Genomic DNA, 72089 nt, shown 5'->3' with positions numbered 1-72089 from the left:
GTTAGAGGGAGCACAACATTTTTCCAAATGAACTGTCACAGCCACTGAGTGCCATCATTTAAAAAATTATATGTATGACTATTCAATTGAAGTTTTTTGAGTATTAAAAAAAAAGGCAACAAGCACTTCCTTGGTGTTCTTTGATGTGCAGGGTCTGCCCTTCATATTCTATATTCTCAAGAAGAGCAACCATTCAAGAAGCCCAGATGTTTGGAAATCAACTCATTCCTCTCAATGCACAAGTGAAGAAGGAAACTGCATTCTTTAACTGAAGCATGAAAAGGAAAAGTCAGAGATCATTTTGAGAAGCTAGGTAGCAGAGAGGAGAGAGTGCTAGACTTGGAGTCTGAGAGGATCTGGGTTCAAATTTGACCTCAGACACTTCCTAGCTGTTTGACTCAAGATCTAGGGATTAGCCCTTGTTGATCTTCTTCCTTTCAACTGATAGAGTAGTACCTTGGGACTCATCATTAATTAGTTCTAATTTAATTCATTCCAGAAAGCAGGTCAATACCAAATGAATTTTCATTCCAGACACCCAGAAAATCCCGATTTTATAAGGCATTATATGGTTTAATAGAACTGTATTTTATCAAATAAACATGCAGAATACATATAATAATATTCAATAAAAAGCAATAATTAGATTAAATAAAATAATTTTTACTTAACTTTACCTGTATTGAAAGGAGTTCATGGCCTAATGAGTTGGTAGGGAGAAGAAATATTATTGTCCAGAAGAGAAGCCCCCTTCCATAATATCTGAGGGCAACTGTCCTATTATAGTTCTTTCTCTTACTCTTTTTTAGTCATTATCACGACAAAGCCCTGCTTAAGATTCCCCTGGTGTAAGCTTCACAAGAAATCTATTCAATGATTTTTAAAAAATAATTAAAAATATTACAAACCCCTCACCTTCTGTCTTAGAATCAATACTGTGTATTTGTTCCAAGGCAGAAGAGAGGAAAGGGCTAGGCAATGGGGGTCAAGTGACTTGTCCAGGCTTACACAGTTGGGAAGTGTCTGAGGCCAGATTTGAACCTAGGACCTCCTGTATCTAGGCCTGGCTCTTAATCTACTGAGCCACTCAGCTGCCTGCCAATGATTTTTGTTTTTGTCTGAGTTCCAAAATTTCTTTAAGATGGGAGATGATCTGGTCACTTAACACACAATTCTGCTTGTTAAAATTTCATCTGAGTGATATTTTTCAGACCTTGCTGATGGGGTCTAACCCAAGACAAATGAGACAGAGAGATTGAGTAATATAGCAAAGTCTTATTGTGGGAAAGGGGGAGGTAAGAAGAGGAAGGGAGAGCAAGGGGGGGATTCCGTAAACCTGCAGATGGCTAGGGGTCTCCACCTAGGTGGAGAAGGGGGAAATATCTTATTGGGTAGTGGTCTGAGATGAGGTCATCTGGATTGTCCCTATTGGTCAAAGAGGGGTACTCGTGTCCAGATGATTGGATAGACCTCAGGGGGTTGGCTTTGGGGGGTTTGATTCCCAGGTTTATATAGTCCTTTGCATGGCACAGTGTAACCCCAGAACATCAATCCATCATGATTTGTCTGGTCACAGCATGGCAAGTAGCAGTGCCCTATGAAATGGAACTATTTACTTTGTTCTGGAGTTTCAGCAGGTGTAGGGGAAGGAGGTGCTCTTGGTCTCAGCAGGGACTGGGGAGAGAGAGGTTTTGGTTCCAGGATCTATCAATATTTTTCAACAGAGTTTTGCACTGCCACCCATTTTGCACACATCTCCCTGCTGAATAAAATGGCTTTATCCTCTTTTGCCTCCTTCTCCCCTGAAGAAAACTCCCCCATCACTAGCTGTTGCTGCTCCCTCTGTAGCTCCTCAGTGTTGAGCTCTTCTTTATACTCCTGAACTAACACATGATCCTTTGTTTCAGCTGGAGTGGGTCTAACCTAGCCGAAATCATGATGCCAACAAGTTCTAGCAAGAGAGTCAAGTGCCAATCAAACATCAAATGCCGAGACAATTTTCTCCTCAAACTGCATTAAATACCAAATTCAACAAGTTCTGAAACCATCAAGTGCCAAGGTTTGACTGTACTGACAGAAAATAAAGAGAAAAGAAAAGAATGCTACTCCAATTTTATACTTATCTGGCATAGACATGACTGAAATCAAGACATTATGAAAGGCAAGCCAAGAAACTGCTAGAATTAATGGAAACTTTTTTTTTGCCTGTAAAAGAAGATAAAACTATTAATTTATCAACATTTGCAATAAAGTAAACACTATGAGGTGGCTAGCTGACACAGTGGATAGAGAGCAAGGCCAATCAGGAAGACTTGGGTTCAAATATGACCTCAGACATTTCCTAGCTTTGTGACCCTGAGCAAGTCAGAACCCCATTTGCCTTGCCTTTACCCTTCCTTCTGTCTTAGAGTTGTTACTAAGACAGCAAGAAAGGATTAAAATAAAACAAAGCAAAAGCAATATACAGTTGTATAACATTCCAAATGACTAAAAAGTTATTATTATTATTATTTTTTTGCCTAACTCCCATGGAGCCAAGTGACCAATACTCTAAAGGCTGGTTCTACATGTTGAAGGAATGGGTTGAGATTAAGAACAACAAAAAAAATGCATTTCAAGAATTCATGATCTCACCCTCTCTAAATACCTTTCCTTTCATCAAAACACACCTGACCTCTGCTTTGTTTCATACTTATTTTTTTTTACTGAGTTGGTGATTTCATTGGAATATGGAACTCCAGGTGAGAAACTTTTGCCAATGCAAATCAGAACCTTTGCTTCAAATCAGTCTTAAGAATTGTCTAGGGCAGCATTGGCAAAGTATTGGCCTGCACGCCCAGCTGGCATATCATGGAGCTGCTCATTTCCCCTCTTCCCAGTGCCTGAGGACATTTTTTGCATATCCTGCCCCTCTGTTCAACTGCCCAAAGCAAACACTTCCTCCCTCTACTCTCTTGGGTAAAGGGGGGAGGGAGGGAGGAGGGAACTCACAGACAGCTTGATTTTGCCCTCTGGGCACTCTAACTCAAAAACCTTCACCAATGCTGGTCTAGGGGCATTGAGAGGTAATGTAGGTTAGTGGGTAAAGAGCAGCCCTGGAGTCAGTAAGATATGTATTTAAATCCCATCTCCAACTGATACTGACTATGTGACTGGCTAAATTATAAACCCATATGCTTAGTTATGTAGATATATGATAAATATTGGACAGGTATTATAGACAGTGAACTAGAGCTAGTCCTTTCCAAACCTGAAAATGCTACAGAATTGTGAGTTTGGGATTTTTGGGTTGTTTTTTGTTTGTTTTCTTTTGTTTGCTTGTTTTGTTTTTTGGGTAAGAAACCTGTGAGATAATGAATGAGTCAAGTTAAGGGACAACTAGGTGGTGTAATGGACAGAGTACTGGGTTCAGAATCAGGGAAGAATCACCTTCCTGAGTTCAAATCTGGTCTCAGATGCTTCTAGCTATGTGGCCCTAACCTTGTTTTTCTTAGTTTCTTCGTCTGTAAAATGAGCTGGAGAAGAAAATGAAAAATTGTTGCATTATCTTTGCCTGAAAAAACACGAATGTGGTTACAAAGAGTCAGACATAACTGAAATGACTGAACAAGAAGAAGTTGAGCTATTTGGCTAGGGTAGCAATAGACAGTAAGTGTTGGATTCAAGATCTGAACCCACTTCATCTTGGGCAAGACCCAAGTCTCAATTTTCCTATCTATAAAATGAAGGGCTTGTAATGGATGACCTCTAAGGTTTTTTCTAGTTCGACCTATGATCCTATAATTTCCTATATTATTTTTCTTATTTATATATCTATATATATATAATTTCCTATATTAATTTTCTTATTTTAAAGCAAATAAAACTCTAGTATTCTCTTAAGGTAAACATAACAATATGTTTTTTTGTTATGTTTACCTTATAAAAAACAAAATATTGTTATGTTTACCTTAAGACAATACTAGAGTTTTATTTGCTTTAAAATAAGAAAATTAATATATTGTTATGTTTATCTTAAGACAATGCTAGAGTTTTATTTGCTTTAAAATAAGAAAACCTGAATAAAACATTGGGGTAAAGTAATCCTCATCCAAATGCATGGTGAAAAGACTGGCAAGTTTTTCACAGGCTGGGCTTGAGAAAATCTTTCTCTGCAGGGACTAATGAGGCAGATCTCGTAGATAAAGTCCAGGATATCTGTGTCAACTATTTCCATTCATAATTTTAAAGCCATTAGGTACTTTTCTTTTCTAGAGTAAAAAAAAAAATCCCCTGCCTTTCAAAATTATTTTTATTTTTATTTTTATTTGGTCATTTCCAAACATTATTCATTGGAAACAAAGATCATTTTCTTTTCTTCCCTCCCCCACTCCCACCACCTCTCCCACAGCCGATGCACAATTCCACTGGGTATCACATGTGTTCTTGATTCAAACCCATTTCCATGTTGTTGGTATTTGCATTAGAGTGTTCATTTAGAGTCTCTCCTCAGTCATATCCCCTCCAACCCTGTAGTCAAGCAGTTGCTTTTCCTCGGTGTTTTTACTCCCACAGTTTATCTTCTGCTTGTGGATAGAGTTTTTTAGATCCCTGCAGATTGTTCAGGGACACTGCATTGCCACTAATGGAGAAGTCCATTACCTTCGATTGTACCACAATGTATCAGTCTCTGTGTACAATGTTTTCCTGGTTCTGCTCCTCTCACTCTGCATCACTTCCTGGAGGTTGTTCCAGTCTCCATGGAATTCCTCCACTTTATTATTCCTTTTAGCACAATAGTATTCCATCACCAACATATACCACAATTTGTTCAGCCATTCATTCCCCAATTGAAGGGCATCCCCTCATTTTCCAATTTTTGCCACCACAAAGAGCGCAGCTATGACTATTCATGTACAAGTCTTTTTCCTTATTATCTTTTTGGGGTACAAGCCCAGTAGTGCTATGGCTGGATCAAAGGGCAGACAGTCTTTTATCACCCTTTGGGCATAGTTCCAAATTGCCCTCCAGAATGGCTGGATCAATTCACAACTCCACCAGCAATGAATTAGTGTCCCCACTTTGCCACATCCCCTCCAGCATTCATTACTTTCCATAGCTGTTATGTTAGCCAATCTGCTAGGTGTGAGGTGCCTTTCAAAATTCTATTAAAAAACTGATTTCTTTTATATAGTTTTCCATCACATTAATTTCTGAATATAGCCCCCTTTCACTTGATCTAACATCAACCCTTTTTATAAAGAACAAAAAACTAATTAAGCAGTAAAACAAAATGAACCAAAGAATTAATTCTTTTTAACAATATGTATACTTCACATTTTAAAGTCTCCACCTCTGCTTTTTATAGATTTTATTCACTCTCCCCTCCCCCCAACTCCATTCATGGACTTAAGATGGAAGGCCTCAGATAAGAGGTCAGCTTCATCCACTTTGTTAAAAATGCCTCATTTTCTCAATGATGTCTTAAGTAAAACTGAAATCCAGAGATGAGAAGTAAACCTAGAAAACACACAAGTCCTCAAAGTCTGAATATAAATGCAAACTAGACTCTGACCAGGTGGCATGTCAAGTACTAATGATCTTACATTAACATGCCTGCCTCCAGCCACTGAACTGATAAAGCCTCTATGTGTGCAAGAATGAAAAAAAAAATAGCTGATCTTATCCAGTCATTGAGCACTAAAGGATTTCTAAAAAGATCTTGGAAAAACAAAAGATAGCAGCTATTTTCTAGTTTCCACTCACTACTATGCTGGAAAACCTAGTTTTAAAACTGAAAATCAAAAAGAATTATTATGTGTTCAGAGTAACGGGCATCAATTGGGAAAATATGCCCCCAAGAAGTGGAACATATACACACACAGGTTTTTACTTTCTCTGATTTTCTAGAATGTGGTCCATCTCACTTTAAAAATATGTTGTCTTTTCCTCTAGGTGCCTTACTGGTAGATAAGTGAGCTTTTCCATGTAATTTGTGAGACTGAGGGAAGAACCCTCTATCATTCATAGGTTCAATCTAATTTAATTGAATAAGGACTTATTTTGTGTTGTCAACCTGAAAAAGACACAGAACCATATGTTGTCATTCATCCGGACAGCACACACACACACACACACACACAGAGCCACCCAGCTCTGAGGCTCTGGGAACATTGTCTCAGGGGAAAACACCAAGAATGGGAATTTCCATGGAATTAAAGAACTTGGAGTTATATTTATTCCTTATTGAGTATAACCAAAAAGAAACCACAGACTTGTTTCACAGGGTCTTGGGAAAGAGGTTGTAGACCAGAGCTAGGGTACCTGGGAGCACTCTAAATACAATAAGAGAAACCAAGAAGATAAAAAAGTACTTAAGATTTGACTACATCCACCCATCCAGGGGGCTCAGTGGGGGCTTTGATGGCCCATTTTTCAGTCTGGGACAAGGGATAATCTGGGACTTTCTTGAAGACAAATTCTCATGGGACAAGGGTAAATTTGGGGTTTCATAAAATGAGGTTGTCAGTTTCTGCTATACCCAAGGCACTTTTACATACTTCCCACAGCCTAGAGAGACAATACGGAAACCTGACGATGACTTTAAGGAACTTCTTTGCACATGCCGACCTAAAATTACTCATTACTGTCAGAGTAGTTATATTAGAACATGTCAAGCCAAAGACTCCAGGTTGAACATTGTCTTGGGAAAGAAGACAATAATGGGAATTTCCACGGAACTATAGAACTCAGGATCCTGTATAGACTTTAGGGAATAAATAAAAAGGACAACGGACTGGTTAAGTCCGGGCTTCGGAAAGAGAGTGTAGCCAGAGCTTGGGTGGCCTAGATAAAAACAGGAGAAATTAAGACAAAAAGGTACTTAAAGTTTGATTATCCTGATAGTACTGTCTAGAGTGATTAAAGTTCTTGAGGGTTTATTCATTTTGGGACAAGGGGTCCCATTCTGGGAGTTCCTTGAAGACAAGTTATCAGGGTCAAGGGTCAGTTTGGGGATTCAAACAACAAGGTTGTCACACAGGTAAATAAGTAGACCCTAATTAGAGAATATTAACAAATAGGAAGAACAGAAACTGCTTCTAGGGGGTGGTACCTGAGAATAACTTTGAAGAAAACTAAGCATTCTAAGAGAGGTGAAGATAGAGTATGATTTCAGGTCCTGGGAATAGCTTGTGCAAAGGTTAGGAGATGGTAGATAATGGATAGCATATCCAGTGGATAGCAATGGATAAGGATGGCAGTGATGATGATGATGATAAATAGCAACTACAATATCAATAATAGCTAGCACTGATATAGTGTTTATTCTGTGCCAGGCACTGTGCTAAGCACATTACAATTGTCATCTCATTGGATCCTCACAACCCTGGGAAGACAGCGTTGTTCTTATTTCCATTTTACAAGTGAGACAACTAAGGAGTACAGAGGTTAGTGACTTGCCCAGGGTGACAGGGCTTGTAAATGAATGTCTCAGGTTGTATTTTTACTCAGGTGCTCCTGGTTCTAGGCTCAGAGTTCTCTCTTCTGTGCCACCTAGCTGCCAGAGATGGAATTCTGATTTCAGGGAACAGGAAGCTGGTCAGTTTGTTTGGAACAAGGATGTAATTCCCCACTGAGAGCTGGTCAGATACCCAAGCTAAACAAGCAGACAACCAAGGTGCAACATGTGGGAGGACTTTCAAATGTTCTTTCTTTCTTCTTTTTTAAGTATGCTAGAATGTACGGTTGTCTAAAGTACATGGATGTTTTGGGGCTAAGTCAACTGCCTTTGAAATAAAAAAAAAATAATAAACCTGTGATTTAAATAGTGTAGGTAGAGTCTAGTAAGGAGATCTTCCTATATCAATTCAGATTTACACTTTGCCCCTAGTGAATAATCCCTAGAACACAAAGTCCTCAAGGAGGAACTAGAATGGCTTTCAGGCCATCCTGTGTCTAGAAACAAATATTTATTACTGCTATCTGCCAGGTGCTGTACTAAGCACTTTACAATGATCTCCGTTGATCCTTACAACAACCCTGAGTTGTTGTTTAGTTGTGTGAGGCTCTTTGTGACCCCATTTTGGGTTTTCTTGGCTAAGGCACTGGAGTGGCTTGTTGTTTCCTTCTTCAGCTCATTTGACAGATGAGAAAACTGAGGTAAACAAAATTAAAATGACTTGCCCAGGGTCACACAGTTAGTAAGTGACTAAGACTGGATTTGAACTCAGGAAGAAGACTCCAGTCCTCTAGCTCTATTCATTCCATTACCTAGATGCCCAAAATCTCTATGGCTGTCTATTTGTTGAAGCAAAATAAGAACTTTTCACCTCCCTATATTCCTATGGTAATCTATAGAAATTCCAAAAATATTAAAGATGAATCTTCCTGATTCCAGGCTATGCTCCCTATCCACTTTGCCACCTAGCCAGGAACTGTGCCAAGCATGTTACAATGATCTCCTTTGAGCCTCACAAGCACCCTGGGAGGCGGGCTTCATTCTTGCTCCCATTTTAAAATCAAAGACACTTAATCTGAGGCAGACAAAGGTAAAGTAATTCACCTCAAAACACATAGCTAGTAAGTATCTGAATAGGGTTAGAGCTTAATTCTTACCAACTCCAGACAATGTGCTCCATCCATTGACTCTTTTTTTTTTTACATCAAACCCAACTTTAGTAATTTCAAAGGAAGTTTAACTGACATAAATCAACTGTGATAACAAAAAATCCAAAAAAGACTTAAAAAATCCTCAGCCTATCAATACTTGGCTTACTCACCGAACAGAGAAAGATGGAAGCCAAACCCAACATTGATTTAGAAAATAATTGATCCATTGACTCTTTAGAGACAGAGTAGAAAAGGAATGGCAAGAAATCAAGGGGGAAAAGGAGATACAGAGTGGAGCCAAGGATGGTGAGCATTAGGTGTCACATGGCTCAGATATGATCGAAAAAGGAAACATTGACCAGAAGGGAGGATGCTACCCTGTGCGGAGGAGCAGAAGTTTATCCTGAACAATCTAGTAAACTAGGAAGTGGCTGAAGCCAGATTTGAACTCATGATGGTGTCTTCCTGACTCCAGGCTAGTCACCCTATCCCCTGTACCCCACACATAACAGATCTAATTGGTAGAAACTGCTTCCTCCTATTGGACTGACAATTCACCTCTCCAGAGTTCTAAGGAATCATTGAAAGGTGATCTTATTTCTTATTGCCTTTAGGCAGTACTATATCTAAACAGGAAGGCAGAAGTCCTCAACAGATGGCACAGGGGAATTCCTTATGTCTCTACTTCCTCATCCCACAGTTTAAGAATAGAATAAAGTTTGTATCTCAGTGCAGATAGACAAGAGCAGGTCAGCTTTTTTGAATACCTTGCCTCTCTGTTAACTCGTACTGAGTTTGTAGCCGACTGGAGTCCCCAATTTTTTAAACTTGCACTGTGGTCTAACCATAGTTCCCATTTCTTGAACTTATACAAGTGACATTTTGAATCCAAGTAGATTTTGCATTTTGAGGGAATCAAACATTATTTCATTAGTGTGCCTAACTCCCAATAAGAAAATTCCTTCTATTAATGCACATTGAAAACAATTTTTTAGCTTAAAGTCTCAAAGAATTGCCTGTGGTACTAGAAGATAAAATAACTTGCCCACGGTAAAAAATAAAATGACTTGTTCAGGTTCACACAGCCAGTATTTGTTAGAAACAGAACTTGAATTTGGGATGATCTGATCCTAAGACTCTATCTACCAAACCAGGGTGACTCTAGTCTTGAAATAAGACGCCAGAATATATCAAATCTATTTTGAAAAATTAAAGGGTATCCACATTCTTTTTGAATAAGAATGTTTGGTTATGAGAATTCCCAGTGCCCAATGAGCTATACTATTCAGAATATGTAATGGTAATCCTTTTTTAGTTGCTTCTGAAAAAAGAACAACTTTCTGATTAGCTAGGTAGTATATGCTAGACTTAAACCTGAGTTCAAATGTGCCATCAGACACTAGCTATGTGACTCTAGACAAGTCACTTAACCACTGTCTGCTTCAGTTTACTTAAATGTAAAATGGGAATAATAATAGCCCTTACCTCCCATAGTTGCTGCAAAAACCCAATATTTATAAAGTGCCAAGCACATGATTAGCCGGTCATTTTATTCTTTGTATCCACAGTGCCCAGCACAGTAACTGGCACATAGTCACTTAATAAATCATTGGTGATTGAATCAATTCAACCATACTGCATCCTCCTCTCTTTCTCTTTAAAAACAATACCCTTACCCTCTGCCTTGGAATTGATTCTGAGTATAGGTTCCAAGGAAGAAGAGAGGCAAGAGCCAGGGAATTGGGACTTTAGTGATTTGCCTAGAGTCACATAGCTGGGAAATGTCTGAGGCCCAAATTTGAACTCGGATCTCCTGGTCTTCAGGCCTGACTCTCTATTTACTGAGCTACCTATCTGCTTCTTAAGGTTGATAGATGGACTTAGAGTCAGGAATACCTGAATTCAAATCCAGTCCCAGATACTTTTTAGCTGTGTGGATTTGGGTATGTCACTTAACCTCTATTTGCCTCAGTATCCTCATCTGTAAAATGGGGAAAATAGAAAAATAGGGATAATTTCCTTTTTTCAATCATCTCTGAGCCATGTGTCTCTTTTACCTCCTAAGGTTGTTGTGGGGATTAAATGGTATAATATTTGTAAAGTGCTTAGCAAACCTTAAGGTTGTACAAAATGTCCCTAATTATTATTGAGTCCTTTGTCCTCTTGTCCTTTTGCTGATCTCATCCCAATCTTGGATGACTCCACACATTTGCCTTATTTGTCCCGCTTATTCACATCTAACCAAATGGAGCTAGAGGAAATTATGAAACTGTGCTGTACTTTTCCCCCCCTTGAAACCCTTACCCTCTATCTTAGAATCAGGTCTGTGTATTGGTTCCAAGACAAAAGAGTGGTAAGGGGGTAAGAGACTTGTCCAGGGTCACACAGCTAGGAAGGGTCTGAGGTCAAATTTGAATCCAGGACCTCTAATTTCTAGGCATGACTCTCGATCCAATGAGCCACCCAGCTGCCTGTCATGCTTAATTAACTTCTTACTCTTACTCACCTCAAATATTTAACCTGTAAAAAAGTCTTGTCATTTCTACATTTACAACATCCTTCCTATATGTTCTTACCACAAGCTGGTGCAGGTGCTCATCAATTAATATCTGGACCATTTCAATAGCCTCCTGTTTGGTTTTCTACCAAAAGTCTCTCTCCACTCCAATGGATCTACCACTGAATTGATAAGATGATTTTCCCATTGGGTAGCTCTGTGTATACCATCCTGCTACTCTGTTACCTTGCAGACCAAATACAAAGGCTTCTAATTGGCATTTAAGTCAGCCAGACAATTCACATTTATTAAATATCTATTATGTGTCAGGCACTTTGGTAAATGTTGGGAATACCGCCCCCCAAAAAAGGAAGACAGTCCCTGCCTTCAGTGAGCTCACAGTCTAACAGAAGGGACAATATGCAAACAACTAGTGTATATATAAGCCAGATATACAGAATAATTTCGAAGTAATTAATAGCATGAAGGCAGGCAGCAGGTGGTACAGTAGAGAGAATCTTGGGCCTGAAGTCAGGAAGATTCATCTTCCTGAGTTTCAATCTGTCCTCAAACACATACTAGCTGCATGATCCTGGACAAATCACTTAACCCTGTTTGCCTCAGTTTCCTTATCTGTAAAATGATTTGGGGTTGGAAATGGCAAGTATCTTTGCCAAGAAAATCCCAAATGAGGTCACAGAAAATTGTATATAACAGCACAACAACAGATTGAAGGCACTAACTAGTATTAAGGGGAATCAGGAAGTCTTCCTTTAGTCATTTGAATTTTAGCCAGAATTTGAAGGAAGCCAGGAGGAAGAGAAGAAGAAGAAAATTCCAGGAATTGGAGAACAAACAGTACAAAGGCAAGAGATTGGGAGATGGGGTATCTTGTTCGAGGTACAGCAAAGCCAATGTCACTAGACTGCAGAGTGCTGGTGGTGGTGGTGGTGGTGGTGGTGAAATATGGAATAAAAAAAATTGCAAAGGTGGGAGTGGGCCAGCTCTGGAGGGTTTTGAATGCAAAATGGCTTTTTTTCTGTTTGATATTGGAAGTGATAGGGAGCCACGTGGAATTTACTGAATGGGGGTGGTGTGGGGGGATATGGTTAGACCTATACTTTTTTTTTTAACACGAACTTCACAAATTTGCATGTCATCCATGTGCAGGGATCTTGCTAATCTTCTCTTTATCATTCCAATTTTAGAATCTGTGCTGCCAAAGCAAACAATTAGACCTGTACTGTATTTATTTTTTTAAACTCTTCCCTTCATGTTAGAGTCAATAGTATGTATTGGTTCCAAGGCAAAAGGGGTAGGCAATGGGGGTTAAATGACTTGTCCAGGATCACATGGCTAGGAAGTGTCTGGGTCAGATTTGAACCCAGGATCTCCCATCTGTAGACCTGACCCTTCATTGACTGGAGCTACCCAGCTGCCCCTTAGACCTGTACTTTAGAAAGATCTGTTTGATAGCTGAGAGGAGAATGAACTGGAGTCAGGAGAGCCTTGAAGCAGAGATAGATATCAACCAGAAATCTATTACGGTAGTCCCTGAGGTGAGGTGATGAGGGTCTGAATTAATGTGGCAACAGTGTCAGAGGTGAGAAGGGAATTATATCCAAGTTGTCGGACATGTACAGATGAGAGAAAATAAGGAGTTTAGGATGACACCTCAGGGGAATCTGGGTAGTATCATCCACAGCAATAGAGAAGTTCAGAAGAGGGGAGGAATAGGAGGAAAAAGATGAGTTCAGTTTTGGACATGTTGATGTCCAAAAGATGATTACATGATATTTAGCTATAGAGGTCCAATAGGCAATTGGAGATGAAAGACTAGAGGTTCAGAGAAATTTTCATTTGAGAATCACCAGCATAGAGATAATAATTGAATTTGTCAGAGCTGATGAGATTATAGAGTGAAATAGTATTGAGGGGGAAGAGAAAAGGGTCCAGGACAGAGCTTTGGGGCACACCCAGAGATAGCAAATGTGATGTGGATGAAAGACCCAGTAAAGAAGATTCAGAAGGTGGAGTCAGATGGGTGGGAGGAGAACCAAGATAGAGAAATATCCTGGAAACCTAGAGAAAAGAGAGAATCAAGGAGAGGAGGAAAGACATTAAAAAAATCAAGATATTTGAGGATTGAGAAAAGGCTATTAGATTTAGCAATTAAGACATCATTGGAAGGACATCTAGATGACTCAGTAGATTAAGTCAGGCCTAGATACTGGAGGTCCTGGGTTCAAATTTGGTCTCAGACACTTCCTAGCTATGGGGCCCTGGGCAAGTCATACAGCCTTGGAACCAATACAAAGTATTTATTCTAAAACAGAAGGCAACAATTTAAAAAAGAAAAAGATAAAAAAGATCATTGGTAACTTTGGAGACAGTGGTTCCACTTGAACTATGAGTGTGGAAGTCAGATGGAAAAGAGTTAAGAAAAGAATGAGAGGAAAAGAAATGAAGGCATTGATTGCAGATGGCCTTCTCTGGGAGATTAGTCACAAAAGGGAGGAGAGATACAGTATGATAGCCAATAAGAATGAGTGAAGAAAATGAAGGATTTTGAGGATGATGGATATATGGTCATATTTGCAGGAAGTAGGAAAGCAGACAGACAGATTGAATGAATATAAATGAGAGAGTGAGGATAATAGGGAGGGCAAACTGTTAAAGAAGACAGTACCGAACGGGATCTTTTGTGAATGTTGAGGGTTCGGTCTTGACAAGGAGAAGGGACAGCTCTTCCTGTGAGAGAGGAGTGAAGGAGACAGTTGAAGAAAGCATCAGAGTGATGTGAAATGAGGAGAAGATAAAAGGGAGCTCTCAGTGAATTGCCTCATTAAAAAAAAATTGAAATGAGGTAAGATTCTCAACTTCTTGAGGTTCTGAACCCTCAAAGAGGGTAAGGGACAGGGAAGCTATGGGGGATTTGAAAAGGGATGAAAGGTTTGGGAAAGCTGGTATGATGAGTACTAGAGTGAATTAATTAATTAGATATAGAAGAATTGCCCTGCTGCAGTGAGGGCCCCCTTAAAATTATGTAGCATAAATTTGTAGTGAACCCAGCATAGTTTTACAATGTTTTCTTGTTCCATTTAGTAGCATATAGTAAGAAAAAAGGCAGGAGATGATGGAATAGTCTAAAACTGAGGCTTGGTTTGCAAAGATTGGCATTATAAGAGTGGTGGAGAGAAACTCAAGACAATGTAGGGGGCAGCTACTTGGAGCAGTGGATAGAACAAGGCCTAGAGTCAGAAAGAACTAAGTTCAAATCTGGCCTCAGAAACCTATTAGCTGTGTGAACCTGGGCAATCCATTTTACTCTGTTTATTTCAGTTTCCTCATCCATAAAATGAACTGGAGAAAAAAATGGCAATCTACTCTAGTATCTTTGCCAAGAAAACACCAAATGGGATCACAAAGAATCATAAATAACTGAACAACAAAATCCAAATCCAATACCTACCTCTCAGGGTTGTTGGGAAGATTGATAGTAGAGCCGAATTGTCTCATGAAGGGTTAAAAATGGGAAAGGGAGATATGCAGCTAGTATAGGGGTGCTGGCCTGGCAAAGAGCTGAAGGACTGAGGGATTGATGGTCATGGTGAGTTCAAAGAACAAGGTTTGGAGTTGCAAGTCAGAGGGACAGGTGGAATAACAATAGACTATGATCAACTAAATGAATTTCAGAGTTCATAAACAGGGAAATAGTGTTTTGTGGGTGATCGCAAGATCAAGGCTATGTCTGACTTGTATATGCAGCTGAGGTGGGATGGAAGAGGTCATGGGAAAAAAAGTTGGAGAACTAGGAGCTTAGTGTTTGAGGAGATATCGACCTATATATTGACATCCTTGAATATGGTGGCAAGAGAAAAAAAAAAGAAAAGAAAAGCAAGAAAAAAAAAGAGGAAGATTGTGAATTAGGTGCTGAGCTCATTGAGGAAAGAAAGGAAGTGTCAGAGAGGGAAAGTCAACTGCTGTCAGAATTTTGAAAAAGGAGACTTGAGAGTGAGTTTGGCAGTGGGGAACAAGGACTATTACAACTACCCTACCTCAAACAGTGAATCTGAGGAAAATGAGAAAAAGTGCATCCAGTACTGAAAAGGGGATCTGGGGAGACTGTGTCACATGGAGAAAACCTGGACTCAGTGAGAGCTAGAAGATGGAATGAGGGAGAGAGAAAAAGATGTAAGAAAAGAGCAGATTTGTTACCTATGATGACAAAACTCTTCAGATCCTGCCTTTTCCCACCTTTCTAGGCATCTTATGAATTCCTCCCCTGCACATACTCACTCAATGGTCCAACTACATTGGTCTAGCTATTATTCTTTATGCACAACATCCTCTTTCATTGGCCATCACCTGTACCTAGAATAGTGGAATGGCCATCACCTGCACTTGGAATGATGGATGGCCATCACCCATACCTGATCTCCCTCTTCACCTCTGGCTCTTGGCTTCCTTTATCTGATTACCTCAAATTCTTCTTTCTGTAGGTTTTTCTGTTTGCTTTGCTTATCCCTTCCTCTCTGCCATTCCCATCTCTCTGCTCTGTACCTATCTTGTCTGTAGTTGTTTTCATATTGCCTTCTCCAATTTTGTTTTGCTTTTCTTTGTATTCCTAGAATTCAGTACAGTGACTGACATATAAGAAATGCTTACTAATTGTGTGTTGCCTGATTGATTATGTACAGAATGAAGGTACTTAAGGTGTTAAGTAGTTGTCATTAATGGTGTCTAATAAATAAATTGTCCTTTCAGGAAGACTCCTTTTCTGAATTCAAATCTGGCCTCAGACACGTAACTAGCTATGTGACCCTGGGCAAGTCACTTAACCCTGTTTACCATAGTTTCCTCATCTGTAAAATGAGCTGGAGAAGGAAATAACAAACCTCTCCAGTATTTTTGTCCAGATAATCCAAAATGAGGTTATAAAAAGGAAGACATGATGGAAAAAACTTAATAAAAAATGCCCGGGTTTTCCTATATCTTGTTTTCTAATCCCTAAATCATTTTTTTTTTGCTCTCTCTCAAGTTGTCTCTGCTTTAAGAAATGGAGCTATAGGGAACAGCTGGGTGACTCAGTGGATTGAGAGCCAGGCCTAGAGACAGGAGGCCCTAGGTTCAAATCTGGCCTCAGATACTTCCCAGCTGTGTGACCCTGGGCAAGTCACTTAACCCCCATTGCCTAGCCCTTACCATTCCCTGCCTTGGAGCCAATATGGCTCCAAGACATGATGTAAGGGTTTAAGAAAAAAAATGGAGCTATATACTGGTGATAATCTTGTTTTATCTTAGCCTGTAATAAAGGACAGTCTGATATAAAGGAAAAAGCAATGAATTAAGTCAGAAAACTCAGGTCCAAATCCTCTCCTGCTCAATACACAACTCTCTTAATCTCTCTGACCTTCATTTTCCAGGTATCAAGAATGAAAGGATGGGGGGGGGGGGCAACTGGGTAGCTCAGTGGATTGAGAGCCAGACCTAGAGATGGGAGGTCCTAGTTTCAAATCTGACCTCAGATACTTCTTATCTGTGTGACCCTGGGCAAGTCACTTGACCCCCATTGCCTAGCTCTTACCACTCTTCTGCCTTGGAACCAATATACAGTTTTGATTCCAAGACAGAAAGTAAGGGTTAAAAAAAAAAAGAATGAAAGGATGGGAGGGGAGGTCCCTCTAAGTTCTAAATAGGTCATCCTAAGAGTAGCTTTTTAAGAAGGAAAAATACCTTTAAAGAAAACATCATTAGAAGCTTAGACTTTAGTGAATAAGGAGTCATCATAAGACTTAAAATATGGTATAATTTAGATTATGGGTATGGATGGAGGTAATAAGACACATTAGAGGAAAAATAAATTAAATTTCTTGATTTAAATGTGCAAGGATGAGTTCTCTGAACAGAGTTCATGTGACTATATATAGTACTTTAGAAGCATTGCCCAACCAGAGTGTCACAACTCACTGTGCAACCATTCCTTCCTGGTGGGAGTGCTTCACTGGGTTTCAGTAGAGAAGACTTTTTTTCATAACCTTGGACAGACAATCACTGGAGTCCATTAGTAGTCAAAGCAATGTGGCAGCTAGAAATAGCATAGTCCCATGACACCCATAGGGGCATTCTGGAAAATGTTTAATAACTGGTTCTTTATTTTTTTGGGGGGAAGAATATATGTAGGACACTTTAAGGTTAATCTGCATTATAACATTTTTCCCATTATTTTCTTAAGTCTGTCCAATGTATAGGACAGCTATATCAAACCCTGATTTGTATCATTTTCTGATACTGAAAATGTAGTATATAGCTCTCTTAAGACGGTTCAAGCTGGTTCTAGCACAATCCCTGACAAGAAACCTTAACTTTATTTCCAGTTCTACCACTAACTAGTTGTGCGACCTCAAGGAGGCCACGACTTCTTTGGGCTCTAGTTTTCTTGTCTATCCAATGAGGGATCTAGGTGAGAAGACATCTGATGTCTTCATCAGCTCTAGGAGTCTGAATCACATTCAATCATATTCTTTTAAAAGGTCTGACCTCATTCCTCCTAGATTATGGCATTGGGTAAGAATGAGTCCACCACCTAGTTGTGACTCAGAACACTGAAGATTGGAAGCACTGCCTTGGAAGTCAGGGTCACCTTTCTCCACCAATCATAAACGTCAAGTATCAAGATTGTCTCCTTCAATAATTTATTTCCTTTTAAATGTTGACTTCTCTGAAAAGTTACATTTACTGAAAAGCTGAAGAAATGGGGGGGAGGGGGCTGAATTATCATCCTATTGTAAAACCTAACTGTGCAAATTCCACATCTTGTCCATAGTCATACATAAATATTTGAACTTTTTTTGATATAATTAAAAGCTTTACAAATGAAAAATAATAAAACAGGGGTTTAAATGAACTGACTGGAACATTGGAATTTTGTTATTACGTATTAAATTTTGTTTCTTTGGAAAGAAAACAGAAAAAAATGGGAAGGGCAAAAAAGCTTTTAGCAGTGCCAATTACTCAAGAAAGGAAAAGTGTATCTATACTTTTTTATAGTTAAGTCTTGAGTATGGTGTGGCCAGCCCACATGTTTCCAGCCTGGGATTCCATGACAACCTTTTAGCACTAGGGAAATTTCATTATCCCTTTTGGGAGCTGATGTGATTTTGAGACAATGATAGAAAGTGGCATTGACACCAGTGGGATTTAGACAATCCTCCACTTCCTGCTTCCCCTGGGAAGTTTGATGGCTTCATTTCTGATCCATGTATGTGCCCATCTCTGGTTATGAGCCTTCTTTATCTAATATACCAATAAGCAGCAGTAAAGAAATGGTCAGTAAAGGCTCAGGAAAATAAACTGCCCAATTCCCAAGAGGTTCTTTGACACCATACTATTGACCATAAGCAAATTTTCTCTTATTGCTGATAGAGAAAAGAAGTTTCCCCAGAAGAATTACAGTCAAAGGGGAAACTGGGTGACTGAGTGGATTGAGAGCCATACCTGGAGTGAAATGGGAGATCCTGGGTTCAAATGTGACCTCAGACACTTCCTAGTTGTGTGACCCTGGGCATGTCACTTAACTCCCACTGCCTAACCTTTACCCCCATTGCCTAGTCCTTGCCCTTATCAATCAATATACAGTATTGATTTTAAGATGGAAGGTAAGGGATTAAAAAAAAAGAATCACAGTCAAGTCTGAATTAATTTACTTTTTATTCCTTCCCTTTTCTGCCAGGAGGGAAGCAAAGTGTTTTTTAGGAAACAGAAATTCTCACAGTTATCAGGAATAGACCAAATTCTACAATGTGAGCTGCAGTGAATGTATCAATTTAATAAGAAATTATTCTATTTTACAAATAGCAGAAGAAATGTACACTTAAATAAACAAGAAGCTTATAATAAAATAAATAAGGTAGATCTCATGAAAATATTTAAACAATTATAAAGAATAACTTTAGTTTTTACCCCTTTGAAAAAAGGCAGCAAGTCTGATTTTTTACAAGCTGTGCACGTTGTGCCCAAACAACAACCAAAAAAATAGGTTATTATATACTTTTCCTATTCTATAACTAGGGCAATATATCATCCAATTATAAAATAATCCCTCATATATAATATAAGGACACATGACTAGGTCTGGAATCAGAGGATGTAGGACCAAATCCTATCTCTTATGCCTTCCACCTGTCTGACTTTAAACAAGTGATTTTGCTTCTCTGGGTCTGTTTCCCCTTGTGTAAAATGAAAGGGTCGTCCTAGATTACCCCTGAGATCTCATCCAGATCTAGATCTATGATCCAAAGTCAATTATATATGTACACAACTGGCATTCACCTCTCAGATCATGCCAGTGGCCTTAAGGGTGAGGACAGAGAAAACCAAAAAGGAGTATGCCATCTGCCCTAAATGTTTTGTCTTTAAAAAGGTGCATATTGAGGAAAAAAAGAGCAGCTTGTGTTTTTTCTTGATGAAGTGCTGATTTCTTCTTGTCACTAAGATTCAGCAGCTATTGACTGATTCTCCAATCCATGAACAGGTCCACTTTTGTCATGTCCCATGGGAAAGGAACCAGGCAGATATGGGAAAAGAATACTGTCAAGCTCCTGCCTCTGCCTCTCCTTGTAGAATGTTTTCCCTGAGCTTGCTTGAGCATGCCCTAGAAGGTTTTTTTTTTCTTTTCTTCACTTAGAGAATCCAGGTCCATATCTGGGGGGAGGGGGCACTAAGGCAAGGTGAGGTTCAGCAATCTGCATGCCTTCCAATGTCCATCTTTGCCCTATGACACCAGACAGGACTCACAAGGTGAAAGAGAGGTATTCATACCCAGCACGAAAAGCAACGTGTCCAGGGACAGTGGACATTCCAAGTTTCTCCATAACCCAGGTTGTAGAACATGGAAATGGTACGAACTCACAGAGGGGGAGTGGCCTTGAAGTGACCCCAGAAATCATCAACCACCACACTCAAGACTTTTTACCCTAGGGCAAGAGGTAAGTTTTTCTAGAGGAGCCCCAGGATCCACAGTTCCTCAGCTGAATAAATCTGCTGCTAGACCTTTGGGGAACAGCTTACTCTCCTATGCTAAAACCTCCATGGTATACCTGATTCCAGGGGCTAGCCCTTAAGTGAGACACCCATGTGTTCACAGGATAGCACCATTTTGGTCAAAAAAATGCTATTTCATGTTTGGGAGATGGTCTGGCTGTTTCTGATTAGCCATATAGCTGTTTGAACTGGTAGCATTCATTGCAGTACCCATTACACTTGGCATTGCCAAAGTGATCACAGGCTGGGGCTCGGCAGCGTTGCTTGGGCAGCTCTTCTGTCACAGGCTCCCCTCTCTGGACCCCAGGTCCTAGTCGTTGCCCAAGCCTCTGGCACTCTGGACACAGTTCGTCCCCTCTGTGAGCCACAAAGTTCTTACATGTTGCTTTGGCACATTTTTTTCTCTGAGAGCTCTGGGTTGCTCGCTGGACATCTCGGCGCTGGCTGGATCTCTGAATGGAAGAATTCAAAAGAATGGTCAGTTTTTAGAACCCAAGAAAGGAACAAAGAATTAATTTGACATTTTTCTTTGGGCAATCCTGAATTTATTATCACTATTATCTTTCTTTCCCAGGACCCCATGGAAAAAATACTCATGGGCTGATTTTACTTTTAAGGTCTTTAAAAAGAGGAAAGGGTAACATTCCTTCTCCAGCTTTTACAGTACTAGGTAAAAAACAAAGAGGTTTCTCTGAGGTGGGTTGGTTTTTTCAAATTTGTAACACAGATCTTGCCAACTTTGGGGGTAAGAGTAAGAGAAAAAAGTTTACTATTGCTTTACATAGCTTTACTATTCTGTCATCTCTCTCTTTGTCATTCACAGAAAGACCAATAGCATGCCACTTAACTCCCTCATTCTCCTCAGGAATTGTGTTACATAAAAACTTAAGCTTTAGACTTCAGTTTAATAAAGCTATTTTTTTTTTCTCCCAAGTGCCTTCCCTGCAACTTTGAAAGCCAATTTACAACCAGGGCCTTTTCCCCTGGCCATTCTAATTAGGATGTTGGATATTGTCTCCCAGAGCTAATGTTGACAATTATCTAGAATAACTACTGACCAGGGATCTGCCCTCATCTAATGTATACTCAAAGTGGAATTATCCTGAAATGTCATGTTGTTATATTGTATGTTTGAGAAGCTCCAAATGTGCTTTATTTTTTATGGCTTCTTTTAGTCATTTTTTGAAAAGGGCCATTAATGCAAATTTCAGCAAGGAGGAGTATTTGTCCTGACTTACTGTTTCAGTTCTGCCCAAATTGGAAGCTGATGCTTTGGGATGATGATTTGGGATCATTGAGACTGATTTGCAAGGAAGGTACTTAATTCTCTGAATGGTTTGGGGTATACTTCTTTTAGGACATATAGGAAAGATCTACCTATTACTGTGGAAAGAAAGTACATTGTCCTGTTGGTCTTAAGAACCCCCTTATACATCTGTGGGCAGGCAGGGCTGGCTGCCAACTCTTATGTACCTCCGATTGTCTCACCAGCTGTTCTTCAGTCCTTTTTGCTTCATGAAATCTCTGGTTCTGGGCTTCAATGAAACATTTCTGACAGTATCCCTCAAACAAGGTACTTCCAAGTGTGCCACATTCTCTCCCTAGGCAGGGGATAGTATTCTGGAATCTGGAGGCTGCAGGATCAGTTTGACCAGAAGCAGGGGGGTCACCTAGAATGAAATTGATGCCTATCAGTATAGAATACCAAACAGGAATGAAGATTATAAAGCTTACAACTAAAATAAACTCCAAGTGCAGAGTGGAAACTCAAAGAATAAAAATGGAGAACAGTCATCTTGTAATTTGACAGCACCCTTCCCCTTCCTGCCCTCTCCCCCAAAAGGACAAACACTATTACTAGAATGTCCTTATTTCCATAAATGAATCCCTAATTTCTGATAAATTACAGAAAGTTTTCTAAATAAAACAATCTCTTAAAAAGTGATGGTTGCTTGAATATTTCTGCATATCCTTCAGACATTCAAAAATGATCAGGTACCAGAAGGGGGCGGGGAGACAAATCCCTATGCCATCTGTTTCTGCACAGCCTGCAAGCTAATAATGGTTACATTTAAAATGCAATAAAACTTTATTTAAAAATGTAAAACTCATTCTTAGCTCTCAGGCTATACAAAAACAGGAGGAGTTTGGCTGTATAGTTAGTCAATCTCAGTTTTACAGGTTTTAACAATTCAAAAAGTGTTATGTACATTGAATATGGCCAGCAGGGCAAGCCTCTGCAAGGGAAGCAAATCTCCTCCCCTAATCCAATCTAATTTACTAAGTATTTATTTATTTAAAAAAATTTTAAGCCTTTACCTTCTGTCTTAGAATCAATACAAAGTATATTTTCTAAGGCAAAGAGTGAGTAAGGGCTAGACAACTGGGTGACTTGTCTAGGATCACACAACTAGGAAATGGCTGAGGCCCCATCTGAATCTAGGTCCTACCCATTCCAGGTCTGGCTGTCTATCCACTGAGCCACTATCTGCCCTCTCCTAAGTATTTAGTAAGCATTTGCTCTGAGCATGTCCTGGGGAATCCAAAGGCAAAACAAATGAAAAACCCAATTCCTGCCTTCAAGTTTCCATTTTGATTGGTCCCTCTCTCTTCTCTTACTTCTCCTCCAGAAGTTTTATCAAGGTTTACTTTTGGGAAATCATTAGATAGGTGAATTCCCCAAAGAAAGGCAGACAATATTCCCTACCACATAAATGTGTTTCATCTTATTCTATCATTTACATAGTGTTTTGGATTGGGTGAACCCTTTATCCTATGCTCATGTCCTTTATCTGCAGACATGTACACATTTCTCCTTTATGGCAACAAAACATACTGTGGAACCACTATTTCTTGAAGGAATCATTTTCATTAGAATCAAAATTGCTTTCACTTGGTTGGGATTCATGTAACTCACTGCAAACTAATTTTGCATTTTATTTTTAGGATAAAAGATCACCAGTTTTCTGTTCCACTTCCACTGCTTCCTTGAGTTCAGCCCAAACAGTATTTAATAGGTCAGTTTGTATCCAACCAGCAGCAGTGCCTGCTGTGTGACCTAGAAGGTATCCCCTTCTTCAGGTTATAATATTATGGCAAAGCCACAATGGCTCACAGAGACATTAGCAGGAAGGAAATGGCAAACTACTGCCATATCTTTATGAAGAAATCCTCAGTTAGGATCATGAAAAATTGGACGTGACTGAAAAATGACTGAACAACAGCTTATCTCTGTCATTTGCTATGTATAAACCACTTCACTAGTCCTTAATTGGTTATCGTTCATCCATTTCAGTCATGTCTGATTCTTTTGTGATCCCTACTGGAATTTTCTTGGCAAAGGTACTAGAGTGGTTTGCCATTTGCTTCTCTAGCTCTTTTCACGTATGAAGAAATTGAGGCAAATGGTTAAATGACTTGCCCAGAGTCACACAGCTAGTAAAGGTATGAGGCTGGATTTGAACTCAAGTCTCCCTGACTCCAGGGCTTGCTTTCTATCCACAGGGCCACCTAGCTGCCCTTTTTGCAAACCTTAATCTCTGGATAAATATCCGTTTAAAAAAAAGTCATATTGGGGATGCAGAGTTTCACTTACGGTTATTTTCCCAGTATTCAATAAAACACAGAGTACAGAAGCCTCGGTTTTCTGGTGTCCCAAAGAATTTACATCCAGCTTTTCGGCATTTACTTGTTCCGGTCCTGTTTTCTGGATTCCTTGCAGCCTGAGAGATGGTCCCAGAAGAAGCCTCATGACCATTTCTGCGGTAAGGATGCTGATGGATACTCTGGCTCAGCTGGGAGGGATCAGAGAATGATCTCTGATGGCAGAAAGCAGGGAAACTAGAGCTCGAGACAGAGGAAGCCTCAGTAGTCCTTTTGAAGCAAGTACTACAAATGCCATTAAAGGTCCTGGTGACATCCTGGAGACATGCCTGGCACTTCCCAGCATCCAAATGCCTGTGGTTGTTCAGGTCACAGCCTGGGTTGAGTTGCCGAATATGATGGCACCGCTCGCAAAACCCATTGTGTTGCACGTTCAGGGTGAAAGGACAGCCGGGGCTTTTGCACTTCATGGCTGTCGTTTCACTAAACAGAAAGAAGCTGGGGGCAGTTGGGGGTGCAGAGTGAGGCCCCATCACTGGTGATTCCTCGGGCTTCCACCCAGCAGGCTCATGGGCTTCACCCTGAGAGGTGCCCAGTCCCACACCTGTGAGTTTCTCTACTCCTGGCTTAGAGTTCTGCTTCTTTGGTTTATTTTGTGCATTTTGTCGCCTCTCAAAACACTCATGGCAAAAAGGCTGTGTGTTCACGGACATGAAGAAAGGACAGTTCGGGGTTTCACATTTGACTTCCATGAGGGAAAGCTGGGGCAAGTGGGGTTCCAGCCCATTCCTAACATGAGCCTCTCCAAGATTCAGCTCGGTGTTCTCCTGCCACTTCTTGTACTCATGCTGAACGAGCTCAAAGTAGTCTTCTACCAGATTTATTTCTTTGGGCAAGTTAGCTTCATCCAACCTATAGACCAAGAAAAGTAGGACAGCATTTACAACACTGACCTGCAGGGCAAGAATCAAGACAGGACATTTGGCAGAATAAGCATTATATAACCGGGTGAAATTGAACACTATATTAAAGGACCTTCATTTCCAAAATTCCATGTCCCCCCCTCCCCATCAATGCAATAGTGAGTGTACCAGAGGATATGTGAAAGACATGAATAGCTTTCTTGGCAGAAGCTATCCTTTGTTTATACAAAATATCATTATCATAGCCCTGCCACTTGGCAAGTCACTTTATTTTTCATGGTCTCGGTTTGTTCATTTGTACAATGAGTTAGACTCAAGAACCTCTCGAAGCTCTGAATTTATGATTTTATGATATTTTCACTAAGTCAAATTAGTTCTATTTAGAAGAGTGCAACACCTAAAAACTGCTACCATTTAGTCTTTTTGTACTAAAATACCTTAATTTCCCTGGAGTGCTGGAGCAGGAGGGGAGGAAGTTTATTCTCAGTCACTTGAGAGTTAACTCCCACCCAACCCCAGTCCCAATTTCCCATATATCAAAATACTGCTGAGATACGAATAGCCCATAGTCAAAATTTTGGTCCTAGTTTTTCTAAAATTAAAAATTAAATGCCTATGCTTCTATTTATGTTAACTTTCAATGATGGTCACTAATAAGTAAGCATAGAACTCAGACTTTCTCTTTTTGCTTCTTTACCCCTCTATCTCAGAGGTTTGCTCCAATTTATTAAATTTCTTACTACTGGGATATTGCTTCCTTCATCCACTCTCACTGCCATCTCCTATTTATAGCTATAATCTTCAGGGAGAAGCATTATCTTCAATTCAATTGAATTTGACAAATATTTATTAAATGCTTTCTATGTACCAGGCACCAATTAGTTTGCTGGGAAAACAAAGAAGATTTTGCTTCTGTTCTCCTGCCCAACCCAACATATACAGATAAGTAAGTGCAAAATACATAAAAAGTAATTTTGAGGAGCAAGTAGACAACTGCTAACTTTGGGTCCTGTTGGACCCAGAATTAGAAATGAACCTCAAAGCAAGTTAAAGATTCCAAGAGAAAGAGGTCAGAAAGGACAGAATTCCTATGCAAAATCTCAACCACATGTATAATACACATTTAGGGCCTCTCTAGAACCTCTTTAGTCTACTGGCAATCATTGGAATGCTATCAAAAATTGCCTGCAAGGTCTCCCACCAGGGCTTTATAAACCTTCATTTCTGTCATCAGTCCAGGGATGATGACAGAAGAGAAGAGAAGGAGACTGCAGCAGTATCGCAGTCTCTTTCTCTCTCAAAGAACCAAATCAAGCACAAGAAATATGGGTTGTATATTGTGAAATCAAGCAACTTTGAAAGATCTAAGAACTCTGATACACTACAGTAACCAACTACAATTCCAAATTCCATACGACCAATGATGAACCCTTCTACTAGCTGCCTTCTTGTTACATTTTTGATACTTTAATTTGATATATGGATACATTTGATTCAAGATATACATTTTTGGACAGAGCTATTATGAGAATCATTCTGCTTAACTATAAATATTTGTTAAAAGGTTTTATTTTCCCTCTTTACCCCAAGTAAGGGAGGGTCGGAGGGAGAAAACAAATACTAGTCAAATGATAAAATAAAATGTGGGTTGTAATTGTTCTTTGAATACCTGAATTTATTAGAAACTATTTTCCCAGGAATTTCTATAATTTCAAAGAATATGTATAAAGTCCATCAAGGTAGGAAATAAAACTGAATCATACTAAAATACATTTTAAAAATTCCTCAATGGCCCTTTTTTTGTTCATACTGGCTTTATGAAACTGACTTGAATTGTCTGAATCTAAGCTTAAGATTAAATTATATAGAGGTAGTAAGGTGGCTCAATAGATAGACAGCCAGGCTTGGAGGTGAGAGGTCCTGGGTTCAAATGGGACCTCAGACACTTCCTAGCAGTATGACCCTTGGCAAGTCATTTAACCTCAATTGCTTGGCCCTTACCACTCTTCTGTCTTGAAACTGATACTTTAGTATAGATTCTAAGAAAGAACATAAAAGTTAAAAAAAAAAGAATCAACCAGATGGGAGCAGTGAAAAGACCTGGGATCAAATCCAGCCTCAGATACTTCTACCCATGTGACCTTGGATAAATCACCTAATTTGGCTCACCTAGTGCCCTTCTTAGACTTTTTACTAAGACAGGCATAAGGGCTTGGGAAAAAAATAATCATATGACATTCCTAATTCAAGTATGCCTCCAAAAAAATGCTGTGGGCTAATCCTCATTTTATTTCTCCATGGAGAGAAGGAGAATCCAATAAAGCTATGGTTCAGCTATGGGTGGGAGATAGCTTGAATATTTTCTTAGTATAAAGCATAAAAATGTTAAACAAACCAGCCAACAAGAAGTCACTTACTTTGCAGCATTGATTAAATGAGTCGTCCCATGGTCCCAGCCTTGCACGGGGATTTCTACCACTGTCAAGTACTCTTTCAGTAGCTTCTCCTTCATCTCTGTTTCTGGGTCTGTTAGAAAATGAACCTTCAAGTCCTCAAATCTTCCTCGTTCTCTGTTAACAAGTGGAACAGCTCTGATTTCTGAGGAGAGAATGACATATGGACATTTTACTCTACTAAACTTGGTGGTGCACGAAATCCTAAATGTGCTAACTACGTTTTTGAATATACTAGAAAAGAGTACTGGATTCAGAGCTCAGAGGACCTGGTTTCAACTCTTCACCTTGCTACTTACTCTGCCATCGTAGGCAAGTCACTTAACTTTCCAAGCCTCAATTTCTTCAGATGTAAAGTGAAAGGATTGGACTAAATGGCCACTGAAGGCATCTAGCTTTTGATCTATGACACTATAAGTAGGAATGATAGCATAAATAAATGGTGGGTTCCAGAAGAGTGTTGCCTAATAACTAAACCATCAATTAAGTGGCAAAAAAGACCATAATTACTCCTCCATTCTGTTCATAGACAGCACTCAACCAGAGTACTAACAGAGTATAATTTAAAGAATTCCTCTAGTTCCCTGGTTTTAGATAAAGGAAGCAATGGCTCTGAGCAAACATTTTATCTGATAATGGGATGATGGACAAACTTTGTGAAGGGCAGTATTTTTATTTAAATCAAGAATGCAACAGACTCTAAAGAGGAATAGGGACAATTAACAATAACATTTAAAGTAAACTAAGTATAACTTCATTTTCCTACCAGGTCCACTGTCCTTCAGAGTAACAAGTGGTGCAAAGTGCTGGCTGTCATAACCAAGGACGATGGGATATTTATAACATTCCTGAGCAGGCCAATGGAGAGGCAAATAAATTCCACCAACTTTCAAAGGAGCAAAATTAGAACCAGATTCCAAGCTTCTCACCATTTTGTCTGTGTAGGGAGAGAGAGGGAAAAAAAGTCATTGAGGGTTATCCACAAACTAAGTTCCTTTCAACTATTCTCTGAAATTGCACTAGGAAAATATAGCTTTTTATTTTCCAATCACAAGATAAGACAGAGTGAAATTTTATACTATATTCTAGGGATAAAAACTTTAAAGTGGAGAAGTGCTTCAATGAACACTGAGGAAAATGTACATCGACTGAATCATCTCAACTGAAATCATAGGACTCTCACCTGAAATAACAATAATTGGCCTTCTAAGGATGTTGGAAAGAACAAGTATGTGGATTTCTTCAAGTGAATTATACTGAAGGCCACCCCGGACCACTGATGTATCTGGTGATGCCATTTTGATAAGATTATCCCACTCTTCATTCCAATTCTAAGGAAAAAATAAAAAGATAATTTAAAATAATTCATTTTTCTTTCCACTCTTCCTCACCCCAATCCATAGCTATTCATTTGAACTACTCAGCTTTATTTTCTCTCTTCTCTGTAAAATCATTTAAATAACCTAAGTCTCCCCCACCCCCACCCCCATTTTACTTTATTTGTGACTTTTTCCAGTATAATACAAACTCAAAACTGGAGCTACTTGTGGAACTACTGGGGAAGCTGGGAACATGTGCCTAAACATCCTTGAAGTGATATAAAATTAAAGATTTTCATCCAGATTGTCCACAAAAATTCCATCCTTGTGACTTGGAGAGAGATGAGTTAGATTATACATACGTGCCTGAATCTGACTCACTGGCTCAATAATGCATGCAAGGGACTGTGACGAATGAAAATCAAGAGAAGCTCCTGGCCATCCTAGGAGATTCTTCTCTTATAAAAGAGATCCTCAACAGGAATTTGGCCACCATAAGGTCATTTGGGACATCTGTGCCCTGTCCTGCCTTCCCTTCCCTCAAACATGCAGAGAATTATCCCCTTGGAATTTCCCCAGAAGTGAGGATCTTCTTACCCTGGTGTCATACCGGAGACCTGTTTCCACAAATTCTTGGGATTTCAGAGACTCCAGCTGCCAACGGAATTTGAAGTTACGGATATCGGTTTCCTTCAGAGTGCTATACAGTGCCTTCCTCAGGACCAAATCAGTATCTTGGACACCCCACATGTACTGTGATGTAGCATGCATGAGGCAATTCCCATCACCTGGGGGGGAAAAGCACATATGTGTTACAGCCCTTCATGAATAATATTTCCCATGGAAAGCAGCTAAGTGGCTCAGTGGGTTGAGAGCCAGGCTTGGAGGCAGGAGGGCTTCTTGAGACCATCCCTAAGTTGTGTTCTTTGGTCCCTTTTAGCCTTCACGTTTCTCAATCCCTGTAACAGTGATTCCAGGCTAGAACATTCCAAGGAAAAAGACAGAGAGTAAACCTGCAAATATCAGGAAGCAGCTCTGGCTTTTCTTAGTAGGCATGGGACTGGGATTGCTAGTGACTCATGTTGAAGTGACTTGGCTATACACTTTACCCTTGGTGCCGGGAGTTTCCTCTCATTCGTAATCCAGGGCTGACAAGACAAAGCTGCCTCACAGGAATGTGGTGTGGCACTTGGTTTGTCAGCAGTAGTAAAGTACTTATTAAAATGACCAAGTCCTCATTAAAAATCATAACGTGTCATGGAAATAAGGGTTTGAAATCCCTCAGGTCAAATAGCCAGGGACCCCAGCAATTAGGGTTCAAGTGTTGAAGGCACTATTGCTTTTTTTTTCTTCTAAAACACTCCTCATATATTGATTCCAAGGCAGAAGAGCAGTAAGGGTTAGGCAGTGGGAGTTAAGTGACTTGCCCAGGATCACACAGCTAGGAAGTGTCTCAGGCCACATCTGAACTCCCATTTCTGGATCTGACTCTCAAACCACGGAGCCACCTAGCTGCCCCAGAAGGGCACTTCTTTCTCTTTTTTTTTCCTGTAATATTTATCTTTATTTTATTTTAATAACAAATTGCCACATAAGTTTTCAAAATTCATATGATTCATGTTGTCTCCCACCCTTCTTCCCTCTCTCCTCCTGGAGCTGATAAACAATTTAATCTGGGTTATACATTTTTATCACTTAAAACATATTGGAAGGCATAGTGATATATATTTACATATATATGTGATAGTGTATTATACATAGTATAATTATTTTTATTTTTTTAAACCCTTACCTTCTGTCTTAGAATCAATACTGCATATTGGTTCTAAAGTAGAAGAGTAGTAAGGGCTAGGCAATGGGGGCTAAGTGACTTACTTGCCCAGGGTCACATAGCTAAGAAGTATCTGATGTCAAATTTGAACCCAGGATCTCCCATCTCTGGGCCTGACTCTCAATCCCCTGAGCCACCTAGCTGCCCCCTATAACTATTTTAGAAATGCATTATTTAAGAATTATTCAAAATTTTAAAAAGCATAAACACCATATGGATATTGTATTTTCTCAAATTCTCAAGCAACAAATAGTTTCCCAAGAAACTCAGAATAGGCTGCACAGTGCCTTGATAGAATATGTGTTTAATTTGAACTGAACTGAGACAGTCACACACACCCACAAAGACACACACACAATCCTTAATTATTTAAGAAGACCATGGTTGCTTAAAAATAAGATGAACTGTTTTCTGATGGGACCTGATCAGTAATTTTGAAGTCTCATAATATTTGCATCCTGATCAAGTTTCTCAAAATACTTAGATAGACCTCAAACGAATATTCTTTCCATTCATTTATTTGTTGTGTTGTGTTGTGTTTTGTTTTGTTTTGAATCAGGAAAACCGAACAGAAAGGCTGGCTAAACAAACATCCAGACAAATAAACGGAAAAGGATCGCTTAAGTCTTGTGTCTAGGCCAGAAGTGTGGCAATTATTACATTCTGTTGAAATTTCCCCTTTGCAAAATCTAGAGCAAAGATAAGGCTTTTTTTTTTCCTTGTTCTTACTTTCAGTTCTTTATTGAGACTCACCAGTACAAAATTCCCTCAGTAACACTTGGAATTCCCCAGTGCCAAGCTATTTGACTAGCAATTGAGCAACAACTATTGTACTTTTTGTTCTGGTGTGTAGACATTTAAACTGTGAAGCGCATACTGGACTTTCCAAGTGGGTGTGGTTAGGGTGAGCTGGAATAGGCCTATTCATTATACAAGTGAAATCGCGGCAGCCAATAGATGCTGGAATTTTTCTCATGAAGTTTCAATTTTATACCACCTACTCCCTTCCTCATTCACTCTAGTCTCATATCCTCAAATGCAAACATTGTGAATTACCTACAATCTCTTTCCCCCTGCTTCCAAACAATCTAGTGCTTTTATAGAATTTTAAGGTTAAGGTAAAAAAAAATCTGCATTAATAAAAATCCTAGAAGAAATGGGGCTTGTTCTTTTTTTTCTTTTCTTTCTGAATACCTCTTCCCTTTTCTGATCTTCTATTTTTAATTGTGGGGGAGAGGGGAAGAGAGGAGAAGAACAAGCAACTATAACCTTATGCCTAGCCCTTATTGCTCTTCTGCCTTGGAATCAATATTTAGTATTGACTCTAAGGTGGAAGGTAAGAGTTAAAAAATAAATAAATCAAATTTATGAAAATAATTTAATTAACAGAAAACATTTCCTGTGCACTTTTCCCTCAAGAAAATGAAGCATTTACAACCAATAAATCTGAGTTAATTCACAAATACTGGCTGATTACCTACTATGTGCAAAGTACTCAGCTATAGTTGTTTGGGGTTTCACAAATCCCGAATTCTGTAAGGCCACACCCCTTCCTCAACCCCCACCCTTTCCTATGACTCCATTCCTCCCAATAATAAATGAGGAGGCAAGGAAAACCACTTCCCAGGAGATACCACAGCCTGGTCAGACCTCCACTTAATTCCACCACTGAAAACTCTTTGTGTCTACAGAACAACCCATTCTGGGTTAGGAACAGTGCAGACAGTCAATCCAACTCCCCTTTAACAACAACTGATACAATATCCCCCGTGTAGCATGGAAAGAGTCTTGTAGTGAGATAAGACCTAGGTTCAAATCCTGCCCCTGGTATTTATGTAAACATGGTTGTCATTGAACCTGAATTTCCATTTCCTCTGTAAAATGGGAATATCAACAGCATCTATTTCTAAAGGGCTGCAAGGATCAAATGAGATAATGTATGCTTTTAAAAAAAATGGCTGGGGGGGGGGGAATTTGCAAACCTTAGTACACTATATACATTTCAGCTATTCTCATTGTTGCTGATATTCATAAAAGGTCTTTAAGCATAAAACATCCCTGGTGGAGGAAGATGCAAAGTATTGATGCTCTTTCATTTCTGAGTAATTGCCTTTTTATTTATTTTTTCTTTTTTTAAATTAATTAATTAATTTAGAAGATTTGTCCATAGTTACATGATTCATGTTCTTTCTCTCCCTCCTTCTTGAGGGGACAAGCTAATTGCCTTTTTAGAATGTTTATAAACATCAAAGTCCTCTATTCTTGTCAATCAAATTATACTAAATTTTAGTAATATTACTGATGAGAGGAAATACTGTGCTTCCAGATTTTTACTCAGGAATAAGAATCTTACACATCCATCACCTGCAAAGTCAACATTCATAGTAACCAACCAAACCATATTCAGGGAAATGATAAAAATTCCCCAGAAATAACTTCAAACTAAGTAACAAAACAAATTGTGAACCTGCTGTGATTTTTAACAAGAATCATGAAATTCTTTCAAGCTGTCTGCCTGCAAGGTTTTGGGGAGGGGGTGGAAATCAAGTATGCCAGGAAGAAAAGTCAATAGGTAAAAATCACAAGCAACAACCAATGGAAAGCAGCTCCAAGATGGGGTAAATATGACATGTTTCTATTATTTCTTAAAGGAAGAGTAAGGAATCATTAGATTATATATTTTAATTTGGAAGAGATAGCTATTCTTAACCTGGATTTCACAAGATCAAGGGTATGCAGAGAGATTTCAGGGGGTTCATGAACTTGGATAGATAGAGGGGAAAATCTTTATTTTCATAAACCCTTTGTTTTATTTTTTGCATTTAAAAACATCTGAGAAGAGGTCTGTGGATTTTACCAGACGGCCAAAGGGGTCTGTGACACAGAAAGGTTAAGCTCTTGACTTTAGAGGCTACTAAAGTGGAGCTTAGGGAGAAAGCTGGCAAAATGCTAAAGACCTTCCACATTTATATTTAATATTCCCTATGATCCAAAGTACAGATGAAATGAATAATTTGTGTAAAGAGTGAGTCTTTCTTTGAAGACATTTAGAGCTCTTCAAAATTTTGTTTACTAAGGCCATGATGAGCATTTCTTAGTGGCAAAATGAATGTATAAAAACTGGTAGCTGGATTTGCCTAAGGTCACATACCACTTTAAGTACCCCAGTCCAATTCTCTTAACCCTTCAAGTGCTCTCTACTCTAACAGGTTTCATAAGAAAATAACATTTGCTTTATAAAAACAAAAACACCTTGCATCTAGACAACACCCCTTCCAAAGTTTCCTATATAAGCTGAATCATACACTTAGTCATTTTACATTTAATTATAATGGAGATTTACCTATTGCAACTAAAAAAACAAGTCTTATGTGGGAGTCTCAGCTTGTCAGTGTCTCCCCTCATACCGCCTCCACCCCCCAAAAAAAGAAAAAACCTTAACTGGAATACTTTACTGGGAGTTCCAGTCTCAAGACAAATTCAGAGGTGGAAGGGACTTCAAACTCACCATTCGTTTTTAGGGCCACAAGCTTCCTGACTTCTCGGCACCAGTTGAGCTTCCTCTGACTTTCTAGTGAGGTCTGGATGCTTCTGTCAATTAGCGCAAGAAGGATAAACTCCCGGAACTGAGGACAAAACTGACAAGTCCTGAACATCTCCACTGTGCATCTGTGCATGGTCTTAAAGTGATAAATTATCCCATTGGTAGGCTTAACAATATCTTCAGGGGTTCTTTCTCTTATCTTCACAGCTTTTCGCATGTTGCTCAGATACAAAGCCTGAGGGAGAATCTGCTGTTCAGCCATGTTGTTGTATAATACCTGAGAAGGGAAAAAAAAAACCAAAAACAATCTATTTAGGATAGGCTTAATATCTACTTTGATATATTTCCTCTAAGGAAACCAGTATTCAGATCTTGCATTACCCTAATATGGAGGCAAAAGATCTGAATCCCAGTCACCTTTATTCCCAGGATGCTTGTTGGTACCAAAGTTGTACTCACACTGGACTGTTGCAAGTTACATCACTTTTAAAGATTAACCTATTCAGGAGTAGGAAGGAGGAGAGTGGGTACTGAGGAGGAGGGGAATAACCCATGTTTCAGTAATGCTTGACATGGAGCCAATCCCGCTCGTGAGCAAAGGTACACAGTATGTGCCTCATCATTGCTTCTGACTGATGCAACGAGGTACTCTGCACCATAAAACATCAACTACCACTTATGGGCTCAGTATAGCCACTGGCTGTCAGTAGGGCCACCCCCAAGTACCAACCAAGAGATCCTATCACGGTTAAGCTATTGGCATTTAAAACTGAAGCCCTTTATTCCTTTACTAGTATGGAAAGTGAAAATAATACTTTCATAAAAGCTCAAAAACCTGGAACTTTAAGCATTAGATATTTTGATCATCTCTTCTTTTGGGGTCCGAATGTAATATTTTGAAAGAAATTTGAGGTTCACTGCCATCAAACTACTAATGATACAAACTGTTCCTCTCAATAACAATACCTGACATTTCGCCCCATGACTATTCAAAGCCATCATATATTTTATTTTTTACAACTTTTTTATTTTCCAATATCATAGAATTAAGAGTTGGGTGGCAAAGAACCTTAGAGGAAGTCAGTTAATCTAACTCCCTCAACTTTACAGATGAGGAAACTGAGGCCAGGAGAATTTAAGTCACTTGCCTACAAACACATAAGTAGTAAGTGACACAAGCAAGATTTGAATTTGGTCTTCTTAATCTAAAGCCAGTATATTTTCCACTGTACCAGACTATCTCTCATCTCTATCCATTATTTCTTTTGAGCTTAGAAATATCCCTGTGAAGTAGTTCTCTTATTAGTGGTAGTATTAGCCTCTACTTTTTAAAAGATGAACCTGAGGAAGAGGAAGGATAAGGGATTTGCCTGGGATGTACAGTTGGGAAGCATGAGAGCAAGGGAACTCTGGTCTTCCTGACTCCCCAGTCCTGCAACTTTATCCAATATGTCATATTGTCTTCCTGATCAATCAACAAGTATTTATTATATTCTGGGTATGATGCCAAATGTTCAGGAACACAAGTACAATGAATGCAACAATTCCTACTTTTAAGGAGATTAAATTTCTAGCATGCTGGAAACTGATATACAGAGTAAACCATCAATAAGGCTTCAAAACATCCACAGGATCCCTTAGGAAGAACCTCAGGTAACACATTGGTCTATAAAAAAGCACTTGTAACAGTTAAAATTGGAGTTCAATTATTACTCAGCTCCAAATCAATAAAATGTGCCGCTTGTCGATGCCAACTAGTGGCTATGTGTAACTCTCTCCTTCACTCCCAAGGGGCCTTGATGCCTAACCAAATAGCATAAGGAAATCAGGGTACTCAAGAGGAAATGGAAAGAGCTTTTAGAATCTTTAGCAGGATGCAAATTTTAGATGCCTAAGATAGATGGAAAAGAGGTGAGGCCTGCAGAGTCTAGCTACTTGGGATGAGATGAAGTTCTAGTTAACAAGCCAATTCTGGCTGACACCTTTTGCTTTTTCATTGTGGTACATGTACCAGGTGTCTTCATTGCTTCCACTTTCCCTATCTCTTATCATTATCACATCTCACTTAAAAAAAAAGACAATAAAAATCCCCAAACAATTCCCAGTTATCCTGGTATTTCCCCAGGTAGTCCCAAAGCATCTTCCTTTCTTTATCTAATTCCTGAACCTTCAAAGTACCAAAAATGAATATCAAGAACAGGTTGGTTCAGGCAATGTATCAAGAAAGCCTATTCACTGCACTCTTTCAATGCTGAAAACTAATCTACCTGCTAAGGCAAATATGTGTACATCTTAAGAATGCTGAGATCTTTTTGCTTCTTACCTTGATCTACCAAAATGTATAAGATGCTCATTATTGCAGACAACTGCCACCCTATATGTTTTCAAATCCTGATGATCCCTATGAACCCTTCTTTCATTATTATTATAAATTGTGATTTTCTCCAGTGGAATTTTTTCAATTAATTTCATTTTTAATTTGACATCACTATATGTGACTTCAGGAAAATAATTTTTCCTTCTCTTAGCCAAATGTTAAAGTGTTGTTCTCTCTTGATAGCAAGGAGGATAAAGTCTGGCACATAAAACCATATATGCAAGTGTGGAGGCAAAGGGAATTTCAAAATGTGTTTATGAAACTCATTAACCTGAGAGGGAAATAAGCTAGGTAGCACCAAGTCCCTTGGAGAGAGGAGATCTGGACTTGGTTTCTTGGTTTCTAATTGTACCTAAGGCAAGCTACTTAAACTATTTGGATTTCAGGTTCATTTATAAAAAAGAGAGTAATAATGCATATAGGACCTCCCTCATAGAATGGCTCTGAGCAAAGAAAGTACTTTGTAAATCTTAAAGCACTTAAAAATGGGTTATCATGAAATGGTCTTTAAAGTATTTTGAAAATGTGAAGAATGATTTCTTTTTAATTTCTCTAGTCCTAGAGATCTTCTTAGGTCTTTCTTAAGTTGTGAGAGCCAAAATACATCCATATAAACCCATCCAAACATCACTTTCCAAGAACATAATACAAACTCAATCATAACTATGGCTCTTCATCCTTCAAAACTACCCACTGAGGCAAACTAGAATACAACATTCCAAGTTTCTAGTTCTTGGACCTCAATACACATGGGACAACCACCTAGCAAACATTTCTAAATAAAGATTGTTATATTTTTGTAGGAAAAAATTACAAATATGTTAAAATGTGATGTTTTGTAATATTTATTTGACTAATTTCACATAAATTTTCCTAAATACTGTCTTTGGGAACTACAAAATTCTTTTGAAGTTATTCATTTCCAGGGGCCTCCTCTCTTTTTTCTTTTCCATTTTGTACAGGTGTTTTGGTGTGCAACATAGAAATTTATGAATTATTTCATAAAAACCTAGTTCCATTTTTGGAAAGCACTAATCTAAAGCCACAAAATCCCAAAATTGTATACCAAGAACTTCTGGAAGCAGAGTCTAACATATTAAGCTAGAAGAACATATAAATTATTTATTAGATTGCTTTTTTGAATCTTTCATACTAGCCAACATGATGCTTTACACTTAGCATGGGTTCAATAATTACCTATTGAAAAATGGATGGCAACCTCATCATGTCTCAATTTACTCCAAAGGCAATCATTCTTTTCCTTTTCTTCCAATTTTAAAGATTTGTATTCATATCTTTTAAATCTTTCACTACTAAATGGTCTCAGACTTCAGGGCTATAACTCTTCTCTTAATCAGATGGAATGACAAATTGCTCTCACAGAACAGGGCTTTTGAATCACTTTATCAGACAAGGTTTCACAAAAAGAAGAGAGAGATCTGCTAGTAGGGAGATTTGGATTCAAACCAATCCAGGGGAGCTAAGCTCCATTCTTAATACCCTAGCTTTCCTGAAGAGGCCAGGTGGCAGGATGTGGGACAACCAAGTCTGACAAAGCTGGCTGACCGAGGGGTGGTACTGGAATAGAGGTATTTAAATATCTCCTGAACTTTTCCACAGATGGAGCTTAAAAAAAAAAAAAACAACTCAATCCTGTCAGCTACACAATCGTAAAATACCTGGCAGCCGAGACCTAGGGAAATGAGGTGGCTAGAGATCCCAGTGTAAAGTTTCGCTGTCATTTCCAATACATCATTTTTTTTATATTTTGCACAATAGAAGAGGAATGCCAGATTCTAGGAAAATGCAGAATTTCTGCTTCGAAGTGGCAAAGCAATTTTTAATCGAAAAATTGTAATAGCATCTAAAGTCAGTTTAGTTCAACATTATCAACATTATCCTTTGCAGTTAGGTCCCCGAGTTATCTCTAATTTGACTTAGAGGTGCAGACGTTGGGAGTAATCCAGCAGTGCATCCTCCCTGCCCCACTCCAACATCTGTGCAGCGAGCTCAGGCAGCCTCTTTCAGCCCTGTACTCTCCCTCTCCTCATCCCAACCCCACAAGCTGCAAGCCATCAGCTCGCTGTCAAGCAACAACGCTCGGGGTCAATGTCTGTGCCAAACTCGTGCGGCCAGACCCAGTGCCAAAGCCATGGCTAACAATGAATCACGCCCGCCGTTGGCCCCGCATCCAGCCATCTCACTGGGAGATTTGGTGGCCGGTGGGGGAGAGAAATAAAGCTCGGGATTACCTTTGAGAACGAAATGCAGAAGTACCGACTTAATGCACAAGAAGGCCGGGTGCAGAAGTGAGGGCAGAGGCGGCAGGGAGCTCCATGGGCTGCCCGAGGCTAATTGGCTAGCAATGCAGGATCCTGTGCTGGTCCTGACTGGAGTACCGGCCTCAGTCCCTAGTCCGAGTTGCTGCGGCTGCTGCTGCTGGATGGCTTTCACCACCCGCCACCTCTCCCAGCTGCTCCACCCCCGCAAGCGCCTAGATCCTAGCACTTGGAGCAGACGACTGCGCAGTTCTCTTTTTTCCTTTCTGTTAGCCCCGGATAATATATCAGCCGGGGGATTTCCACTCTGAGCTCCGGGACTTTCCGACATGTGACTGTGACGCCCAGCGGCGGCTCTCAGCAAAGCAACTCGGGCAAGGGGCGGGAGGGAGTGCAAAGGGCGCCCGGGGCAGGCAAGGCTGAGCAAGCTAGGTAGTGGGCTGGTGGCCACCAGGGGGCTCTCAGTCGGTGTCCAGAGGGCCGGAGTAAGAACCGCTGCAGCTAGCGCAGGCGCCGCGGAGGATGAGAAATTCCTCAACCTTCAAACCCGGGGTTGTCCCCGCGTGACTCAACCTGGGCATTTCGGAAGCGCTGGCCCAACGTCATATCCATGTGGAAATCGCGGTGATGGGAATGAAAACGGTTCTTTTTTTCGCCGTCGTTTTTCTATGTGTGTGTGTGTATATATATATAATAAAAATTACTTTGGAAAAGAAAAAAGTGCGTGCGTAGGAGGGGAATAGAAAACCCTTGAATCCGCCCACGCACTCACCCGCTAATTACTGTCTCCCTGGGGGAGGCTGTGGGATGTTTGCTCGGGAAAGGCTCTTGATGCTCGCATTTAGCCAGTAAATAGTTCAGGAGTCGGACAGTTTGGTTAAAGAAGAGGATTATACTCCCTTCCCTTCTTCATCATGACTTTTCAGAAAACAGTCCCCGTAGTCACACTCCCAGGAGGCATTCCAGGTCCTAAGGTGCTGAGAAATTCTTCCACATTTCATTCCTACCAGTGAGTGTGGACCAGCCTTATGGGGGTAAAATGGGGTATTAGGGCATGCTTGGCTATTGCATCTTTCTCTTTTCACGGAACTTCAGTCCCTATTTCTGCACTGTCGCTCCAGGTCATTAAACTGTACCAAGGTGAACCTCCCTTGCCCTTCCCCCCACCAGAATACCCTACACTTTCAAACCTTTTATGACCTCTAAGTAGCTCTGTGTCCTCTTCCTTAGAAAAGTCCCTGCCAGCTAGTGACTGATAATTTTATTGGAGATAGAGACAGGGACTGTGATATGACTGATATAGGGAACTGCCAAATGAGGAAACTCCCTCTGCCAATGCAGGTCGGCACCTTCTCTGCAAATTATAATCTTAAAAAGTGGCCTGGAGCATTTGGGTGACTTGCCCAAAGTCAAGTAGCCAGAGTTGTGCCAGAAGTAAGATTCAACTGTATATCATCATCATCATCATCATCATCATCATCATCATCATCATCATTATTGACTTCATCATAATGATCACCATTATAGGAGGATAATTTAGAAGTCAAGAAGATTTAGGTTTAAATATTGCCTAAGGGACATACTGAGGGGGAGCCCCCGGCCAAGTCATTTAACCTCTAGGCAATTTTCAGACTAAGATTATAACTACCTAACACTGGTAGAGGAAATGTTTCATAAGGGAATTCTCTATGTACTACTGCAGAGATTTATTATCCATCATAATTAAGTAGAAGTTATAATATTATATTATTAAAATAGCTTATATTTATGCAGAGGCCACAAATCACTTTCAAACACCTTCAATCAGTCATTATTTATTAAGTACCTACTATATACTAGGCACTGTGTTAAGCATACAGAGGCAAAAGACTATTTTTACTCCTAATGGAGGAGGCAACGGGAAACAAATATATTCAAAGCAACCTATATATAGGGAAAATGATGATGATCTATTATTTTTCAGTTGTGTCTGACTCTTTGTGACACCCATTCAGGGTTTTCTTGACAAAACCATACTGGAATGGTTTGCCAGTTCCATTTCCAGCTCATTTTACTGATGAGGAAACTGAGGCCAATTAAGGTTGTAACTTGCCCAGGGTCACCGGGCTAGTAAGTGTCTGAGACCAGATTTGATTCCAGGCTTGGCACTCCATCCATTTTGCCACTTAACTATAACCCATATGGGATAAATGGGAAATAAATAATAAAGATAAGGTATTAGAATTAAGAAGAATTGGGAAAAGCTTCCTGTAAAGATAGGATTTTAGGGGGCACCTGGGTGGCTCAGTGGATTGAAAGCCAGGCCTAGAGACAGGAGGTCCTGGGTTCAAATGTGATCTCAGACACTTCCAGGCTGTTTGACCCTGGGCAAGTCACTTGACCCCCATTGCTGCTTAAACACTTACTGCTCTTATTTATGCCTTGGAACGCAGTGTTTGATTCTAAAGCAGAAGGTAAGGGTTTAAAAAAAAAAGATAGGATTTTAGTTGGGACTTGATGGAAGCCAAGGAAGTCAATAGGCAGAGTTGTGGAGGGAAAAGACTCTGGGCATGGGGAACAGTCAGAGAAAATGCCCTGAGCCTATAGTTAGTGTGTACTGTTGGTGAAACAGCCAGGAGGCATGTCACTGGACTAAAGTGTACTTGTTGCGGAGTAAGGTGGAAGAAAATGGGAAAGGTAGAAACTTGCTAGTTGATGAAGTGCTTTGAACGCCAAGTATAGCATTTTGTTTTTGATCTTGGAGATGAAAGGGAGGGACTGGGACTTATTGAACTGGGAAGTGATATGGTTGGATCTTCACTTTAGGAAATCACTTTGGTGGCTGAATAGAGGATGGATTGGAGTGGAGAAAGGTTTCAGGCAGGGAGATCCACCAGCAGGCTATTACAATAGTCCAAGGCATGAAATGATGCCAGCTTCCACTAGAGTGGTATCAGTGTCAGAGAGAGAGGGAGCATATACCATGAATGTTGCAGAGGTAAAATTGATAGGCCTTGTTAATAGATTGGATATAGAGAATTGGGGATAGCAAGAAGTCAACGATAATACCTAGGTTGGAAGGCTATAAGGGACTGGGAGGATTGTATTGCTCTCTAGGAAATATAGGAGGGAAGGTAGAAGGGAAAGATTTAGGGGAGGAAATTATTTCTGTTTTGGACATGTTTATTTTTAAGATGTCTACAGGACAATTAATTTGAGATGGCTAAAAAGCATTTAGAGGGAAAAGTGAAAAAGACCCAGGATAAAACCCTGAGGGACACCTCAGATATACCTACAGTTAGAAGTCATAATCTGGATGAAGATTCAGCATCAGAGATTGAGAAGGAGCAGTCAACTTGGGAGGAGGAGAACCAGGAGAAACTTGCTTTAAAAACCTTGAGAGAAGAGTATATCAAGGAGAAGAAGCTGATCAATGGGGTCAAAGGCTGCAGAGAAATCAAGGAGAAAGAGGATTGAGAAAAGGCCATTAAATTTGGCAACTAAGAGATCAGTGGTAATTTAGGAGAGAGCAATTTAGATGGAATGACAAGATCAGAAGCTGGATTGTAACCAAGTTAGAGGAGAGTGGGAAAATAGAGAAAAGGTTAATTAGAGGGGATGGAAAGATCAACTGAGGGTTTTTGAGGATAGAAGAGACATTATTAGCATGTTTGTAGGCAGTCGGGAATGGGCCTATAGATGGGAAGGGATTATTTTAAATTATAGAATGGGGATGCCAGAGGAGATAATCTATAGGAGGAGAAAGGAAGAAGGGAGTTGATTAAATAGTTTAGCCTTTGTTAGGAGTAAGACCACTTCATCATGTGAGACAGGGGTAAAGGAGAAAATAGCAAAAAGCATTTCTATATAGGAAACGAGGAAGAGGGGAAAAGAGGGAGCTTGTGATAAAAGACCTCAATTTATTTTATAAAATATAAAGCAAGGATCTTAGCTGGGAGGATAGTGGGAATTTGAGCCAGGGATGGCTTGAGGAAGGATTAAAAGGTTTGAAAGAGCCCATAAGAGAATGGGATAGTGGGTTCATAAGGAAAGTGTGATAGGATTGCCTAGTAGCATTGAGGGTCCACTTGATGTTATATAACAGTGAAGGTGAACCTATGGCATGGGTGCTAAAGATGGCACACAGAGCACTCTCTGTGGACATGTGGCAGCCTTCCCTATACCCCATTCCCTGTCCCCTACCAGAGTTTGTTACTAGAAAGGCAGAGGGAAGTGCTTCCTCCTCCTGCCCCCATACCTAATGACATTTTTTCATATCACCTGCCCCTCTGCACAGCAGCCCAATGGGAGTGCATGGGGGTAAGGTGGGCAGTTCACAAGAGGCACAGTTGGAGAGGACATTCCTCACTTCACTGGGGGGGGGGGCATGGCACAGGCACTCAGCCTGGGGGGGGGGAGCAGGACCTGGCACTCCATCTCTAAAATGTTTATCATCTCTGTTGTATAACATAAATTTGTAGTGGACCCAGTCATAGCAAGATCGAGTGAATATTTTCTATCTTTGTTCAGAGGCACATATATAGGATTGAATGTAGCAATGGTGAGAGTGATCCAAGGCTGAGGCTTAGCAGGGCAATAAACTGGGGTTCTATTGACAATAGCAATACGGATTTTGACTGGGTGGTAGATATGAATAATATGAACCTCAGATGAAGAGAAGTTACTGGGTGATGGAGGTAGAGAGAGAACTCAGAAGTGGTAATAGGGAGCAAGAAATATTCTATCTCCTACCTTGACCACTGAGCAAAGGAAAATGAATAAAGGTATAGCTAGTACTGGAATGATCTCATTTGAGACCACAAATCCATGAGGTACAAGCTAGACTGCATAGTGACAGGAGGGACTTGAAAGGTGTAGGTAATTTAGAACAATTTGTTTTTGGAAGAGAAGACTCTAGGAATATATAATTAAGTGTTTTAAGATATCCTGTGACTAGGTGGAAATGAAGATGGGATTCAACATTAAAACACCCTTGTCTGTCAATAAAGCCAAAGAAACTCCAATATTGCTGTTATTTGTTCTCACTTTTGTGATGGGTGAGTCTAAAGAGGTGATATGATTGGTGGATTTAGAATTAAGGGACATGGGCTTGAATCCTGGCTTTGTTTCTATATAACCTGGGAGACGCTAGGCAAGATACTCTCTGAGTCCTAGTTTCCCTCCTTGTAAAATGAGAAGGCTAGAAAAGAAGACCTCTAAGGTCCCTTTCAGTTCTAAATACTAGAAAATCTATAAATTCTGAACTGGCCAAAGTCAAGTTATCTTATCCTTGTATCCTATATATTCTCTGGTGCTCTATCTCAGGAACATTTTAAATAGTTTTGAAGTAAAGGCTGGAGAGTTCAAAGATCCTTGTGCATGTTGTCAAATGTTTGTTATTTACTCCAAGTAGAGTGTAACCTTTCTAAGAGCAGGGACTGTCTTCATTTTTATCCCTCTCCTTCAGGCTTGGCACATAGTAAAACCTTAAGATATGTATTTTCATTCCTTCACTCACTTTCTTTTCCTAAGGTTGGTCATACTATGGTGCTCCCCTCCATAACTCTTGCTGTGGTTCAGTCTTTTCTTAGTCATGTCAGACACTTTGTAACTCCTTTTGGGATTTTCTTAGCAAAAATAATGGAGTGGTTTGCCATTTCCTTCTCCAGCCCATTTTATAGATGAGGAAATGATGTTAAACAAGGTTAAATGGCTTGCCCAGTGTCCCACACCTAATAAATGTTTGAGTCTGGAGTTGAACGCAGGAAGATGAGTCTACCTGACTTCAGGCCTGGCATTCTATCCATTGAGCCATCTAACTGTCCATATTCCACCCTATACTCCACCCTGAACAGAAAATACAGAATTGAAAGATATTTAACCAAATATTTAATTATAGCCACTGCACTTACTCACTGTGGCCCTCTGGTACAGGCTGCAGCCTGTCTGGATTTTAACCCTCACACAGTTTTGAACCAGAATTTCTACATTAGCTTTATTCAGAGACAAAGGAGTGAGGAGAGAAAACAGGAGAATGATCTCCAGAGGGGGTAAAGCTGAAAAGTCATGCTTTCCTAGAGGAGTAAGTGCCGGATTGGTATCAGAGTTACAGCTCAAACCTTTTGTTCTTTTAATATTTTGCCTTCCTACCCCGTGCCTTTGCAAAAGGGCTGTCCCACCACATTTCTAGAGAACACTTCCTCCTGACTTCCTTCTCCTAAAATTCTTATCTTCCTTCAAGCAAAACTCTTGTGCTATCTTTTATGGGAAGCCTTTTCCGGTTCTCCTCCTTGTTAATGCTCTCTCCCTCCTCAAATAATCTGCCATTTACTTAACTATTTACATGTGGTCATCTCCTGGTACAACGGAAGCACTTTGAGGACAGGGACTGGGTTTTGCTTATATTTTTTATTTTTTGTTCCTCCTGCCCCCCTTAGATTTCAAGGTCATGACACTTTGCACAAAATACATGGTGCATAATAATATTTGTTGATTTGAATTAGATACCTTTTCCTTGCCTTCTGCCCTTCAATGTAGGGCTTTAGTTGGCTTTAAACTTTGCCCTTTCCCATCTTTTGGTGCTCAGAGCATTGGCAAATACTAGTGGGGATTTTCTTGGTGGGGAAACTGAAAAGGGGTTAGGAGAGTGGGAAAAGGGTAAATAGAGAGGACTCATGGGAAAGGAAAAAATAAAATTTAGGGAGATTTGTGGAATGAAGTGAAACTTAGGAGGTATGAGACGTAAAGGACAGCCTAGCTTAAAGGTCCTGGCATTGACCTATCAGAGTAGAAAGAAATGGGGGGGGGGGGGAGCATAAGATGCCTCTAGTGTTGGTTTTTGATGGTGCTGAGGAGAATGTCCTGGCTGCTTCTCAGAGGCATGTGGCGTGTTATTTCAGACCATTCTTTGTGGGGAATAGATCAGAAAAGTGCACCTTTTGGGAAGTTCCCTGTTACAAGATCTTTTACTGAGTAAAGAAGAAATCAGGATTCTAATCACTAGTACTTTAAGGATAGGGTGGCAATATTTTTAAAGTACTGGTGATGATCTCATCTGGCTTTTTTTTTTATTGTGACAGTATCCGTGGTAGCAGGTGTACAGTACACAGGTTTACAATGAACACTGAAGTAGAGATCTAGAGAGTCACACTTAGAGGAAGCTAGGAAACCATGGAAAATGGATGTCTGTATAGACTGATGTGATAAATGAAGCAAGGACTTAAGTCTGTCCCAATATAAAGCAGAGTTGGCAGAACCCTAGATCTTATCCAAGACACTATTGATGTCTAAAGACAGTTTGGGAGGTACTATAGGATTTGAAATCATATTAACCAAACTTACAGAATAATAACAACTAACATTTATATATACTTTAAGGTTGGCAAAGGATTTTTAGATATTTATTAATTTGATCCTTGCAACAGCCTATAAGGTAGGTGTTATTATTATCCCATTTTACAGGTGAGGACACTGAAGCCAATAGAGGTTAAACTGGCCACAATATACTATGCATTGAAATTAATGTATTTAAATGGAAATAGTTATTAAGCAAGTTTAATGAGTTACACTGGTGTTCAATATTATGGTTTTTTAAACCCTTATCTTCCTTCTTAGAATTAATACTAAATATTGATTCCAAGGCAGAAGAGTGGTAAGGGCTAGGCAATAAGGGTTAAGTGACTTATCCAGGGTCACACAGCTATCAATATTATGGTTTGTTTTTTTTAAATAGGGAGTGCATTTCTTTTTTTTTTTTATTTAAACATTATTTTATTTGGTCGTTTTCATACATTGTTCATTGGAAACAAAGATCGTTTTCTTTTCCTCCCCCCCCCCCCCCCCCCCCCCCGCCTTTCCCTCTCCCATAGCCGACGCATGATTCCACTGGTTATCACATGTGTTCTTGACTCGAACCCATTTCCCTGTTGTTGGAATTTGCATTATAGTGTTCATTTAGAGTCTAATATTATGTTTTTTAACAAAAATTATTTAGAGGTCTTTAGATATAGTGATCATAAGATCACTGACTTAAAGCTTAAAGGGTATTTCACTGAGAAATCTGACTTGGCCAAGTGCTACAGGTAATAAATAGCATAATTGAGATTTAAAGCCATGTAATTTTATTACAAATCCACTATTTCTACTTTTCTATAACTCCCAAATTTTATGTTGTAATCAATTCCATTATGAAGATAATAATACATCAACAAGTTCTATTATATTGTGTGACAGACAATTCCCCTCCAAACTGAAACCAGAAGGTGCACAGATTTATCTTACCTAGTAGTAGGAGCTCTCATGAAATGTTGGTTTTGAGTTCTGAATCAATTTTGTGGATCATTTCCTTAATAACTATAACTTTATGCTTGGTTGAGATTGGAAACAAGTTTAAAAAAATTAATTTTTAGCTATAACAACTTTAGATACTTACTAGCTGTCTTACTCTGGATAAGTAATTTTAATTCTTTTTGCCTTTGTTTCCTTTAAAAAAAAACAAACACTTGAATTTGCCCTCAGGACACTGGAACTCAAAAAAGTTCACCAATACTGTCCCATACTCTCTTACTTAATGACCTTATCAGATCATGTGGATTTAATTTACCTCTTTACCAATGATTCCTACATCTAGAAATTGAGTTCCAGCCTCTTTCCTGAGCTCTAGTTCTACATTATGTACTGCATTTTGGACAATTCCAACCAGATGTCCTGAAGAGACCCCAAACTCAACACATTCAAGAGTAAATTCATGATGAAGTATCTTTCCTATCAAACGTGCTCCTCTTCCATATTTCCATGATTCTCTCAATAGCAAAAAACGTCCTTCCAGTCAACCAGGTTTGTGACCTTGACATTTCCCTCATCTTTTCACTCTCTTCCATCTCACATATCTAATTAGTTGCCAAATCATGTTGTTTCTATTGCCTTATTATCTTTTTAATTCATCCCCTTTTTCCTACCCCATTATCACCTCTAGTTTAGACTGCTGCAATAGGTCCCTAATTGACTCCCTTTCCTTGGCTCTCTCTTTTCTAATCCATCCACTTTATATCTTCTAAAGTGGTTCTTCTATAAAGCACAGATGGGTCCTTATCATCCTTCTACTTGATAAACTCCAGTGGCTCCCAGGTATCTCTAGGACTAAACAGAAACTTTGCTGGCAACTGTAGACTCTCACAATTTGGCCCCAGCCTATTTTTCCAGACTTATTCTACTTCATTCTTCACATAAACTAAGATCTGGACAACCTGACCTTCCTATTATTCCTAATACATGATGTTCCATCTATTATCTGTGTCTTTGTACACGTTGTCCTCCATGCTACGGAAGTATAGTTACTATGGCTGGCTTTCTTCATGTCCACATCTGATTTTCTTCATGGTTCAACTCAAGATCCATCTTCTACATAAAAACTTCCCTGATCCCCCTTGGCTCCATTATCTTGTATCTATTTTGCACATACCTAGATATATATACATAGATATACAATGTACAAACTAGCCTAGTCCCCCAACTAGGTTGTAAGCTTCTCAAGGGTAGGGACTGTTTACTCTTTGTATCTCCAGTACTAAGCACAGTGTCTAATAAGTGTTTATTGCTTAATAATTGTTCATTAATGATGGATTAATGACATAACATTTAGTAATGTACATATATCGACTTATTTTACTGGGGGCATCTGGGTATCTCAGTGGATTGAGAGTCAGGCCTAGGGAGGGGAGGTCCTAGGTTCAAATCTGGCCTCAGACACTTCCCAGCTGTGTGACCCTGGGCAAGTCACTTGACCCCCATTGCCTAGCCCTTACCACTCTTCTGCTTTGGAACCAATACACAGTATTGACTCCAAGATGGAAGGTAAGGGTTTAAGAAAACAACAACAACTTATTTTACCATTATCTTGTTGTTTCTGGTTTTAAAATTGCTTATATTGTTTCAGTAAAAATCTTTGAAGAGTCTCCTCTTCTTTTTAAAAATACTTTTGAAGTACTTTCCCCCCGAAGGAAATAGATAAATAGGATATATAGATGGATAATTAGTGATAATTTCTTGAGCATTTAATGACATTCCAGATACTTTACCTGGTAGACTTTCTTTTTTTTAAACAGATTGCAACTATAGCTCATGAGAAAAAAAACAACCCAATTAGACACACCTTGGTTAAGAGACTTGTCTTAGTTCACCTGATGAGTTAATACTAGAACCAGTAATGGAAACAAAGGTTTTTAACTGGAAATAGAGATTCTGGGCTAACACCATATTTGGCTGTCTCATTACCAGGTTGGCTGAAAGCATAATGTGCTGAGACCAGCAAATATGTTAGAAAGTTTATTCTCCTAATAATTCTAGGTTAGTGCTTTGCCAGCACTTGGCTGAAATATTTGGCAAAATATTAAGTACTCTACATCAAGACAAAGACACAAGACTTCATTTCATTATTGTGATTGTTAAAGTTATTACTGGTGATAGAATAACAAAAATAGTAGTTGTATTGAGATAAGTTATTAAGCATTGTCTAAATTTGATGATATACTGGATGCTAATGAGAAAGAGAGAGAAAGACAAAGAGTACATGAGATGGAGAGAGAGGCAGAGAGGCAGAGAGAGACAGAGACACAGAGAGAGATCAATACTATGATCCCTATTAATTTAGAATAAAGTAAACCTGGATAGATTATGAAGCCAGCAAGATTTGTATGTAGTACCCTCCCTTCTTCTTTCTTCTTAATAAAAATATAAATATTAATTAATTTAATTTAATTAAAAATAAATAAAAATTAATTATATTAATTAAATGATTTACTCAAAGTCACTTGGATAGTAAATGGAAGAATCAGGATTTGAAATCAAGTCCTCTGACTCCAAATTCCGTAGTATATGGTCTTCTTATTTATCAGTTTTGAATTCCATTCTGTAAGGGTCCTTTGAGAGAAAATGCTACACAGACATGGTCATTTTTTAGTGGGCACTAGTTTATTTAGTGATGATCTAGTCATGTTGTGAAAATATAACAAAATAATTGATATGAATTATGGAATTTCAGTCATCATAATTATTTAGTTCAGTATTGTAACAAACATTCCGTAAATGGTATGTGCTAGTTAATGGGGAATATAAGAAAATGACAAAAATGAAAAAGTTTCTGCTGTCAAGAAACTTCCATTCTAATGCTGTTCTGTTAAGATTTTTTTTTATCCTACCCAAAGTAACTCTTTAACATTTTAAGTGGACTTGAGACAAAATATCTGAATCTTGGCCATACTCTTTGGAAACTGCTCTTACCTCAACTCACAATCAGTGACAACATTACAGCACTACTAGGAATTACAAATTCGTTCAGAGGTCAATGGGTGAAATAGTTTTTAGATGAACAGTGAAACCTCCCAGTACAAATTCAGAAAGCAGAAGTTTATTTTCTAAAAAGGACAGATAACAATATGGGAATATATGAAAGAAGTCTTTAAATATTTTTGGAAAGTAAAACTATAGCATTAAGTGTTTCTACAAGTTGTCTGTCCTTGAAGAAAAAACCTACATTAATTGTCCCTCCTTTTGTTTGAAATAAGCCAAAACATTCAATCAGCTTAATTCAATTAGAAATTTCTACTTGGATAACTTGCCACCTAACTCATCATCAGCACATCTGAAAACCAAACTCATGACCTTCTCTCCTAAACAGATTCCTATTCTAGCATCCTTTTGAATCCTGCCATATATGTTTAATCCATATCTTCCTTCTCATTTCTATTACTATCATCTTAGTTCAAACCCTTAATACCACATACCGACTCTAGCAAAAGCTTTCTAATGAGTTTTTCTTCTTCTGGGCTCTTTGCTTCCAATCCAATTTAGAGACCAATGTTACATGAAAGGAATGTCTTTCATCATATAATTTCACTGCACAACAACCTTCAGTGTCCTTCCAATTTTTATTTTAAAATATTTCCCCATGTTTACATATTTTGTTTTCTTTCCCTCTCCTTTTCCCTCCACCCTCCCAGATCCAATAAACACTTCCTCTGGGTTATACAAATGGTATCACTTATGCCTATCTCCATAGTCCTTCCATTTTTCAAGACTATCTGTGTTGTTATTGTTCAGTATGTTTTTCAGTTATGTCCAACTCTCTGTGACTTTGGGGTTTTCTTGGCAAAGAAACTCCTGGAGTACAAGCTCCTGGAGTAGTTTACCATTTTCCTTCTCCAACTCATTTTATAGATAAAGAACTGATGCAAATAGGGTTAAGTGACTTTCTCAGGGTCACACAGCTATTAAGTGTCTGAGGCTAGATTTGAACTCAGGAAGATGAGCCCTTCTGATTTTAAACCTAGTACTCTATCCACTGTGCCACCTACCTGACCAAGACCATCTGCATGTAGTCCCAATTTGTTTTGTTAGATTTATCTCTTATAAATCCTTTCCTCCTATCATAAATATCCTACATCCTGTTCTTTCTCTGGAATCACCTCCCTACATTTTTTTTTTAACTCCTACATTCTGTTTTAGAATAGATACTAAGTATCAGTTCCAAAGCAAAAGAGTTGTTAGGACTAGTCAATCTGGATTAAGTGACTTGCCTAGAGTCACACAACTGGGAAGTACTTGAGGTCAGATTTGATCATAAGACATCCTGTTTCCAGGCCTGGCACTCCTGGCACTGTACCACCTAGCTCCCCCTATTCTTCAAGGACTAGCTTAGATTTCACCTCCTCAATGATGTCTCATCTCACTGCAGTCCAAAAGGATCCCTTCTTCTTATATTTGGAGCAATTTTTGTATATAATAGTAATAATAATAAATATAATAATAACAGCAAGCATTTATCTTTAAGGTTTGGAGAGTACTTTATATATATGATTTAATTTTATTCTCACAATAATGCTATAAAATAAGTGATATTATTTCTCCCATTTTACAGATAAGGAAACAGACTGGAAGAGGTTAAGAGGTGACTTGCTCATGGTCCCATAGCCAGTAAGTTTTTCAGGCAGCATATGGACATAAATTTCTCTAATAAAGATCTAATTTCTCAAATATATAAAGAATTAAGTCAAATTTATAAGAAATCAAGGCATTCCCCAACTGACAAATGGTCAAGGGATATGAATAAGCAGTTTTCAGATGAAGAAATCAAAACTATTAATAATCATATGAAAAAATGTTCTAAATCCTTCCTGATTAGAGAAATGCAAATCAAAACAACTCGGAGGTACCACCTCACAACTAGTAGATTGGCCAACATAATAATAAATAATAAATGTTGGAGGGGATCTAGCAAATTTGGGACACTAATGCATTGCTGGTGGAGTTGTGAATTGATCCAACCATTCTGGAGGGCAATTTGGAATTATGCCCAAAGAACGCTAAAAGACTGTCTGCCCTTTAATCCAACCATACCACTACTAGGTTTGTATCCCAAAGAGATTTTTAAAAAGTGGGGACAGACCTGTTTGTACAAAAAAAATTATAGCTGTGCTTTTTGTGGTGGCAAGAAAATTGTAAACTGAGGGGATGTTCCTTGATTGGGGAATGGCTAAACAAATTGTGGTATATGGTGATGATGGAACACTATTGTGCTATAAAGAATGATGAACCAGATGATTGTTTTAAGAACTGGAAAGACCTGCATGAACTGATGCAGAGTGAAATAAGCAAAACCAGGAGAATATTATATACAATATTGTGGGATGATCAAATGTAATAGACTTTGCTACTAGCATCAGTGCGATGATCCAGGACAATTCTGAGGGACTTATGAGAATGAATGCCATCCATATTCAAAGGAAGAACTGTGGGAGTAGAAATACAGAAGAAAATATATGATTTATCACTTGTTTATATGGGCCTATGATTTGGGGTTTTGGTCTTAAAAGATTACTCTATTACAAAAATGAGTAATATTGAAATGGATTTTGAGTAATAATATATGTATAACTCAGTGCAATTGCTTGTCAGCTCAGGGAGGGACAAGGGAAGAGGGGAGGTAGAGAACATAAATCATGTAACCATGTAGGAGCCAAAAAAATTAAATAAACAAAGAATCCAGCGGGCAGCTGGGTGGCTCAATGGATTGAGAGTCAGGCCTAGAGAAGGGAGGTCCTAGGTTCAAATCTGGCCTCAGATACTTCCCAGCTGTGTGACCCGGGCAAGTCACTTGACCCCCATTGCCTAGCCCTTACCACTCTTCTGCCTTGAAGCCAATACACAGTATTGACTCCAAAATGGAAGATAAGGGTTTAAAAAAACAAAAGAATGCATATATGGTAGTCTCAGATATATGGCAGCTAGGTGGTACAGTGGATAGGATGCTTGACAAGGAGTCAGGAAGGCTCACCCTCCTGAGTTCAAATCTGGCCTCAGAAACTTCCTAGCTGTGTGGACCTGGGCAAGTCACTTAACCTCCATTGCCTAGCCCTTACCATTCTACACCAGAAGGTAAGGCTTTTTTTTTTAATGAATTGGAGAAGGAAATGACAAACAATTCCAGTATATTTGTTGAGAAAACTCCAAAAAGGATCATGAGAAGTTGGACATGACTGAAAAATGACTGAATAACAACAAAAGTCTCAAATAGGAAAGAGGTTGTAATTATTTAGGAAATAATCTTAAAAATGGGTTCATAGTCTAATAAGCTACCCACTTCACTACTTAGCTATTATTCAAATGATAATTTACTGGGGCAGCTAGGTAGAAGAGTGGATAGTGTGCTGGGACTGGAGTCAGGAAGTCTCATCTTCCTGAGTTCAAATATGATCTCAAACACTTACTAGTTTTGTGATAGTTGGGCATGTAATTCAATCCTATTTGCATTCAGTCTTCATCTGTAAATGAATCAGAGAGGGGAGCAGCTAGGTGGTTCAGAGGATTGAGAGCCAGGCCTAGAGACAGGGGTATTGGGTTAAAATCTGGCTTCAGATACTTCTTAGCTGTGTAACGCTGGGCAAGTCATTTAACACCAGTTGTCTCACCTTTACTGCTCTTCTGCCTTAGAATTGATATTTAGTAGAAGGTAAGGATTTTAAAAAATTATTACATCTTGCTTTTTGAATCTTAAAATGTGTTTATTAAGGACTTAATGAGTCTTGGAGGGTGGTACGTGCACTCAAAAAGGTTATAATCTAAGGCAAGAAAACGACATATATAGGGGAGTTGTGAAGAGGGTTAGTTGTCTTAAGTCTGAGAATTGACAATGATGGCAATTGGATGAATAGGGATGCAATTGATAAACTTTCTGGAAGCAGTTTTTAAATTGGTTAAAATGTCTAGAAAAGGGGTGGGCAATAGGTTAGAAAATGGTCAGAGTGAAAGGGTCTGGTTTGTTCTAGGGTTTGACAAAGATTCTGAAGTTAACTGATCAAGACAGAAATGGGAGTCATGAAACTCCTCGACGACTTGGCCTTGGATGATTGGTCTTGAGTGTAGTAATGGCAGCAAAATGATAAGTCCATAAAAGACTGAAGTGAAAGATAGATTTCAGAACACTTGGGGTGTTTATGTGTGTTCTCCCCAAATTAATTTCAAGCTCTTTGAGTACATAAACTATACATGACACTTAATTTTATCCTTCTTCTAACTGCCTCCTGTCCTTCCCCAACCCTCGTACCTGGTTCTCTGCCTTATAAGAGTCTAAATACATACTTGTTAATTGATTGATGTACTAGAACTATAGAAATCTAGCCTCCTTTCACCATTTTTTATTTTTATTTTTCATTTTTTCTTTAATTAATTAATTTAGAATATTTGCCCATGGTTGTATGATTCATGTTCTTTCCCTCTTCTCCTCCCTATTCCCTCCCAGAGCCAACAAGCAATTCCACTGGGTTTTACACATGTCATTGTTCAAAACCTATTTCCATATTATTAATATTTGTAATAGAATGATCACTTAGAGTCTAAATCCCCAATTATATCCTCATTGAATCATGTGATCAATCAAATGTTTTTTTTTCTGCATTTCTACTCCCACAGTTCTCCCTCCAGATGTGGATAGTTTTCTTTCTTATAAGTCCCTCAGAATTGTCCTGGATAATTGCATTGCTGCCAGTAGAGAAGTCCATTATGTTAGATTGTGCCACAGCCTTTCACCATTTATTAAAGAGTTTATTATTCCATAGACTTTAAAAAATGAATAATGTATAAGAATTCTCATGGCTAACACCATAGAAGCAGAAGGATGGTTATTACTAAGAAGTATATATCAAAGATAAGGCAAATGCTAGACAGGGCAAAATAAAAATGAACAAATTCACTCCTTCATACTTTAGGACACTGGTTCTCAACCCGGTATATCCAGAGAAATGTATGACTCGTATCAAGAGGGAACAAGGAGTATTTGGTAAATTACTATATGATTCTATAAAAATCAATCAGTTTGATTATTTTTGAACATGAATAACAAACAATTATTTCTTTGTGTATTAAATAGGGAAAATTAGAAAAGCTTATGGAAATATTTGTAGCATGGTAAATTCTAGAATTTGTTTCTTTCAGTATTGAATAGGAGGTTTCAGAAGGTTTACTGAAAGCCAAAAGAATAAAAAAGCCCCCCCCCCCTTTGATCTGGGGACTTACAGATTATGATCAGTTGGTGGATAAATATTGAAGTACACACAAATGCTTTATATAAAGAGAAAGGCAAAGAAATGTCATGGGTCATCAAAAGACAAATCACTAATTTGTCAAATTTAAATACGTTTAGGTACAATTCTTGTTTCCTGAATTGTTTTTTTTAAAAACAATCTTTGGAAGATATTAGACTAGCAGGAAAAAAAAAATCATTGCCTTCAAGATCTACCCACTTCAGCTCCTCTAAACAAATCTAGAAAATGCACCAGACAAAATGCTGATCATGGAATTCAAGAAACAACCACAGTGTATCATTTTTCCCACCCGATTTGGCATAGGGAGATAGATAGAGATCTATGGACACTGAGGATGAGGTCTGACCAGGAACAGTATGGATCATTCTAGCTAAGGAGAGCCTGTACTGTACCAAAAGAAAAAGAGGTCCCAGCAGAGAGGACTCAAGTTTTTTAGGATGCAGGAATATGTGTAAACTGGCAAGTCTGTTGCTTTCTATCCAGTTCCAGGTTACAGATTCAGGGCTGAGGGCTCTAGACTATTGACTGAGCTAAAAGCAAGTTCAGAAGTAAAGAGAAGCTATGTAGCTTAGACCCTTGGAATTAGGGCAGGGTCTAATTTCCAGCTTCCAGTACAGTCTGAAGCCTACAATGACAGTAGCATGGCAGGAATCCAGGCCAAAGAGGTGCCTACTCTTCTGTTACTCTGAACCAGCAGAGATTTCTGGCTGACTGGTTCTAACAATTGTCTACTGGAACTTCAAATGGTGCTAGACCACAGGGGATAGGTGTTCCTTAAACTGGAGAAGTCACAGATCTAGTTCCCATTGAAAGAAAAATACAACAGCAATTGACAGTTGCTTGTTATTTCATTGTTGAAACTAATAGCTGTTGCTTAGCAACTGAGCCTTCCTTGACCTGTCATTTTAATTACATAATCACTGATTCAAAAGCAATTCTTTTTTCAGTTTATAGAAGTGAAACAGGAATTGAGTGGTCACCTGGGAATTTTTACTAGAGGTGGAGTTTGATATGTTTCCTCTATGAGGATCTTTCACCAATAAATCAAAATTTCTTAAATCTTTACCAGGTACAAGGCACTATTTTAGACCCTGGGATTTGAAGATGGAATTATACATAAATCCTCAGGGAGCTGATACATTATTGAGGGGATACAACATGAACATATCAGCATAATACAAGATTCAGTGGAATGAGTACTGGCCAGGGAGGCATAAAATCAAGATCCTCAAAGACCATCTAATCCAACCTCATCATTTTTCAGATGAGGAAAGAGACCCAGAGAGATTAAATACTTGTCCAAGGTCACACAGATAGTGAATCATAGAGTCACTAAATCATAGAGTTCTAGCTGAAAGGAACATTATTTTTTTATAGATTTTATTTTATTTTATAGATTTTATATTTTTTATTTTATATATATATATATTATTTTATAGATAAGGAAATTGAAATTTAGACAAATTAAGTGACCTGGCTAAGGTGGCATAGATTGTAATTAAGTCAGAGGATATTGGATCAAAGCTCAGTTGATCCACTTTGTGAGTAGACCTTCTGACCAATTTTATGAGACCTCCAATTCAATTTGATGAGTGTACAGGGTATGATTCTGTAGGATCTCTTGCTGGAAAGGCACATGGATCTCTTCTAATTGGTTAAAAGTGAAGGAGGCTGTCTCCAAGATGATTGGTGCTTTTGGCCTCTAACAATGAGTTGTAAAATGACTTTGCCTTAACCCCACAATTTTTCATTGGACTTTCTCTTGCTTGTACTTTCATATCTGAGAGCAGCAAGGTGTCCATAGTGGGAGAAGGGGGACTTCTTGACAACCCCTCCCTGACCACCCCAGAGACAGAAAATAGCAAATGTTGGGGGAAACACATGATGAGAAGTCTTTGCTTATCTAGGTGAGCCTAAGAGAGAAGTTCATGGATGTGGTTACTTTCTATTTCTCAGTTTCCTTTTTCTGGGCACACATCAAAGACTAAGTTCTGGTAAATTGACTTTCTATGGAAGTTAATGAGTTCCCAAGAAATCCAGAGTTTCTGAGTTAAAATTCAGGCACCAGCTTCTCTGGCAGGGCATGAGTTCCTTATCAGAGAAGTTGGTCAACAATGCAAAAAACTGCAAAAGGGTCAAATAGAGGAAGAACTAAGTCAGAATTTATTAGTTAAGGGATAATTGGAAAATGTAGATGATAGAGTCAAAAATCTGATTGTGGATCATAAGAGGGTGCTGAAAAAGTGGAGACAGTGAATGTACACAGTTCTTCTTAGGAGTTTAGCAGTAAATGGAAGGATAAATATAGTATGATAATTTGAAGACATGATAGAGTTATGATAGAGGGTTTCAAACCCAAGAATTGGAGTTACAGTCTGGGAAATTGCTGGAGCCTTAGCCACAATGGGGGAGGGGTCGCAGAAGAGATTCTGGAATCTTAAGAGAGAAGGAAATTCTGTGGGAGAGGCAGTTAGCTCTCTCAATCCTGAGACAGCCTGAGGAAAAGGTCTGGTCAAGACTTGCTCCTGAGAAAAGACTTACATCTTTCTCCTGATGACTGGACACCTTGACACCTTTTACTCCTCCCCCCCCCCCATTCCAAACTGAAATGGCCAGCTTGAGAAGACACAAAGCAGCTGACAAGATCACCTCACAGTTCTTGGTGCCCTGGGTCTGAACTGTGCCCATTGAGGCCAAGACCAGGGCCATCCAAGCCTGAATCTCTCAGGTGCCCAAGGCTGCCAAGGCCTGGGTTCCCCAACTTGAGGAGGAAGGAAGAGATAGCTAGAATAGAGACACTTTTTCCCCTCTTTCCTCACAAACCCCTCCTGCAGTCACTTCCTTGTGTTATTCCCAATTGATCAGTTAGAATAAAGTTTGTTGTCTTCCCCAACTGATTCTAGTGTGAGTGGGGAAACAGTCCCAGCTTGAGGGGAAGAGTAACTTCTCTCTCTCTGAGGAGGGAAGTTCTATATATCAGAGTATTAGAGGGAAGTCAAAAGGCAGTTTGGGTGAGCAGCCATAGCTGAGGGGAAACTGAAGGGGGGAACTACAGATGCGCTCCCCCTCTTCTCTCCCTTGGCCAAGTTAAATAGCATCTGTCTCTCCTTGACCTTGCCTTAAGAGGGAAGGTCTTCATTCTTTCTCTCTCTTTTTACCACCAGATTAACTCTCTCTATTACACAGTCAAGTAAAGGTGTTTTATTGGCTAGAGGCGATGTGAGTATGTTTGAAGGCAGTAGAGAAAGAAGCAATAGATATGGAGAAATTGAAGAAAAAAGAGGAAGCAGCAATAAAATTGATAAGGCAAATTTCTGGAAGTTACAGAAGCAATAGTGTTTAATGGCACAAATGGAATCAATAGCCTTGGTAAGAAGAAAGGCCACCTTGTTCTCAGAGACTGAAACTGTAGAGGACAGGAAAAGGTAGAGATCTAGAGAGGTGCTGAGGTGTGGGGCAAGAAGATGAAGATAGTTTAGGATAGGATGTCTCAATTTTCTCAGTCATATAGAAAAGAAAATCTTCTCAGAATGGGAAAACAACAGATTTGGCACTAAAAGAAAAGTCTTTCCTTTCAAAAGGCACTTTAGTGTCCTGAAAGAAGTATTATAAAAGAATAAACTGAATTTCCATCTAGGGTCTATAGACCATTCCTCTTGCCTGGAATGGTCTCCATCCTCATTATTCTTTCTCTGAGAATCTCTAGTTTCCTCCAAAATTAAGCTAAAATGCTAGCTATATGAGAACGCTGCTGGTTTCCTAAGATATTAATAAAAACATAATTGCCAACATTTATATAGCACCTACTATGTGCTTTACAAATATTTCTCATTTGATCCTTACAACAACCTTGGGGGTTTTATTATTATCCACATTTAACAGATAAGGACATTGAAGCAAACATCAACTAAGAGACTTATTCAGGGTCACATAGCTAAATAAGTGTTTGAGACTGAACTCAGGTCTTCCTGACTCCTTATCTGGTGCTCTATCCACTATGTTACTTAGTAGTGTCTGTATTCCCCCAAGTCACCTTGTATTTCTTCTGTATCTAGATAACATATATGTCTAAAAGAGATAGGTGGCATACAGGGTAGAGTGTTAGCCTTGAAATCAGGAAGACCCAAGTTCAAATCCATTCTCAGATATTTATTAGCTATGTGACCCTGGGCAAGTCACTTGACTCTATTTGCCTTGGTTTCCTCATCTGTAAAATGAGCTGGAGAAGGAAATAACAAACCACTCTAGTATCTTTGCCAAGAAAATTCCAAGTGGTTCATGAAGAGTTAGACACAATTGGAATGACAGAACAATAGAAATCATATACCTACGTATTTAAATTGTCATCCTTGACCAATTGGCAAGTCTTTGAAGTGAAGGACTGCCTTATTTTTGTATCTTTGTATCATCACAGCCTGGTATACATTGCCCAGCACAGAATAGACATTTAATCAATTGGTTTTGATTTATTGGTAATAAGGATTTTATAATAATTCTTATAGGCATTTTAATTTCTCTCTGAGTTAAGCATATAATTAGTTATTTTAAGCTTTTGCTTTCTTTTGATCAAAGATGAATTGGTGCCAATAAGTATATTGGACTCATGAATATTCCTATCCAAAAGCATTCCTTTCTTTTTTCCTAGTCTTACTTCTGCTTTGTCTGTTCTGATCATGGGTTGGAAGCCATGCCATAGCTGTGAATAGCTGCCTTTCAATCTATAAAATTGAGATTTGAACTCTGGACTTCAATCCCCACAAGCCCTTGCTCCACTTCCCCAAAATGCTTTGTAATCCCACGGAATTCTGAGGTGGGTGAGATCGAGAAGGTATTTAAGCTGATTACAAAGGCTTTTGAGCTCTCTTTTGGACTTCTGTTTTGGAGCAGACACGTTTCTTCTGTGATGTGAGGTTATCTGGCCTAGGCCTCTGGCCTAGGCACGTGTTTTTTCTTATTCTGTATTTTCTTTAATCTTTAACCTTTAATAAACCTCTAAAAAAATATAATACTCCTTGCAGAGAGAAACTAATTTCTACCTGCCTCAGTCTCCCCTAAATTTTAATCTTTACAAATCTCAACTCTGAAAACAATGAAGAATGAATTATTCCTATGTGTTCTTTCAGATGAAATAAGTAGGTGTTGGTGCTTCTCACTTTTGAATCATTCAGAAAAGCATTGAAGGAATACTTCCTTGTGAAGTTTAATTATGCCCTCCTTCATAGGCCATCATCCTCTTTCCTCCTGGAGAAAAAATCAAGTTGAACCATCTTTCATGTCTGTAGAGCAAAGACACATAATTCCTCCCTTCTCAGAAAGTGCAGGAAGTCACCTGAAAAGGTCCTAGTGAGAGGTGACTCAAATAGACACCCTCTTGAATAAAAACATAAATTACAAAGATGAATTTCTAGAGTACATTATCCCTGGGGCACAGTGATTGTACTGATTTGCAGCTCACTCAATATTGAACATTTCAGTCACAAAGAAAGCAAATATAGCCAACAGAAGAATCACTGTAATCACTCAGGACTTTTAAAAATATTTTTACCAGAAGTCAGGAACTGTAAGCATTAGTCAACTTGTGATATTATTAATAAAGATACCACTAATAATCTTTTGCTTTAGGAGTGCTATTCCAGATAAAGTAAATAGCATGCTTCGATCTATAGTTTAAATCATAGCATCTCACTGAGTGTGCTATTTTCTTTAAAAAAAAAAAATACTTAGCCCTAGAGACGGGAGGTCCTAGGTTCAAATCTGGCCTCATACTTCCCAGCTGTGTGACCCTGGGCAAGTCACTTGACCCCCATTGCCTAGCCCTTACCACTCTTCTGCCTTGGAGCCAATACATAGTATTGACTCCAAGATGGAAGGTAAGGGTTTATAAAACAAAAAATACTGAGCTACTTTAGGTCAATGTGTAGGCATACTTAATGACCATAACACTAAAGGAAGTATCCAGAGGCTCACACTGTGGATTTGCCAATGAAATTGCCAATTGAGGAACCTTAAGGAGATGACTTGTTATTTTTCTAGCTAAGAGTCTAGAAAAATAACAACCATGACTCCTTTCACAGGTCATAGACTTAAAATTGGAAGGGACCTTAGAGGATACCAAATCCAACTCTTTGTTTTTATAGATAAGGAAACTGAGGCCCAGAAAAGGGAAATGGTTTTCCTAAATTTACATAGATAATAACTTTCAGGATCAAGATTCAGATTCAGTTCCTTTGATGTGAAATTCAAGGTGCTGGGATGTTTGGAAACTATACACTGACTAAGGAAGTGCCTCTGACAGACATATTAAAGTCACAAAAATGGCCCCAACAGGCTCATTATTTTAGGCATATATTTAGGAGTAATGAACATGAATGAAAAACTACAGGGACTTTATGGGAGAACATCTCCAAGGATGACATCATTGTTTTCCTCCCTTAAGAAGGATAATTGCCACATAGGGATGTGTTTCTTCCCTTTAAAAGTCTTTCAGACAACCTCCCCTACTTTTTGCTCAGTCTAGGTCAACATATCCACAGTTGTTAACCATTTCCTGGGATTGGGTGGAGAGAGTCATCAGGGACCTCTGAAAACAATGAAAAATCAATTATTTCAATGTGTTTTTGTTCATTCAGACAAAATAAGAATGTAATGGTTCTTCTCACATTTGAATCATTCAGAAATGTGTCTCTGAAAGCAGGCAAGCAGAAATGGGTGAGGAGAGGAAGGACGGCCTCATGTCCCAGATGTATAATACTCAAGGAATACTGTCCTCTGTGCCTGCTCCTTCCTTTAATTGAGTTTGTTCTGAGCCCAGTAATTTTTCAATTGCTTGGGAGCTTGCTGCCCCTGAAGGCTAGATTTTCTTTCTTTCTTTTTTTAAAATTAACTAGTTTATTTGTTGGTTACATTAAAATTCCCAGGTATCTCCCTCCTCTCCCCTCCCTAACTAAGGAGGGCATGATTTGATGATAACTGACATGTTTCTGTTTATCAATTCTTTCTCTGGAGATGGACATTCACAAGTTATTCTTCAGATACTATATCTGTTGCTTTTTATGTTTTCTAGGTTCTACTTGTTTCAATTTTCACAACTTCATGTAGGCCTTTCCACATTTAAAAAACAACAACAACAACACTTACTTTCTGTCTTAGTAACTGACAAGACAGAAGGGCAGGGGCTGGACAAATGGGGTTAAGTCACTTGCCCAGGGTCATAAGGGTGGAAGTGTCTGAGGTCAAATCCAAACCCAGTTTCTCTGGGTTCCAGGCTGTGTGCTTTGTCCACTGTGCCACTTAGCTACTCTCATCCACCATGCTTATCTTTTTTTTTTTAATGAATATGCTCATCATTTCTTACTAGACTATTTCTTTGATTCTTTTTTAACCCTATTTGATTTTGCCTTTCCTTAGAGCTTCAGAAGCTTTATACATTTCTATGACCTCAAAGAGGAGCAGAATCATTCATTTTCTCCATCTTTCTTTTTTCTTTCTTACTTTAAGGAATTTTAGGAACTTCAGTAAGATTCTAGAAAAAAAAAAACATTTTTTCATTTTTGCCCTACATTTTGAATGGTATTGTGGTAGAGACATGAAGAGCGAGGTTTTACAGGACAAGCCAAGATGCAAGAACCAAGGCTGGGGACCTGTCTGTACTTTTTCTTCAAGTTGTAAGCCACAGTTCTATCTTCATTTTTAAAAAATCTACATGTATATGTATGCCCTTATTTCCTATTTCTTATAAATTTTAGTTTCCACTATCCTCCCTTTGTGCATCTGCCTTCTCTGTTTAATGGTATGTATTTGATACATGTATAACCCAGTGGAATTGCTCATTGGCTATGGGAGGAGGAGGGAGGTGGGGAAGAAAAGAACATGAATCATGTAACCATGAAAAAAATTCTAAATTAATTAATTAAAAATTAATGGTATGTATTATCATTAGAAGCATCGTGCAGGTGAAAGATGAAATAAGTGAGGAAACAAAGGTCAGAGCTTCTGAACATATTAATTTATTAAGCAATGCATGCTAATTGCTCAGCATGCCAGGACCTGGCTCCTCAGCTTTTTCACTGGACCCCAAATTCAGGAGGAGACAGATTTTTATACAGTAAGAACAATGAATTAAATAAGATTAACTAATTAAAAGAAAACCATTAATCAGGATACAACATTAGGTAATCTGATTTCTATTTGGAGAAAAGATTAAGGACTTTCCAAATTGGAAGGGAGGAGAGTGAACTGGTGAAATTCCACGAAATCAGAAAAAAGAGGTTTTCCACTCTCTGCAAGTATCTGTATTTAAACAAGGGAACATGGGAATAATTAACCAGCATAGGGCCAGTTTTCAGATAAGATATATGGGTTGCTTGTGATGTATAATTGTGAGAATGCTCTTTGCATCAATCTTCAGATCTGACTAGATTTCTGGTTAGCATAACCTAGGTCCCTAATTAAGGATTTCTGAGCAGCAGGTGCAGGTGGTCCAGCTTCCAGCCAAGCAGGACTAGTTTCAAACAATGCAGCAAAATCCTCTCATGATTCCTACAATTGAATACAATTTTCTCACAAGACAGAAATGGAACTCGACCCATAACAGAATAGAAAAGGAACTAAGCTAGCTCTAGAATTGAGTCACAAGATGGAGTCAGTGTGGTTCACTCAATTCCCACTACCTCTTGCTGTTTTAATCCCTTCCGTTCCCTCCTTATAAAGACAAATTCTTCATGCAAAGTTAATATCTAATTGAGTTGCTTACCCCCTTTTGAAGAACAGCAATTTGAAAATTTTCTTCGGTCAAAATTCCCACAGAGGGCAGCTGGGTAGCTCAGTGGATTGAGAGCCAGGCCTAGAGACAGAAGGTGCTAGGTTCAAATCTGGGCAAGTCACTTGATCTCTATTGCCTAGCCCTTACCACTCTTCTGCCTTGGAGCCAATATACAGTATTGATTCCAAGACAGAAGGTAGGAGTTTAAAAAGAAAAATTCTCACAAAGTATTTATATATATTTATTTATTATACATGCTTAATAAATGTACAGTTTTGTTTTTGGAAAAATGTGTTATTAAATTATTATTAAAGAAAATTTATCATGACACAACTTTGCCAAAGTCCAAAGATCCAAATTTCATACAACTCTTTGATTCTTGAATAGTTTAACTGAAAGAGCCAACAAGTATTCATTAAACACTTAGCTAGCTAAGTGGAGACACAAAGAAAAGTTAAAATGGTCCCTGTTCTCTAGGAGCTCGGGTTCTGATGACGGAGAACATATACAAACAGCTATGTACAAACAAGACCTATAGGGAGTAAATTAAAGATCATTTCATAGGGAAGGCATTAGCATTAAGAGGTTTAGCATTAACAAGTCCTACATCTACATCCTACAAGTCTAGGTCTATTATTCTATGCCCTGATGATTACTGAGGCACCTTTTAGCTTAAACCTATCATCCTATGATTCTATGGTGGGGGCAGAAGCAGGGCTTGGACACAGTGACACAGTGGATAGAGGACAGGGCTTGGAGTCAAGAAGATTCATCTTCATAAGTTTAAATCATGTCTCAGACACTGGCCAGCTGTGTGACCTTGGGCAAGTCACTGAATCTTTTTGCTTCAATTTCTTAATCTGTAAAATGAACTGGAGAAGGAAATGGCAAAACACTCCAGGATCTTTGCCAAGAAAACCCCAAATGGGTTTGATGATGATTTGGTCACTATTGAAAAATGACTGAACAACAATATGATCCCAGTAATACAAGTAAGAGAAACATATTTCTGTTGAAGTTTGCTTAGCGATACAGCAGAGGGGCTATGAGACTAATTAAGATAAGGTAGGATGTTTGCATTCTCCAGGGAAAAGACTTTTATTTATCTAGCCAGATTCCATTGTTTTGGTCTATTCTTCCACTCCCAGGTATCTGCTTTTTTTGGTCAGTTAGTCAGTCAGTAAGCTATCTAACAATGATTTTCTCAGGGTGAAGGGAGAGCCACGAACTCCTCTGGCCCTGTCTCTTGTATCCAGGCTGGTCACAAACATTCCCTGAAGGACTTTTGGCCACTTAGATGCCTTACCTAGGACAGAAGTGGAGAGATTTCTATTTCATGGGTGGGGTTAGAACATTCTCTCTGACTAAATGACTGTGGAATTTAGTACTACTGGGATGCTGACGTATCTTAATAAATTACTTACTGTGTGTTCTAAAACATGGCAACCCCAAAGCTCATATCATATATTTAATTTCCAGTTAGTAATTGTCTTACAGACCCTAACTTCATCATGCCAGCTTGAGACTGAGAATATGGAAAGTCCCTAGGAGCCAGTGGTGAAAGTTGGGTGGTGATAGAAATGGGCTAGCTTTCTCCAAAATGGCCTGGCTTCTGTGGTCTGTGGGTCTGTGTTACAGGGAACCAGGTATTGCTTCAAGTGAAGAAGCCTTTGCTTTTAAGACCTCACTGAGCCATTTCACTGTGTACCTCCCAAACGCATAAAGACGCAGAGATGTGCTAGAGCCAGCTCAAACTAGCTAGCAAGAATAGATTGTTTCATTTTCAGCATGAATGTTTACACCTTGGAAATGGATACATACTACAAATCAGGCTTAATTCATTGTTTCATTGATTGTTTAGACTTCAGAAAGTATGGGAGAAAATGTTGATAATGCAGATTAAACTGAAAAGTATGTCATGGAAATCTTCCCCCCCCCCAAGAGCCAGTTGTTAAATGTTTACCAGTGCAACATTAGAAGCATTAGAGTCTAGAGCATAATTATTATTCATGTGACAGTTTATAGGATCATGGATCTAGAGAAGGAAAGAACCTCAGAGACAATACCTCACACAGGTGAGAAAAGCTTTTGAACCCAGGTCTTCTGACTCTGCTTGGAAAGAGTATTCCATACAACTCCTTCTACTCATTCTGTCATACCATTCAGTACCGTACCAGGCTCTACTGTATCATACCATACCTTATTGTACCACAATATCACATATATGATATCATTCTATTCCACACCACTTCTACTTACTTCCTGGTCTTTTCACAAAAACTATATTTAGGTCAAAAAACTATAATTTTTGGGAAAAGATCAGAAAATCAGTAAAAGAAAAGGTTTTCTTTCTACTTTCTGTGCTTCACTTCTTGGGCATTCAGTGTCATGCTATCCTCTACAGAGCAGAGGTACAGGTATTTATTTAAGGAAGAGAGCTTGTGTTCAAAGAAAATTCCAAAGCAGTTTATAAACCAGAACAGTAAATGCTGTTGAAAAGCATGTGGCAATCTCATAATATAATTTGAGAAAGGAAATGAAAACAGATTCTTTATCTAATTGAAGCAACTGATGAATCTTGGGTAAAGTGTGATTATCTCAGTTGGTATTTGGCCAGTTAAAGAAGGATCAGCATGCTTGTTCTTGCAAAAATTGACAGGAAACCTGGAAGAGTGAGGCTTTCTTCAGACTGGTAAAAGACCTTTCATCTTTGAACCTTAAGGCATTTTACATATCCAAATTATTTATCCCATGAAACACTTCCTGTGGAGTGGAAATTTTCTTTTTCTTTCTTTTAAACTGATGGATAAATTAAATTAGATTGAAAGACCAGCACAAAGTTACCAAACAAGACAAAAAGCCAATTTGTTAGCATCTTGTTTTCTCTCTAGACCACAGTTCTATCTTCATTTTTCTGTTAAAGTCATTCTCATTAAGCTGATGAAACATTACTTGGAAAATAAAACCAGGGTTCTTTTTATTTACTTAGTTGCTGTCATGTATATTGTTTTTCCAGCTCTGTTTACCTCATTCTACATCACTTCAAACAAGTTTTCCCAAGTTTCTCTAAATTCCTGATATTTGTCATTTTTTTTTACTGAACAATAATATTTTATAACATTCAGATGCCGCAATGTAAATGAAAAGGTTGCAAAAAAGAACTAGGTCTGAGTAATTGAAAAACCTAAAAAGGCCTCAGAACAGAGAATTAGAAACATACCTCCCACTTTTCTTCAAGGATTCAGAAAACTACAGGGGGACTGTAACAGATGTCAGGCTAAGTTGCTCTGACAGTTGTGTTTGCTTAATTATCTTTATTGTTTTATAAGGGAGGGTTCAAGTCCAGAGAGGGGGTGGAGTCATCAGGAAATGACTTGTAAATTTTTTTTTAAGAAGAAAAAATACAGTGGTTATTAATCACTGTATTTGTTACCTTAACAGGATCACAATTTAGTCAGGTTTATAAGCTGTCAATAATTTTAAATATGAATTTTGTGTGTCTCTATGTGGAGAACTAGGTCTCTATATTCTGAGACTGAAAGGTCATCTATGGACCCAGTCCAAATGCTGATGGAATAAGAGGTTAGACTTGCTTCATTTCCTACCTGAGCTGCTTCATTTCTCCTTAGGAAGCACTCTCTTTCCTCATCTCCCTGCCCCCTCTCCAAAGAAACAGATTATAAGTGCACAGCCATTACTAAAATGATAAATCTATTGAAGTCTCTTCTAGATAAGTGGTTGTGCAGGAAAGAGAAAATGAATGTAAAAAACAATATGAAAATGCCTTGTAAAAGAGGTCTTCGAGTTAATCATTTGATTATCATTATTTTTTTAAAAAGCCAGACCTCTCCTAGTTATACTCATGCCATGGATAGCATTGTCTTCTAGGGAAGATTTTATGCCCTTAGGTAGGGAATGATCATAGAATCTTAGAACTAGAGCTGCAGGGGACCTTGGAGGCTATCTAGCCCAACCTCCTCACTTTATGGACAAGAAAATCAAATTCTAGGAGGGCTAATTGATTTGCCTAGAGTTACATAAATAATGTCAGAGGCAGAATTTGAACTCAGGTTTTCATTTGATAAATATTCATGAGGCAATTTCTCAGGAGAATAACCTTCTCCAAGATACTTCAAATCCTCCTTGCATGTTAGGCTGAAAGAGTAGCAAAAAGAACACAGGAACCATTACAATCATTTGCCAAAAGGACTTGACAAGGAGAAAAATCAACTTCCATTCTGTAATAATGTTAATTTGCTCTAACACTATTTAGAACACATGTTCATGAAATTCTAAAAAAGCTTAAGATAAATTAGCCCAAATCAACAACAACAACAAAAAACTCAGACAAAAAATATGCTCTTCTTCATATATAAAGAATACTGTTTATTAATCTCTGGTAAATGTTTATAACCTCTCAAAAATGTTTCATACTTTTAAACTTAATGTCTATTATTACCATTTTCTCCATCACTTTTAATCAACAAAACAATAAATCAAGCCCTAATTTGTAGCTTGATAAGTGCTCACATTAAAAATGTAACAATTGGAGCAGTTAGGTGGCTCAGTGGATAGAGAGCCAGGCCTAGAAATGGGAGGTCCCAGGTACAAATCTGTGCAAGTCACTTAACCTCAACTGCCTAACCCTTAACACTTTTCTGAGTTGGAACCAAAACTTAATATTAATTCGATGACGGAAGATAAGGGTTAAAAAAATGTAACAATTGATCCTCAGTAGGATCCAGTTTTAGGAGAAGAGGTATGTGTATGTGAGACAGACAGACAGACAGATAGACAAAAAGAACATGTCTCATGAGTGTCCAGAAATGTTCGCTGAAAGTTTTCCATGTTATTGACTTCTGAAAAAATATGCCTTGTCACTTACAGCATATAGCATTTAGGTGAATGGGCCATAAGAACCTTGTGGGGTTATGGATGAACAGAGCACTTAGAAAGAAAGTATGTTATGAAATTCCTTAAACACTTTGAAAACAATAGCCATTAAAAAACAAAAAACAAAAAAAAAACAACAACTTGTTCCTTAAAGGGAAGAACTGTATTTAAGAAATGAATCAAGTGGACTGATGTTTTTGGTTGTTATAAATAAATTCCCTAGGCTAAATATTTTGAGCCACTCAAGAAGTGAAATAATTAAAAAATTTTTTTTAAATAAATCTCAATGCCTAGAATGGAGGTATTTATGAATTAAGTTATCCATGAAAATTGAAAGATGCATTTCAATTCACTCATTCCTATGTAGATTACCCCATAGATACCCTGGATACCTAGGGTAATCTATTTAATAATCAAGCAGAGCATGCTTGTGGCAGTTATGCCTTCTGAAAAAGATGGGATAATCTCAAATAAGAGATGATGAGAACAGGTCAATAGAGAAGAAAGGTCCTCAAAATTTTGGTCTCAGGACTAAATTACACTCTTAAAAATTAGCATATGTTCTACAATATCTATAGCAACTCTTTTTATAAAGGCAAAGAACTGGAAACTGAAGGGATGTCCATCCATTGGGGAATGGCTGAACAAGTTGTGGTTTATGATTGTAATGGAGTACTATTGTAATAACGAATGACAAATAAGATGATCACAAAATAAACTGGAAAGACTTGTGTGAAGTGATGCAAAGTGAAGTGAGCAGAACCAAAAAATTGCACATAGTAAGAATAATAATGAAGAGGTGGTGAAGAATGAAACAAAGATTTGGGGCATAAGTAATGTGAGAATTTGTTTTCCTTTGATAAGCATATTTGTTATAATTTATTATATATCTATAACAAAAAAATGAATTCTATTTTCCTAAGGAATGTATTACTAGAATAATAGAATAGTTTTTCCAGATTGAGTTGTCTATGACAAAAGAATTATTTTATTTTATCTTTTCTCTTGGTAAAGGATACAGATTCATTTTGTATGTTCATTTTAATGTTCATTTTAAAGTATATTGTAACATGTTCAAATAGCTATATAATATGATTTTTTCAATAAACAAAAAACATTGTGTTAAAAAATATCACTGAGGACTCTCCAAATAACTTTTATTTATGTGGATTATTTTTATTGATATTTATCATATTAGAAATTTAAATGATTATTCTATGAACAGTTTTGGCCTTATAGATTGCCTGAAAGAGTATCAGGAATTTTCTGGGGTTCTCAGACCACACTTTGAGATCCACTGACATAAATTCTTTAGGAAGGCATAGAGCTATAGTAAATAATTTTTATGCTTGGGACAATGTTAAAAAAACACCAAAGAAAAACATCAGGATGTTAGTCCTCAAGACCTAAGGGCTATTACCTCTTGGACAGAGATAAAAACTCCTGAATACTTTGCCCATTGAGACTGGGAGGGTCGAAAGTTAGGGTTCTTTGAAGTGTTTGGAAAGGAAGCCCACCATATGATTGCTTCCTATTTAACTATTATTCTTTATAAATAAGTGCCAAGTTTTGTTGATTCAAGAGATCCACAGCCTTTGGCCAAAGACAGTGATGGCAAACCTTTTAGAGATGAAGTACCATGCCTTGTTCCACCTCCAGAGACCTTGTGCTGTGCCTCTCTCCCTACCTAATGCTAGGCACATCCCAGCCCTCCCTCTTACCCCATGCAGGAAAGGGAGAAAGCATTCCCATTGGGCTGTTGGATGGAGGAAGGGTGGGTGAGGTGAGAAATGTCCTCAAAGAGTATAAAGAGGAGGAGGGGAGTGACTGGAGTGCTCCACTCTCCTCCAGCTCTGCCACCTGTGAAAAACCCATCTTACCCACTGTGTGCTCCCATTGGAATGCTGGGCAGAGGGGCGGGTCATCAGGTAGAGAGTAGGAAGGGAGCAGCTCTGCCCAATTCCCTCTACCTTTTTAGTAACCAACTCTGGGGGAAAGTGGGTGAGGAGGGTGGCTGCGTGCCCACATAGAGTACTCTGTGTGCCATATTTGGCACCCATGCCATAAGTTTGCCATCACTGGCCCAAGTGGACACAGTATTGTACTTGGAATCAAGAAGTCCTGAGTTTGAATCTTGTCTCAGATATTTATTGGTGATGTGACTCTTGGAAATTCATTCAATTTCTCTAGGCTTCATTTTCCTCATCTGTAAAATAGTGAGGCCAATAGCGCCCACCTGAAAGGTTGTTGTGAAAAAAAAATGAGATAATATACAGGTACTTGATAAGTCTTAAAGATACACATGCTAATACCAATAGCCTTTTAGATTTGTATTTGCATTTCACCCCAGTTACAATTCTAGGAAGGTATACACATATACACATATACACACACACATGTACACATACACACACATAATTCAAGCATAAAGACTAAAGAATTCACAATTTCCCTAAGTAATTATGAAACTTTTATTTTTAAAAATCTGTAAATAATTTTAAGAAATTCTACACAAGTATTTCCAACTTCACTGAAGTTACTAAATTAGTCTCTTCTGGTGTAATTAACTATTCTTAAGTGGTAAATGAGAGACAGTTGTTGTTTTCAATATTTTAATTCAGACTTTAATAAAAACCAAATAGAATTGGTATTTCCACATGCATTTCAGTTATATTTCAGCTATTACTGAGTCTTCATGATCCCATTTGGGATTTTTTTGGGTAATGATGCTGGAGTGGTTTGCCATTTCCTTCTTTAGCTTGTTTGATAGATGAGAAAATTGAGACAAACAGGGTTAAGTGATTTGCTCATGGTTAAACAGTTAGTAAGTGTCTGAGGCCAGATTTGAACTCACAGAGATGAATCTTTCTGATTTCTAGCCTGGCTCTCTATCCCCTGAGCATCTCCATATGCATAGAACACAAAAAGATGCATATAAATGAGAAAACACAAATTAGGTGAGAGTCAATTGGAAATTATAATTCAGACAAAAAAGTTGATTTCTATCCTGAAAGAAATAGCCTTTTTGCCACTGGATTTCAAATTTACTAACTCAGCAATCCAAGATTATCTCATCATTTTCAGCAAGCTTCACAAGCTGAAACAATGTTCTGATACAAATTCGTCAGCAAAAGACAGTAGACATGGCAAATATAGATAAATATATTCTCTGTGTTAGCCATGCCTTCAGCCTCATTTCTGGACAGTTAAAAAGGCAATGTGAAACAGTAACATGCCCAGTGAGGTTCAGAAGGAAATGTCACTTGAACCAGATCTACAAAACATAGCAGCTCTAGTTATTTGAATCCACGAATCTGTAGAAAAATTTGGGTGTTTCCTCACATTATGACTATTACTTTTCCCATAAACATTTAGAAATGCTTATATAACTTGTATTATTTATC

The 72089-nt window shown here is 38.6% G+C and overlaps 1 protein-coding gene and 1 non-coding gene across 3 annotated transcripts; both read right to left on the bottom strand.

Moving 5' to 3' along the window:
• Positions 1-12211: 12211 nt before the first annotated feature.
• On the bottom strand, positions 12212-12314 carry LOC130457696 (U6 spliceosomal RNA). The gene has a single exon (XR_008916983.1). It is a non-coding gene; the product is annotated as a U6 spliceosomal RNA (small nuclear RNA).
• A 6465-nt stretch (positions 12315-18779) lies between these two features.
• Positions 18780-38847, bottom strand: TNFAIP3 (TNF alpha induced protein 3). 2 transcript variants are annotated; one of them, XM_001370160.5, is made up of 9 exons: positions 38431-38847; positions 33766-34078; positions 29024-29214; positions 28291-28438; positions 27874-28044; positions 27072-27252; positions 23724-24643; positions 21617-21798; positions 18780-20580 (listed from the first exon to the last, which is right to left on the bottom strand). In XM_001370160.5, the coding sequence occupies exons 2-9, from the start codon at positions 34061-34063 to the stop codon at positions 20296-20298; spliced, it is 2376 nt and encodes a 791-aa protein (XP_001370197.2). In that variant the 5' UTR covers positions 34064-34078; positions 38431-38847; the 3' UTR covers positions 18780-20295. The 2 variants fall into 2 exon arrangements, with proteins under 2 accessions (XP_001370197.2, XP_007484683.2); XM_007484621.3 differs by having other exon boundaries at positions 21602-21798; positions 38431-38795.
• Between the last annotated feature and the right edge of the window lie 33242 nt (positions 38848-72089).

Source organism: Monodelphis domestica, chromosome 2 (assembly GCF_027887165.1).
Source record: "Monodelphis domestica isolate mMonDom1 chromosome 2, mMonDom1.pri, whole genome shotgun sequence".
In the NCBI taxonomy this organism is placed as follows: domain Eukaryota; kingdom Metazoa; phylum Chordata; class Mammalia; order Didelphimorphia; family Didelphidae; genus Monodelphis; species Monodelphis domestica.
This window is presented reverse-complemented; position numbering and strand designations above follow the sequence as displayed.

Bases quoted from the DNA above. Each gene is read 5' to 3' on its own strand.
- TNFAIP3 (XM_007484621.3), bottom strand. From the start codon at position 34,063: ATGGCTGAACAGCAGATTCTCCCTCAGGCTTTGTATCTGAGCAACATG. The intron at 28,045-28,290 runs GTGAGAGTCCTA...CTCCCTACACAG, and splicing joins GCCAATTATTGTTATTTCAG to ACAAAATGGTGAGAAGCTTG. The intron at 20,581-21,601 runs GTACATAAGAGT...TCTTCCATTCAG, and splicing joins AGCTGGTGAGACAATCGGAG to AGATCCAGCCAGCGCCGAGA.